Source organism: Hemibagrus wyckioides, linkage group LG15 (genome assembly GCF_019097595.1).
Source record: "Hemibagrus wyckioides isolate EC202008001 linkage group LG15, SWU_Hwy_1.0, whole genome shotgun sequence".
In the NCBI taxonomy this organism is placed as follows: domain Eukaryota; kingdom Metazoa; phylum Chordata; class Actinopteri; order Siluriformes; family Bagridae; genus Hemibagrus; species Hemibagrus wyckioides.
This window is the reverse complement of record NC_080724.1, coordinates 18,118,320-18,190,408: the sequence shown is the minus strand read 5'-3', so window position 1 is coordinate 18,190,408 and position 72,089 is coordinate 18,118,320. Positions and strand designations below refer to the sequence as shown.

The 72,089-nt window shown below is 38.1% G+C and overlaps 4 protein-coding genes across 6 annotated transcripts; 1 reads left to right on the top strand and 3 right to left on the bottom strand.

Moving 5' to 3' along the window:
• Positions 1 to 16,499: 16,499 nt before the first annotated feature.
• Positions 16,500 to 17,666, bottom strand: sst7 (somatostatin family member 7). The gene is made up of 2 exons (XM_058410355.1): positions 17,417 to 17,666; positions 16,500 to 16,952 (listed from the first exon to the last, which is right to left on the bottom strand). Exons 1-2 carry the CDS (start codon positions 17,516 to 17,518, stop codon positions 16,725 to 16,727), a joined length of 330 nt encoding a protein of 109 aa, XP_058266338.1. The 5' UTR covers positions 17,519 to 17,666; the 3' UTR covers positions 16,500 to 16,724.
• A 4,412-nt stretch (positions 17,667 to 22,078) lies between these two features.
• Positions 22,079 to 29,419, bottom strand: srm (spermidine synthase). Its single transcript, XM_058410906.1, has 8 exons — positions 29,201 to 29,419; positions 27,557 to 27,677; positions 25,989 to 26,081; positions 25,725 to 25,878; positions 25,522 to 25,605; positions 24,985 to 25,130; positions 24,254 to 24,376; positions 22,079 to 23,349 (listed from the first exon to the last, which is right to left on the bottom strand). Exons 1-8 carry the CDS (start codon positions 29,329 to 29,331, stop codon positions 23,332 to 23,334), a joined length of 870 nt encoding a protein of 289 aa, XP_058266889.1. The 5' UTR covers positions 29,332 to 29,419; the 3' UTR covers positions 22,079 to 23,331.
• Positions 29,420 to 31,423: 2,004 nt separating this feature from the next.
• On the bottom strand, positions 31,424 to 46,532 carry smc1a (structural maintenance of chromosomes 1A). 2 transcript variants are annotated; one of them, XR_009206718.1, is made up of 26 exons: positions 46,235 to 46,532; positions 45,423 to 45,611; positions 45,228 to 45,340; positions 44,610 to 44,813; positions 44,242 to 44,480; positions 43,793 to 44,051; positions 42,373 to 42,513; positions 41,660 to 41,742; positions 41,453 to 41,552; positions 41,233 to 41,340; positions 40,181 to 40,366; positions 39,912 to 40,091; positions 39,653 to 39,799; positions 39,394 to 39,531; positions 39,189 to 39,305; positions 38,775 to 38,881; positions 38,565 to 38,706; positions 38,099 to 38,244; positions 37,821 to 37,974; positions 37,456 to 37,566; positions 37,187 to 37,343; positions 35,550 to 35,704; positions 34,573 to 34,678; positions 32,600 to 32,669; positions 32,376 to 32,486; positions 31,424 to 32,038 (listed from the first exon to the last, which is right to left on the bottom strand). XR_009206718.1 is itself a non-coding variant. In XM_058409312.1 (26 exons), the coding sequence occupies exons 1-26, from the start codon at positions 46,341 to 46,343 to the stop codon at positions 31,958 to 31,960; spliced, it is 3,699 nt and encodes a 1,232-aa protein (XP_058265295.1). In that variant the 5' UTR covers positions 46,344 to 46,532; the 3' UTR covers positions 31,424 to 31,957. The 2 variants fall into 2 exon arrangements, 1 of the variants encoding a protein (XP_058265295.1); XM_058409312.1 differs by having other exon boundaries at positions 34,527 to 34,678.
• Positions 46,533 to 55,873: 9,341 nt separating this feature from the next.
• On the top strand, positions 55,874 to 58,869 carry LOC131366079 (uncharacterized). 2 transcript variants are annotated; one of them, XM_058410242.1, is made up of 7 exons: positions 55,874 to 56,004; positions 56,117 to 56,419; positions 56,580 to 56,921; positions 57,513 to 57,557; positions 57,810 to 57,914; positions 58,083 to 58,120; positions 58,346 to 58,869. In XM_058410242.1, exons 1-7 carry the CDS (start codon positions 55,965 to 55,967, stop codon positions 58,409 to 58,411), a joined length of 939 nt encoding a protein of 312 aa, XP_058266225.1. In that variant the 5' UTR covers positions 55,874 to 55,964; the 3' UTR covers positions 58,412 to 58,869. The 2 variants fall into 2 exon arrangements, with proteins under 2 accessions (XP_058266225.1, XP_058266226.1); XM_058410243.1 differs by lacking the exon at positions 57,513 to 57,557.
• The last annotated feature ends 13,220 nt before the right edge of the window (positions 58,870 to 72,089 follow it).

Here is a 72,089-nt window from a genome sequence, read left to right as displayed (position 1 = left end):
AGGACATATGGAAACTTTAATTTGTGAAACAATGAAAAAAGAACCAAATTGGAAGAGTAATGGCAATGTGGCACTGGTGCTGAAACAAGCAGCAGGAGGATTCAGCCTTAATTCATCAAGAATAATTCCTAGCATTATCTTGTAAAGGCTCACAGCAGCCGACTGCCATGTTGCCCAGCATTTCTCTTTCGCTCTCCTGCTATGCTTGTTGTTATGCTGCAACAACACAGAGACACACACACAATTAACACACAACAAGGTGCAAGGGGCAAAACTGACCTTTGGAAAATTTTGGCACAACAATGAAATGCACTGTGTCCAGAGCTCAAACACTCAATATGTTACAGGATTGCACAGTATATTAAGGTATTTGGTACCAAGTGCACACATGAAGCAAATATTTTTCACTCATGTTCCAGCTAGAAATGTTACAAAATACAAAACAACATAGTTCAGAAATCTTTTTAGGTGAACATTGAGAAGCTGTTGATTTTGTAGTGTTATATAGTTAATAAGATTCCATGGAAACCTGTTTTCAACATCTGAAACGTTTGTTAGTGTGAATTCTCTGTGTTTTTAGCTTTCAGAGTGACAGGGAGGACCTGCTGCATTTCTGCTCGTGGTAGATGTAGTGAAGTACATTAGGGAAGGCAATCAGGGTAAATGGAAATAAAACGCCTTAGACACCGCAGGCACAACAACTTTAATGCTTAAATGGGCATTTAAATAGAGTTTGTAAAATGCAATGAGAGGTAATGTTATTTATTAGAAGATTAAAAGAGTACCATTTTGTTAAACTATTTCAGCCATAGTTAGACAAAGAAAAGCAATTACTGGTCATAATATTGCAAATATCACTCCTGGGGACCTGCTATTATAGGAAAATAATCAATGATAGGATGGTGTGGCATGAAGCCATAGGGGATTTTTTTAATTCCTTTTATACCACCTCACATTGCCAAAGATTAATTTTTTTTATTAAATATTATTAATTACACTATACATTGCACTGAAACGTTCCTAATTTGCCCTGCATGTTGTCTGGTGATTCAATGTTCTAAACTGCTGTAACATAATGGACCAAGGCCTTGGAGAATGATATCTCATCCTATCGCAAACTTGCTATGGTTAAAAAGACAGTAAAGCTCTCTAATCTTTCCTCTACATACGCCTCTGTACATCTTCTGGTCCATTCCCAAAACAAGTTAATATTTAGAGGCATTAGCCATAACATTAAAATCATTACGAGGCGAAGTGTAACACTGATCATCTCAATACAATGGCACATGTCAATGGATTGAAGGCAGCAAGTAAACAGTCAATTCTCAATGTTTTGGAAGAAGGAAAATCAGGATTTTACTTTGGAAAACACCAAAGCATCAGGATCTGAGTGACTCTAAGGGTTAAATGGTGATGGCTAGACGACTGGGTCAGAGCATCTTCAAAACAATAGTTGAGGTATTAAGTTCCTAACAAGGAATACCGGTGTCCCATCGACAGGGTCAAGGACATTCAAGGCTCACAGAAGAATGTGGCGCACTAAGGCTGACCCCTGTCTATCACTAAAAGCGCTAACAATGAGCAATCCAATCAAGTGTCTGTGGCATGTGTTGGGCAAACAATTCCGATCCACGGAGCACCTTGCAACTTACAGGATCAGCTGCTAACATCTTGGTGTCAGATACCAACGTAGGGTCCTGTGGAGTCCATGCCTCGACAGGTCACAGCTGTTTTGGCAACACAAGGCGGACCTACACTGTGTTAGTCAGGTGTGTTTTAATGTCCTTTAACTGTTAAAGAAAGAATGCGTTCCCCTCAAGGTTTCTTCCTCATTTTCCTTGCCACCATTGCCTCAGGCTTACTCATTAGGGATAAATGTTGGAGATAAATAGTAATTTAAACATTATTTATGGCTGATTGATGTACACTATATTAGCTATAAACATAGTCTCTCACCAGCCTCTTTTTTATTATTTTATTCCATTGGAAAAAGACTAATTGACTGATACAAAGCACTGACACTGGAGTCTCCTTCATACAGAAAGATACAGCATATCACATATGACTTGTTTTTTTTAATCAGTTCATTATTAGGCTTTAGCTATGTTAAATGTGTAGCATACAACTTCCTGTGTAAGCTGTTACTATAGAAATAATAATGCATTTGAAAGGGTGCATTAGTATAATTAATGTAATATAGTGATTTGAACCTTCTGACCAATCAGATTTGAGAAATTCACAATGATCGTTCACAATAGTAATGCGTGCCTATAATAATTATCTGGTGGTCATTATTTACTATAGCTCCCAAACCAGTGCAGAAATAAATGCTCCACTCTATGTATAGCCAATGTGTGTGAACTGCTACTGGTGTAAAATAAAAAGCATCATGGAGAGGTCACTTCTGTTGTAATTGCCTGGCTGAACAAGATGACTCATGTTGTAAAAGCACACCAGGTTTATTTCTAGGTCAGTCTCCAACTTTCACTTTCACTTACCTGGTCATGAGCAGGAAAGATGAATCAGTACATCTTGTTTTCATGAGGAAATAAAACTTTAAAGAAATAATAAGGTGCATTATTTGCTTAGCCTAGCAATAATTATTTTAGATTAAATTCTAAACTTCTGTAAATCAATGATTTCATTTATTTCAGTCTAACCTCATTCACTTCACTAGATCAAACCCTGAAATTGGGGTACGTCAATATTTAATAAAAAGAGAGAACTGTGATTGAAGTAAGGTTAGGATTAACATGAGCCATGAGCCAGCCTGCATTCAGAACTTGTGTGACATGAAGGATTTAAGACATGATCATAAAAAATGATAAAGCAGCACACATTCACACGTTGGTTGTAGATCCCCCAATGCCGTGAGGCGTTTAACCTTTTCACTTGAGCTAATTTTGTTTGTGTCACCTCGTTAGTGATATTAATTAAAATAAAAAAGACAACAGCTCTCCGACCTTCAAACACGATATAAGGGCAAAAAATATACTGTTGTGAGAGCAGCATTTACTTCAGAGACATTATAGATATTAAACATCTTTTCAAAGATTATTAAGTATAAGACCAGTGAATAAAAGGCTTCTGTTTTGAGGCTTTGGATGAAAAATTGGATTATGTGTATGGAATAAAACAAACTGTTATATATCATAACATAATCACCAACAAAATGGATCATCATACTCTTTATTCATTCATAGTTACATGCAACGTTAGGAAATATCCATAAAACAAGTTCCTATTATCATGTACATCATAGCTGCTATAAACAGTTGTTCCCTGAGCAGTCTGAGTTTCTTTAAGGTCAACAGGACAAAAAGGTACAGCTTCATGTTACTGAGACTCCAGACAGCATGACGTCTTCTGTCCTTAAGACTTCACAGTGCTGAACATTACCAAATCCTGACACTGGAGACTTATTCCTCAAACATGTCCTTACAGAAAGGAAGGATTGAATGTTACACCAAAAGTGGATAAAGACCCTTCTCTACTGCCTTGAAAGACAATTTCTGCTCTTTATCTTAGAAGGACTGTCAGTGTTAGGAATCAAATACAGTGGAACCTCGGCATATGAATGCCCTCCCTTACGAATTTTTGCCTTAAACATTTACATTTTGCAAGAAATTTGCAGCGGCATACAAAGCATTTTCGACAACGAACTGAACCAAAACGAACACTGGCTAAGCGAGTCCGTCCAGGAGCTGTTCAAAACGTGTTTGCGTCAGTGGAAAGCCAAGCAAAACCAACCAAAGCGAGTTTACAAATTTTCTTTTCAGTCAGCGAAAGAGTCGACCCGCGATACCAACGTCACTTTCGGCAATGCATTCAAAGCCTATCTCATTGTTTGCATGTTTTTTTGTTGACAGATCGGTGGCATGGGTGGTCTGTTCTATTTTATCCCAAGTCTGGTGGCATGATTTCCTATGAAGACCCTTGACATGAAATTCTTGGCTTGGGTCAGGTCTTTGTAAGCAGCCATAGTTTACATACACTGGTATTGGTAATATTGGTAATAGTTTTGGGTGGCTGGAACGGATTATCTGCATTTACATTTATTTATGGGAAAATTCATTTCACAATACAAATTTTCACCTTAAGGCCTCACATAGTGTAGATTGTCTAAATATGTCTCATATGGAGTTTCTTGAAAAATATGTTTCAACTAAACTCCATCATGTCATATATCATATCATATCATATCATATCATATCATATCATATCATATATCATATCATATATCATATCATCCCTCTAAGACTCAAGAGTGATGACTTCATTTCACTAAATGGTTCGGAATTCTCATTCTCCTGCAATAACAACAAATCTGTTAAAGGTTCAAAGGCTCTGTAAACCTGGACTAATTTCATGTTTTGCTTCATAAGTGGCCTGTCTGCCATCGAGACGCTTAGAGTCCATGTCTGACAGGTGACCTCAGTGTTTACACAAGATACTCAATAGCTGGGTCCTTCATCCTGAGTCCATTTCCAGTAATTGCACCAGAGAGAGAGAGAGAGAGAGAGAGAGAGAGAGAAAGAAAGAGTCTATGAAAGAGTCACTGCACTGTTTAATGAGCTGCTTCTCTGGCATCTTCTCTGCTTGTTAGCTTGCCAGTCTCTGCCTCAGGGCTCTAAAGAAAAGTTAAATTTATTAAAAAGCAGAGAAATATGTGTATTTTTTATCTATATCTCTAGTGGAAAATCTGACAAGTGCACTATATGTGGCCCACGGAGTAGTCAAATCAGTATCTGTCGAGCATTTAATAGATGAATTTACTACACAAGAGCAAATGCTGAGGTCATTTAATGGGGGTTGCACCAAAGCATAACTGACACTTGTAGCTCAAATACTTATACCTTAGAAAAAGTTAAAAGTTTAGTTAGTACTGACCAAATGAAGAAGCTTCTTTTCAGAGATTAAATTAAAGGCTTTTTTTCTTTCAACCTTTGATGTTTTATTATTCTTAAAATTAAATCTGGTTGCAATAGTTTTTTGTCAGTTTGGGAACAAAATGCCAAAATACTATTAGTTCTAATAATAATAATAATAAAAATAATAATAATAATAATAATAATAATAATAAGAAGAAGAAGAAGAAGAAGAAGAAGAAGAAGAAGAAGAAGAAGAAGAAGAAGAAGATATTATATAATATATTTAGAAGAAAAAGCATTTATTCATTTATTAAGGGGATAGATAGATAGATAGATAGATAGATAGATAGATAGATAGATAGATAGATAGATAGATAGATAGATAGATAGATAGATAGATAGATAGATAGATAGATAGATAGATAGTTCAGTGTGTAAGGTAAGAATATGTGAGTGTAAGAGAACCAAAGTGTTATTCTAATTTCCTTTTTCTGCTACAAGGATTAGCATGCTAATCATTTGACCACAGATTTTCCGTCTTAAAACTGTGTAATGAGAAGCTGCTATCAGTTGTCCTTGGGATATCAAGATTGAATTCTGAAAGCTTGCAATCATCTTGAGTCATGTGTAGGAGTCATGGTATAATGGCACAGGAAGAGTCGGTCCCGTGTCCTCTTTATAGCCCCATGGTGAGGACACTTTCCCTCCTCCTGATGTGGCTCCCACCACACAGGGTCGAGTCACTATGGTTACACGCGTCCCGCACCCCTTCTTCATGTCCATGACATCTAATTTTCTCCAGGATTGGCTCACTGAAGAGAGCAGAGCAGGATAATGATATGCTTTTAGCCTGCACTGACTAGCAAAACAATCATGGCCCAACAGAGCAGGCATCATTAGCAGCCACATGAGTATCTATTACACCAGAACTGGTCACCTGTTCCGCTCAGCATAATCTTCTTAAGCACTGTTTTACTGTGGAGATGCAGACGGATTCTTCGGTTTGATGATGTATCTGTGGTAAATGGCAGAAAGCAACGTGGGGTGTTTCAGGTTTGCAAAGAGAAGCAAGGGCGTTTTCTCTGCTCTGGCTCTGGGTCACTCGAATGGACAGTCCTATGCAGGTTGATTTTTTTTTTTCTAAATTATATTAAGACATTATATTATATTAAACTCATAAAAAGTCAAGTTCAAAAGTTTACACCTCATGATTTTTGGGGTGGATAAGTAATAAAGCATGATGAGGTGTTGCAATTAAACAATGTCTAAAGACTTATTCTTCCCTGCTTCTGGAATTCCTTCAACTAAATTATTAAATAAATAAATAAAATGGTGGTTTTCTCAGGCTGTGACAACGTGAACCAGCATCAGTGTATTCATTAATAGAGACTTCAAAGCTCTTCTATAAATCACATTTCTCTAAAGCCGTCTTATAGGAAAGTAATCAACAATAGGGAGATGTGATGCATCTAATGTGAACTCCATTCTGTCAGAAATCCCATGTCAGAACATTTAAATATACAGCTTTACATCTGACTTACAAAGCACTGATGCTGGGAATTCCGTCCAAAAATGCTAAATAAATCTCCTTACAGAAAAGTTCATCCATACCAGCAATTACATATTTTTTTTAATCTGTTGGTCAAGTTCCTGGAAGGAACGAGTAGAAAAACGTAACTGGAAGCAATTCATGTAGAAACTATCTTCTGACCAATCAGAATCGAGAATTTAACAACATGTGGTTTAAAGAGAAATAACTATACGTGTGCAGATTGTCTGCAAAATACATCATTCCAAGAAGTTTAATGGAATGTGGTGCAGAAACAAGACAGCAATCCAACAATAATTTGAAAAGAACCAAAAGATAAAAAATCTCTTGATTTGAAGAAGTCAGTGTATGAGTTAGAAATACTGACCATCTGGCATAGTTACTACATCTGATCACAGATGATTTACAGTTTGTACAGAGGCTGGAGGTAGCTAGAAGTAAGTACCAGTCAAAAGTTTGGACACACCTTCTAATTCCATGGTCTTTCCTGATGTTTATTTCTTTCTACATTGTAAAACAATGCTGAAGGCGGCAGAAATACACAATAATGTCCTTTGAACAGTTGATATTGAGATATATCTGCTACTGATGCTCTGTAAAGCCTTCATAACGGCTCTAATCTGAGGTGCTGTTAATTGGTGATTTCTGAGGCTGGTAACTCTAAATGAACTTCTCCTCTGCAGCAGAGGTCAGTTTTGGTCTTGCTTTCCTGGGATGGTCTTCATGTGAGCCAGTTTCATCATGGTGCTTGATGGGTTTTGCAAATGCACTTGACAATACTGTTCTTGCAAGAACAGTTCCAGAACTCCTGACCTACGTGTCTTAAAATAACAAATGACTTGTTTTTTGTCATTACATATGGATTACTTAACTCCATGTGTGTTATTTCATAGTTTTGAAATCTCCAGTATTGTTCTAGAATGCTAATTAAAAACAGACTTGAAAAAGTCTGAAAAATGTTCTTTTTCCCCGTGACTGTACACTCTTATCATTTCGTACTTGTAATGAACGAAAAAGAATTTGTGAAAATTGTAAATCTTGGTATAAAGCTTCAGTTTGTCCTAAGGGTACACAAACTTTTTACACTTGATATTACACTTGAATTTGAATTTGTCCTTGTGACCATATCCATGAGAAAATAATAATGCACTGGTTAACTTTTTTATTGTTTGATGAATATTTTATGCAGTAGATTCGTTAATAAAACATAAAGTAACAGAAAAAGTATTGGAGATGGAAGTTGAAGCGACGTCTTTGTGACTTTTGTTCACAAAATCACAATCTTATAGGATTTCCTGATACTTTATGAAATATTTTCACATTCATTCGTCATAATAATTGTGCGCTATGTATGGCATGCTTGAGTTGCTGTGATTCCGAATATCACACTGACATGACATCGAACTTCCATTTCCGAGTGCCTCGCCTTATCGCCTTTTCAGAAGCACGCAAACTTGCATTAGCATTAACACGACTTATGCTCTTACATATGGGCCAAAGCTTCCCGAACGACCGTTAGCACATGCTGTTTTGTGATGGGCAATAGACGCTTTTGCGCAATGACTCAGATTTATCAACTATATGGATTGTTGGATTTGTTGTTAATTCATCTCCCTTCTCACTCATCTAATCATCCTTCTTATGGTTTACCAATACATCCAACTATCTTCAAATGTCACCACTGAACCAAATCGGCTGATGAATAAAGTGACTGTTGGTAAATTATTGCACTCATAGATAATGGTGTAAGAACATCTTTCAATGCTCAGATGGGCTTTTTTCATGTATCTGTGAATCTATATGCAATATCTCATAGTGAAATAATACTCTGGTCTTGTCTGCACCCAAAAGAAAATAACCTCTAAAAACTGTAATATTTTGGCAGCTGGGGCTTTTTTTAGCCTTCTTTTTTAAGGCTATTTTCTGGTGTGAAAACAATGGTGTTTTTAAATATAGTAGAACACTGCTATAATACAAATAATCAGCCTTAAAAGTACAAAAAACTATTTAGTATTATTAAATAATTTTGCCAATAAATCTTTATATTTATTTATTTATTTTTCATTTTTAATGAATGATTTTTCATTCGAGAGAGATTTTTAATGAATCTTTATTTTTTTATTAAATGCCAAAAACCAATTTGAAACCTGGTTCAAATTGATGTACCTTTTAAAAAACTTCCAAATACTTTCATATAACAAATAATTAGCAATAAAAAATTCTGTAAAAGTACTTATTTATTTATTTATTTATTTATTTATTTATTTATTCATTTATTCATTTATTCATTTATTCATTTATTCATTTAATTATTTATTTATTTATTTATTTAAGTCAGACATGAGAATGGGAAAATACTAGTCACCTCATAGTCCCTGGCATAGTCCGTACATACAGACAAGTGAAAATAAAATTAAACAAATTGAAGAGACAGAAAGTATCTTGTAATATCAATATGCTCTGCTTCTAATAATGAGAAAGCAAGATACATATCTTGTAATAACAAGATGCTGGATGGGGAATTAATTTTTTTTTATTATTTGTTTACTTCCTTATTATCAATTTATCAGTTATTAAATGTGGCAGTAGTGCACGTTGTAGAAAGCAGTACTGAATAGATAGGTGTGTGTGTGTGTGTGTGTGTGTGCGTGTGTGTCCAGACCGGAGCAATATGTACAGCAGGCCTGACTGTGAAGGTTATAACATATGATTTATTTTATTTTTATCTTCATCAAATCATTTAATGAGCTCTCATGGCCCTGAGAATGGGGCGGAGTCATCCTGTATGAGGATAAAAACGTTCCATCACAGCCTAAAACATGTTCCAGAACATCCTTCAGTATTCTACAAGGATCTGTGGATCTATTTGCAATTTATTCTGTAATAAAAAATTTAGTCAGCTCTTGGCTGAGGATAATTTAAAAGATAAAAATTTGCATCTATCTATTTGCATTTTAGACCCGTTGTCTCATAGTACGTTATATTTGACAGTCGGTGAGAACAGAACAAATTCCCAGTCTTTAAAACAAAAAAAAAAACATTAACCATGTGTCATTTTTTATCACCTTCTATTTGCCAGCAATGAGGTAATTTCCTCTCACTTACTCAGTACGTACTGCAGTAGCACAGAACACAAGCATCATAATAAATGAGTCGCCCCTGGTGGTGCCCTGCCTTTTCACACTTTTTCTTCATGGAAACGGTCTCAAAAATGAGGTGTGAAATTTGCTGCCTCAAATTACCCCAGGCCAAAATATGAGAGCGTTTGGCATTTGCTCATCTAGAAGTACCGTAGTAGTGATCTAAAAAGGAGAAGACACGGGCTGACAGGTGAGCAGCTGCTCAAACACAGTTCTCATTATTTCTGACAGTCTTTTAAGGAGGATTAAAACCTCAATTACTCTCGCTTCAGCCAAGATTACAGTGAACAAGCTGCTGAGTAACAGCTTTATATAACAGGTCTGTAGTGTAGCCTTTTAATATTCAGCTATGTGGTTTATATAGAGAGAGTATAGAGTGAGTATACTGTAAGTTATAACTGTGGAAATACCTGCTTAATGAAAGGTTTTCTATATTTTTTTTTACTTCCCATATTGTCAACTCAGTGTTATTAATCTATTTTACAGTTTAAATAAAAAGCTATACACTCTCTAAGCACCTTCTGTACTATGAGGGAGCTTAGCCCATGGATGGATGGATGGATGGATGGATGGATGGATGGTTGAGTAAAAGAATTGATCTATATTCTGGATGGATGGATGGATGGATGGTTAAAAGGATTGATCACTATTCTGGATGAATGGATGGATGGATGGGTAAAAGGATTGATCGATATTCAGGATGAATGGATGAAGGGATGGATGGATGGGCAGATGGACGGACAGATGGATGGATGGACAGATGGATGGGCAAAAGATTGATGAATGGATGGATGGATGGATGGGTAAAAGGATTGATTGATATTCTGGATGAATGGATGGATGGATGGTGGGAAGTTGGAAGGATGGTGAGGGAAGGTGCTCATCATTGTTCCTCCTAAGCTCTAAATGAAAACTGCTTGTCTGGGAAAACAATTTAATTTGAACTATATTCTACTTGTTAGCATTTTTATTTTTATGGGCATTCATTTCTCTGTGTATGTCTTAATCCTTATCCAGGCTGAATTAGTTTTACATGAGGAAGGAGTAATGGAATTATTATTGGCATTTAGGTCTCGTCCAAATCAGTCTTGTTACTATCATGATAGTCATCACCATGGAAACTATACATATAGATATACACTGCAGTTTCCATGGTGATGACTATCATGTAATGATGCAATAATGTGATGGCTACATCAAGTCAGCTTGATAAATGTTGGGTCAAAGTAACAACTAAAAATCTTATTTATTGTAAAAGGCAACTTTTAACTGGACTTCTGATTTTCAGGTTCTTATGCAGTTAGTAGGTCACCAGCATTTATCACACCTTCTCTATGTGAACAAAACTAAACATGCCAGCAGCTACATGGGAATTTTAAATTTATGTTAGATATCAGCAAGCATTCACATCAAAGCTTGATGCTACGCTTTCACGCAGAACGTTTGATGTACTCCAGCATTCACTCAAAGCAGCTCAGGGCCCTTGTAGATTGGACAGCATTTTCTCCACTTAGCATAGTACTTTGAAATAAAAATGGCCTAGAGATGTTCATCTTAATCAATTCATCTGTCAAATTGCTAAAAGAGTTGAGACATTATCTTCGAAAACAAAAACAGAATGTGACAGTGATCTTTCCTCAATTTTTATTTCAACCCTTTTTCACTGTTAAGCTGTGACAAATCCAGAGGAGGAAACCCGGGAGTGTTATAACAATGTAACTACAGAACCTCCAATTACCATCTATAGCAATAGATTATCAGCTTCCACACATTGTTGTATTTAAAGATTCTTGTCTTATTTATGGATTAGACGAGATTGCATAGAATTTTCAGGGATACTAGAGTTAGCAAAATATCTGCATTCTAGTCCTATCAATTCTCTTAGTCTTATTAATAGCATAATCCTAGTCAAAATGCATTTTAATGAATTTGTAAAATAGGATTTTTCCTAATATTCACATATTCTTGTTTCTGGGTAGGCATATTAATCTTAGCTTTACATTAATTAATGGGGGGGGGGGTTGTTAATGTGTGGCTTAGAAAACAGAGTGCTTCCCTTTAAACAACAGATCCTCAGTGTCCTGTTCAGGAAAAGTCACACAAACTTCAGACATGATATATAACTGACATGATATATATGTGAGGTGTCTATATATATATATATATATATATATATATATACACCTCACTTGTTATGATTCCATTTGTGATTTATTTAAATGATTAAATTATTATCAAAATATATGTGTTGAAATGCACCATCATGTGTTTCTCACATATTACTTACATAGTTACATATAATCATATGATCATGTGTGAAATTTGTGTTGTTCTTACACATTGCAATACAGAAATAATATATCTGAGGCAACAGCAATAGGTTATGACTAAACAGTAGTAACGTCAAGAGACAGAATGAACAAACTGTGTCTAGACAGATTTTAATAAAACAAAAGAAGAAAGCTGTGAGTGTCAGAAAATTAACCTGCAGATTGAGGGGTGGTTGCAGACAGACTGGTTTATGATGCTCATGTGAGCAAATGTTTCAGGGTCATTCATTCACTGTTTCAACTGCTTATTCTACACTGAAGTCTTACTCTAGAGATCGACACGATTTAGAATGTGAGTGAGCATCAGCGGTACGGAGGTGATGTCATCAGAGATGTTTCGTGCTCACTGAGAAACCCAAGAATGTTATATTTCTCTCTTGTGGGAATCAGTGCACTTACTCATGACACTGATATTAAATAAAATGGGTTCTGCTATTTTAATGCATGTTAAATACAAGCTTTAATTTTTAATAGATGTATTACTGCACACTAGGAATGCTGTCATGAGCAGTTTAGATCCACAATGATGCAGATGTCTGTTACTATACAAGAGTCATAGTCAAATATACATCAGTATATAGTAGTATTGCACAGATGTACTGTATATGAGAATTTAGCAGTAATACACAGGTTTATATTAGTATAGAGTTTAATAATAGCATAATGAGTTTAATAGAAGCTATATATTAATGCATAGTCTAATTTGCATTATTATATGTATAGAGTACTTATATTAGTCCACAGGGAGGACTATATATAGGGAGACTGAGACTCCTGATTTCTGTAGTTTCTAAATGAAATAAGTAGAGGTATTGTGCCATACAGAAATAATAGACATTTAGTATGTATATATAGTACATTATATATTTTTAATATAGATGTACATTAGTATACATATAGTAGAAATACACACATGTAAAACAGCATGGACTAGTAATACACAAGTTTAGTTTATAGGGTTAACAGATATATGTTTAATAGTAGATAATAGAAATAAGCAGGTATATCATTAATAATCATACAGAAACAATATAGAGATATATGTATATGAACATACTGTACAAATACACAGATGTATAATAGTATACACAGCGACCTCAATTATTAGGCTTCTAATAAATTCTTTTTTTTTTTTTTTTTGACAAAAATCTATCATTCACGTACAATTACTCAGTGGAAAAAAATATCCCACATTAAGAATTTTTTTTTTTTTTTTACATGAAATCATGTGTGCCACAATTATTGGCAGCCCTGATGTTAATACTGCTGAACTATTTTTCTGTAGATTTCGCCACATGTTTTGGTTCATTATCCTGCTGAAAGACCCAATAATGACCCATCTTCAGCTTTCTGACAGAGGCCATCAGGTTTTGATTTAAAATGTCCTGGTATTTCAAAGAGTTCATGATGCCATACACTCTAACAAGGTTCCCAGGGCCTTTGGAAGAGAAACAGGCCCACAGCATCACAGATCCTCCACCATACTTCACAATGGGCATGAGGTGCTTTTCTGCATACTCATCTTTTGTTTTACATCAGACCCACTTAGAGTGTTTGTAGCCAAAAACCTCTATCTTAGTCTCATCTGACTAAAGCACAGTTGAAGTCCCAGTACCACTTTGCAAACTCCAGACGTTTACGTTTGTGATTGTTGGTGAGAAAAGGCTTTTTCCTTGCATGCCTCCCAAACAGCTTGTTGGCATGTAGATAGCATCTGATGGTTGTTATGGAGACTTTTTGACCCCAAGATGCCACTCTTTCATGCAGTTCTCTAACAGTGAGCTCTGGAAATTTTTTTTTCTTCTCTTACCATCCTCCTCACTGTGCGTGGTGGCAAGATAAACCTGGGTCCTCGTCCAGCCTTGTTTGTCACTGTTCCAGTTGTTTTAAACTTCTTAATGATTCCTCTGACTGTAAATATGGGCAAGTTCAGAGAAGTGGCTATTTTCTTGTAGCCATTGCCTGACTTATGAAGGTCGACACACATCTGCCTTACTTGAATGGGGTGTTCTCTTGTCTTTCCCATGTTGAAGAGTGGATAAGAGAAATAGGCTTCTGTGTCTCGTCATATTTATACCACAGGAAGTCATGAATTATTCATTAAAAGTTTCTGGATACTCTGATTAACTTAAAAAAAAACTACAGTAAAAATTACAAAAATGCTTCAATTTATATATTTATTTTATAGGAATTGTTAGGGGTGCCAATAATTGTGGAACAGGTGATTTTATAAAAATAAAAATAAAAAAAACAGTTATTTTTTAAGTCATGAATTTTTTAGTATTTTTTTTTAATTCACTTGAGTTAAAGGTTATATTTTTCTACAATTTTATTTTTGGATTATGCTTCTGCAATAAAAAAATGAATTTATAAGAAGCCTAAGAACACTTAGGGCTGCCAATATTTGTTGAAGGCTTATGTATATATATATGTAATAGTACTAAACAGATACATATTAAAATATACACTATATGGTTAAAAGTCACCTGACACCTGATTATGACCCCCACCCTACCACTACCCCCAGCCCCAGTGCTTGTTAGAAATCCTATTCCTAAAGCATGGTATTGAAATGTCAGGTGACAAGCCTGGTGTGTAGCCTGGTGTGCATTTGGTGCTCCAGCTCATCCCAAAGGTGTTCAATCAGAGGCCACACAAGTGCTTAGAAAACCAACCTTGGCAAATCCTGTCTTTATGGACGTCAGGGGCATTGTCATGCTGGAACAGGTTTGGGCCCATTCGTTCCAGTGAAAGGATATCATAATGTAGCATAGCAGTAATAGACATATGTATAATAAAACATCGCAGTGTTAGATGGCTGTGGCTGTGGCTGTTAATAAATATTAGTGATGGACAAACACACATTAGAATATATTAGTAATAGACAGATGTGTATTAGTGTGTAGTAGTAATACACCAATATTAGTATAGTAGTAATATAGTAGTAATATTTGTATATGTCATAGTATATTTAATATAGCAGACAAATATATAATAGTATATATATAGAAAAAAGAATAGCATAATTACATTAATAAACCAATGTATATATGACTAATAGACAGGTGCATATTAGTGTATAGTTGTTATAGACCAATATAATTGTATGTTAGTAATACTTTAATTATATATGTACATTAATATATAATAGCAAATGTTGTTTAAATGTAATTTAAGAAGGGGTATTTATTTCTTTGGTTTCTCACCTACCATACAGAAGGCCCGGGTTCAATTCCCAGCCACTGGATGCAGTGCTGGTCCCAAGCCTGGATAAAATGGGAGGGTTATGTCAGGAAGGGCATCCAGCGTAAAATCTGTGCCAAGTTGTTGCGGTGACCCCTCCTACACAGGGAGCAGCCGAAAGATCAACAGCATATGTAGTTTAAGAGATAGATAAAAAGTAAGGACAGATTTATAGTAGTAATATTAGTCTAATAGAGGAAGGAGTAACAGACAACAGGAATATTCCTTCCTCTATTAGACTAATATTACAAGTAATATTAGTATATTATTATATATTATATTAGTATATATGTATGTATAGTTATATTCTAGGACATTGTCTAGGACATTGTCTCAAAGCAGCTTTACAGTAATAGACAGGTGTATATTTGTATATAGTAGTAAAAGATGTACTTTAATTGTTAACAATGAAAAAACTAATTTACCTCCCTGTGCTGCACCCTGTGTTATACACAACATGAATAAAATATTGAAAATTTTCATCTGAATAAATGTTTTCACAAAGTTTACCATCCAGAATAAAACTTCTCTAACATGCTGAGAATTCATGCTGATGAGTCATTTGCTTGCAGTGATTCAGGCAGTAATGTTATCGCCTCAGCTCAGCCTCTGGGTAAACACTTTGCATTTCACGCCATTGCATAAGGAGAGATGTAATGGCATGAGACAGATTTGGGGGTGCCGACTTAATAAAGCCTGACTTACTTCTCCACTTTTACTTATATAATCACCTGCATTTAATTAGAGGTTATTTCATTATTTCAAATCTACTAAAATATCCCGTATGCCGGTTCTTTTATAATGTACAAAATCGTATATTATGATTTATGATATTACAAATTATAGTGAATGCTTTAACTGTTTATTCTAAAAGAAATGATGTACTCAAGGCTCGTGGTGTTTTAAAAGCTATAGACTGAAAGTACAGACATGAAAATTGGAGAAGATGTTTAATTTATTAATATCGCCATCATGAGTAAGAGATGCCGCACTCATGAGAATATCTGTGAGAGGAAACATAGAAGAGAGAAGCCACAGAAACTCCGCTGTTTCCCTATACACTGATTAGACACTTGCGATTTGTAATGGTCTGCAGCACTGATGCATTTTTGGGAGTAATAAAAATGTAATGAAGTAAGGAAAAGGAAATAAAAAAAAAAACTGAGAAAACATACAAAAACCCTTTGGTAATTAATATAGCCAGTGATAGAGAAATTAGCGTGTGTGACAATATTTATTACACCTTCACAAGCAATCCACAAAAACACAGCAAAGATGTTTATTTATCCATTGGGATAAAATGCTGTTTTTTTTTCCTTAAGAGCTGGACATTTTGACATTGAGACATCCCTTATACAAAAGCCAATGTCATAGCCATGCTTTATTAGTTTGAGATGTTCAAAAACATACATAAATAGCAAATCAATAAATAGATAAATATAATCATTGATATCTTTAACAATCTGGCTGCATCTGTAAAGTCCATTAAGACCCCTCAGTGGACAGCGCCAATGATATGTACAGTGATGGTGTGCACAGTTCATGTGAGGATTTCGAGGAGGAGCAGAGAGCACTGGGAGGGAGCACAGGGTTAGCACGATGTGAACGTCTTCCAGAAGAAATTCTTACATGGGGCTTTGCGGTCTCTCTGAGGCAGCTGTGCTAGTCGGTTGTACACGGCTCTCTCTTCCAGACGAGACTCTATGGGTTCTTCCCCCTCCTGGAGGGTGGAATATCTGTCCACCATGCTGTTGTCCACACCATCCAGCACAAGGCTGATCATCTTGAGAATCATCTCCTTTTGTGCCTTATTTAGTTCCTGAGGAGAGCACAGCAATTCAGTGATCAAGAAGTGACTTAATGACCAAAAAGTATAAAGAAACAGTTCAGTTAATAAATTAGGAAGCACATAAATTGTTTAGTTTCCAAAATATGAACTTGGCTTGTCATGTTGTAATCATGTTTATATATTATGTTTTTGTCACTAGAAAGGCAAACATTTTTAAATGACACTCAATTTTAGTGCTTGTTTCTTAATCTATGTTCTTTTTAGACTTTGATATTCTTGGTTAATTCCTTAAAAATCCTGTAGCATCTTGGGTATAGAAGACAATTATTTTTATTAGAATTAATTATTAATTATTACATTACAATGCATAAAATATTATTATTATTATTATTATTATTATTATTATTATTATTATTATTAAAAAAGGATCACATCCACAATCTGCATCATGCAGCCATCAAGTTTTGAAAAGCCAGCAGGTGTTTCGGACTCACCCTGATATCTGTTGGACTCCTTTCCTCTGTTGGAAGAACAGCCGCTGCTCTCACACTGTACAGCAACAGCAGCAGAGACACTAAGCTGGCTAAAAGCTGCATGCTGACACGAAGTCTCAGGGAGCGGAGAGAATCAAAAAAATGAGAGAGAGAGAAGCTGAAAGAGAGTTCACAAACACTAAACTAGTGTTCAGACTGCTTTAAAGTCAAAAGATGCCTCTGTCCTCTGCAGGAGTGTCTTGAGCTTGGGATTCAGGTGCTGTGTCTTATATACCCCAGGCTCCTGTTGACGCAGGGCTTGGTGGATGATGGGAGGGGGGCTGGGGGAGTAGGAGGGTTAGTGTCTAACAAAAGCACAGAGTAGTTAACCTCTTAACAAACCCGTCATCTCAGTGGCGTGAAACACCCATGCCACCATGCTCACGTCAGAGCCATAAATGGGCCTGACGGGGGGGAAAAAAAGCCAATGACGACAAATCCAACCTCGCCTAATTCATTATGCAATGCTATCAGACCTCTTGTTTAGTGCATCATTTAACTCTAAGTGTAACAAATTCATCACTGGGATGACAGACATCATAGATTGGAAAGAGGATTTATACAGTACATTGAACATATCAATACTACATTACAGCATCTTATCTGTTTGCAGCCAATATTATATTGTAAATGCATAATAAAAACAGTGTTGCAGTTGATTGATGAATGGTTTGTTTTCCAACAATTTTATTCCCTGCGTTTAGGATTTGTATTTCTCCTGTGTGGTTGTGGACTGTTATTGAACTGTCTGACACCTAAGATAGCTCAGTTATTGGTATGATTGTGGGGAAAAATGATGGGGGGGGTAATAACAGGGTCCTCAGCCTGAAAATAACTCAAATGAAGTAGAACAATCTACGTGCAAGCAGATGATCATTTACAATGAACAAATAATATAATTGTATATTGAATTCAGAAGTGGTTCATCAGCGGACCACAGGGATGCGCCACAATTAATTCCGTTCAATTTATTTGTATAGTGCTTTGAACAATACATATTGTTACAAAGCTGTTTTACAGAGATCTGGATGTAGATGTAGATCACTAATGAGTAAGCCAGAGGCTACAGTGGGGAGGAAAATTCCCAGAGATGACGCAAGAAACAGATATAAAATTGACCCCAGTGTCTTCTGGGTGTTACTGGATAGTCACTGGATAGTGAGAGTCCTGGGATGAGACCATGACAGTCTTTACGATTACAGTGGCAGTTCTTAGCTACAGTTATCTGTTCTGTATCTGCATTTACATTTGAAGCCTTTTTAAAAGGATTTATTTATACGCTAATGTCTGAGCTGTTGGAGCACGTAATTAAAATATCCCAGCGTTAAATGTCACATAAAGATCGGTAGAAATTGATCAATGGAATAATACGATGTTCAGTGTAATGATGATGAGCCCTTTCTAAAAATCATTACCATTTCTAAAAAATAATAATAATAATAATAATAAATAAAATAAAAAACAAAAGAGACAAAAAGTCCAAAACACAAAAAGTCAAACATCCTCAATATCTCATTTTATATTTCGGTAGGTATCAGGTGGTCAATCTAGCAAACTGACACAGAACTGCAAAATTAATGGCATCCCTCAGGGGAATAGGGTTTCTCAGTTATTTCAAATAATAGTATGGTATAAGAATCTAAATAATATTTTAAAAGTAATACAAATCAATGCAAGAGTAACAACTGCTCTGAATGTCCAGTTGCTCTTGACCAAAAAGGTTGCACACATGTAAAATTCCTTTATTATTCAACATAATGGGAAAAAACACCCCAAAGAAAACAGCTTTCAGTAGATTGACCTGAACTTTTGTCATGTAGTTGATTAAAACAATGCAAAAGAGGTTAAAACAGAGAGGGTTAAAGAGCCTTAAAATTACAGCTGCATACTTTTAGCTCGTTCTTGTGTTTCTTCAGTTAAAAAATGCCAGATTCATGCCACAGCTTTGGAAGTATTGGATGAAATAGTCAGGAAAAAGAGCAAATAGGATGTTCTAGACTAAAACATGCTTAAAATATGGTAGTAGATGGATCTCTTTTTATGTAAAACATAATCAACACTGGTGATGGGCTTTACAGAGAAAGATGCCGTGCTGTTATTCTCCCCAGGAGAAGACTCAGTGAACGTTAATTATGGGGGTTGCGGTAAATGAAATACAATTATACAGCTTCTCTGCATGTTTAATCTTTAAATATCACAGAATATGTGTTTAATGTGCAGGACTGTGCGTTTGCTCATTTTCTTAATGGGTGCCAATAATTTTGGAATTGGCTGCAGCTTACTTGTTTTCCGTTCACTGATCACCAGCCTGACGGACTCGATGAAATGCACAAAGCTGATTCGGTGTTAGTGAAAGTGTCGTTCGAATGCGCAAAAGCCGAGCCCAAGCTGAGCTCGTGGAGCTGAGAGCTAATATTCGAGGCTTTTCCATTTTTCACAGCAGCTTGACTTCAGGCCCTAGAGCTCTGCTGAGATTAATATAGTGCCGACATGCTCTTGCTTCTGATGGAGTGTGTTTGAAGAATTCATGCCAATTGACCACTGCTGAACAAATAAAATGTGCAGCACCATCACAAAAAAAAAAAAAACAACCCACCACATACTACTTCTTCTGTTGAGAAAAGTCGAGTTAGTTTACAGTTGACTTTAGTTCTCAGTTATAACAGGAACGTTTCTTAGCAAAAGTATGAGTTTGTGAGAAGTTGTACTGATTGGAATCTTGTAATGATTTCAGAAATAAATTCCAGTCACCAGATAGTGGTAGCTCAGATTATCGGAGATTTCGTTTAAAGGAAATGGTTTCACAGGAAGAAGTGATATACTGCAGATAAAACTATTAGTTTAAATAAACAAATGGTTTAGAGTTCCTCAGTCTAGGAAAGTGATAAAGTTATAATCTGGTGATTTTAATATATAACTGTCATGTATATCATTTCATTGAAATATGCTGGGTTTTTGTGCTTAAAAACAAAACAACAACAACAAAAAACCCTGTTGCTATAGTGTGATTTTACTAGCGTACTTCATCAATTTCACACCAGGAGACATTTAGATTTCTTTTATATCTGCCTGTGTGCTTGTATGTATATTTGTACGTTTATACTTTCCACTTCTAGTACGTCCTTCATGGGCGAGATGGAGATCCCAGAAAGCTTGGAAAAGATCTCAGGAAGGTTACTGATGCCATCTGGTGGTTAGATGAGAAATTGACAGAATCTCTGTAAGTTCAACTGCAACGTTCATATTACCATTGAGTAAGTGCATTCATTGAATCCCAGCACAATCCTGTTACAATACACATTTATAATGAATGTAAGCCTCAGGCTTTGAGTACAATTTTGATTTATATGGCAGCAATTTGATATACACCGATCAGCCATAACATTATGAGCATTGAGAGGTGAAGTGAATAACACTGATTATCTCCTCATCATGGCACCTGTTAGTGGGTGGGATATATTAGGTAGCAAGTGAACATTTTGTCCTCAAAGTTGATTTGAGCGAGTTTGACAAGGGCCAAACTGTGATGGCTAGACCACTGGATCAGAGCATCTCCAAAACTGCAGCTCTTGTGGGGTGTTCCCGGTCTGCAGTGGTCAGTATCTATCAAAAGTGGTCCAAGGAAGGAACAGTGGTGAACCAGCAACAGGGTCATGGGCGGCCAAGGCTCACTGATGCACGTGGGGAGTGAAGGCTGGCCCGTGTGATCCGATCCAACAGAAGAGCTACTGTTGCTTAAATTGCTGAAGAAGTTAATGCCGGTTCTGATAGAAAGGCGTCAGAATACACAGTGCAGGACGGGTCAGGGCTGTTTTAGCAGAAAAAGGGGGAACAACACAATATTAGGCAGGTATTAATAACTGGTCAGTATATCATGAATATTGATTCTGCTGTTAAATTATTCAATGATACAGTTTGATTTTGTTGTGTGTCCAGGTTTTTACAGACTTGGTGGTAGGACTACCGTGAATTATCGAATGATGACGATTTTAAGTATCAGAATTAATTGCTAGTCTGTTTATATGTATCTGGCAAGGATATGTGCTACAGCAAAGATGGATGATGGATTAACTGCAATCAACGCTATTGAATTCTCAAATCTGATTGGTCTGTCCAGAAGTTTTGATTAATTTCCGTTCTCAAAATCCCGGCTGCAAATCACATCACAGTTTAACATTCGGGTATGTTTTGGCTTTTATAGTACCAACTTACTTATGGACTTGTACAGTGGATGCTTCACTTAGTTATATCTTTTTTTTATCTCTATCTCTTGTTTATTTTTTAGGAATGAGTCTCCAGCGTCAGTGATTTGTAACACTCCGAAGGGAAAGGTGGGAAGTTTTCCAAGATAAAGTCTTCATTTTGCTTTAATACGTTATTAAGTGTTATTAACTTATAAAGCATAGAGAGCGGTGAGGGAGCTGCTTTAACATAATGATGACCTGAATTTGTTTCCTGAAGTTAAATGTTATGAATCTCTCAACAAACAGAAAATACAATACGACATCCTTTAAAGCAAATGACAAATTGCTGTGGGATAAGAAGGATAAAATATTATTTGTTGTTTTGTATTTTATACACTTGTTTAAAAACCAGTATCTACCAGAAAGACAAAACCAAGCATTTATTTGTTGTGTATTTTTATTATATCAAATCATGTTACAGATTTTGGAAAATTAACATGAATTCGTAGATACAAGCTTATGGAAAAAACAGGTATAGTAACATACATGAGGATGGCCTAAACCCATAGGGCCTAAAAGACACACTGTTAATCGATGAACATTTAAAAACTGACCATAATGATTTAACTTGATGGGGTGATTCTAGCTGAACCCCTCGTTGGACAGTGTTACGAACCTAAAAGCATGTATCACATCGGCACAAAAGATCACGATTTGTGAGTTTTAGTCTAGAGTTCACATTCTTTTTGCAATCCAAAGCAAACAAAGATACACACGAAATACAATTTGAGCACAACACTGATAATGATACAGCACATAATTCAGTTGAATACAAAATATTTTCTCTCTATCCAAGTTGCTTGCAACATTCCAGTTTGTGCAGTGAGAGAAATAAAACATGGTACCTTCCTTAGACCAAACCGTTTAAGGATTAAGGATGAGGTTTAACTGACCGCTCAGTTCATAATTAATCATAATGATGCATATTTTCTTGGAAACGTTTGTCCATGATGTTAATTTGTATTAGCCTTAGTATTTTTAAGTTTGTTAACGTTTGTTACTATGGATTGAGTAGCCATCAATCTGCCATCTGTCAGTTTTCTAAAAATCTTTAACAAAGGATGTTCATGGTTCGACAGCCACCGAACTCGAACGCTGCATCTTCCGGTTGATCGCCATTAAAAAATAAACAGAGATGAAAAGCTCAGGACAGAGCCGTAGTGGAATGTAAGACAAAATAAGACGATGTTTGCAGTGACCTCGTTATGACCGTCGTATCCTATGTCATGTATAACACGCAACCATGTATGATGAGAAAGTTCTGGCACTTGGTTGTACAGTTGTGTAAGAAACTGAACATTGTGGATGAGAAAGCAACTAAAAAAGCAAATAAATAAAAACCAGGAAGTCTTTTAGGAGGTTGAAGTGAAAACTGTGCAAAATGCACATAAATTCCCTTTTTGTGACCAGGAAAGAGAGGCGGTAGACACAACCAACCAACCGACCACACACACACACACGCACACGCGCACACGCACACACGCACACACACACACACACGCACACACGCACACGCGCACACACGCACACACGCACACACGCACACACGCACACACACACACCTGTTGCACTGACGGCTTCGCCCTGATTTCACAAAGCAGCGTTAAGACAAGATGGCAGCCGAGAATCCAGTTACACTGTGCTGAGGACCTGGGAGTGAGAGAGAGAGAGAGAGAGAGAGAGAGAGATAAATACAGGTTATTACAGCTTTAGGGATTTCCAAACAGCATTGTATGCAGAAAAACAATGCTCACATCCACATAGCCCTACAACCATTTTAAGAAATTCGCTGTTCGGTATTTTCAGCAGCAAAGTTTTGCATTATTCTTCACACAGTGAATCATTCTAGTTTCCCTAATCAGCATGATCATTTCATCATCCTGATGCTCTACTTCTGGTTGGAGTCTCTTCACTTAGAATCCTCTCGCTGCTGCTGAGGATGGATAGACCCACATGGGCAGCCTAAGGATACCTGAGGTTATTGTGGATGGTGCCAATTAGAAACCATGAAGATGGCTTCAAGCAGCATTTGAGACAAATAGTTTTGCTATGAAGGCTATGACAGCTTCAACAGAAAACTGCAACTGCAACAGTTTTGCACTTCAGACTCCATCACATCAGTGAACGGTCGATAACTTCAACAAAATAGGCGTCATGTCAAAACTAGAACGAATTTCCTGGTTAGAAAATTGCATCTTTTGACCGTATAGTATCTCCCAGACAAGTAGTTCAATCTTAAGTCTGGTTTCTCTGAAAGTTTCTTCTTTATATCATCCAAGAGAGTTTTTCCCTCATCACCACTGCCTTGCTTACTGCTCAATGTAGAAATTTATTTCCTGAATTTAGATATTTCTTTATATAAAGCTGTAAGGGTTTTTATCAAATCTCAAGTCTGGATATCTGATTTTTTTTCTCATGTTTTGGATTGTTGGTTTGTTTGAAATGTGCAAAACTACTTGTAAACTAGATGTACATTCTTTCCCTCCTCCACCCAAATGCTGACACTCCCATGTGCCAGTACAGTTCAGTAAATAAGCTAATTGGCCAGGTTTACCTTTCTGGCAAATTCAGGTAGAATAAAAGCAGCTCGGTGAATTTCAGGGTTGTAATATCTAAGCTCCATGCTCTCAATCTCGTCCCTCGTCATCTCCCGTATCGGCTCACGAAAATTTGTTTCCTGCAGAAAGTAAAGCACAAGAGTGTAAGAAAGCTATTGAGACCACATACTCATACTCAGTCTCACACACACACTCTCACACACACACTCACACACACACTCACTCACACACTCACTCACACACTCACTCACACACTCACTCACACACTCACTCACACACTCACTCACACACTCACTCACACACTCACTCACACACTCACTCACACACTCACTCACACACTCACTCACACACTCACTCACACACTCACTCACACACTCACTCACACACTCACTCACACACTCACTCACACACTCACTCACACACTCACTCACACACTCACACACACACTCACACACACACTCACACACACACTCACACACACACTCACACACACACTCACACACACACTCACACACACACTCACACACACACTCACACACACACTCACACACACACTCACACACACACTCACACACACACTCACACACACACTCACACACACACTCACACACACACTCACTCACTCACTCACTCACTCACTCACTCACTCACTCACTCACTCACTCACTCACTCACTCACTCACTCACTCACTCACTCTCACACACAAATCTGTGCAGAAGGGTTCACCGAGTTTTTACTGCAGAGCATGAAGCCGATCTGGCCGCTGGGATATGTGGGGATGGTGCAGTAAGCGTAGTCTACAACGGGGAAGAGCGACTTGCAGAAGATGCGCATTTCTTTGATCAGCTCCAAGTGAAGCCACTGACACTCTCCTGTAAAAGCAAAAACGTGCGTAACTTCTGATCAGACATTCTAAGATATCTAATAAATGCAAATTTTTATAACAGGGGTACTAAACTAAAAATTTCTAATGGTAGATATGTAAAGATATTCCTTGCTTCCTTGCAATCATGCCTTTACAAATACCTTTTAATGCTATGATTAATAAATTAGTTTATGTCTCTAAATAAGACTATCCAAAGTGGACTGTCAGATGAGACACATCTATTTTGAATTTGAAGTCAGGGTCAGACAGACTGACGTTTTCCCCCCTCCATCTGTTACAGTATTTTTTTGCCATGTACTCGATTCAGTCCACTGACACACTGCTTGCCCTCTGCCAATTCACAACCCCTGTTCAAGTGTGTGAAAAAGTGTATTAACCTTGACAGCAAAGAATTCCCCCCTCACGCAGCGCCGTCTTCATGAGTTGGTAGTATGATTCTTTGAACAGGCTTTCTGCTGGACCTGGAAACAAAATACAATGTAGTCAATATTAAACAGAGCTGTTACACTTTACCACGGGGCAAGGGCTAATTCTAAAGGCAGGGCAAGAAAATGTGTTACATATTACAATGCATGCTTACCGACAGGGTCTGAGGAATCCGTAATGATAACATCGAAAGCATCCTGATTCTTCTTCATGAACTCAAAACCATCTCCAACATTGAGAGTCAACTTGGGGCTAAAAAATCCTTTCGCCATTCCAGGGAGGTGCTTTTTCGAAACGTTAATGACATCCTGTTTGAAACATACCCGCAAAGATTAATAAGAGAACTGAAAGTGCAAAAGATCAGCCTACACATCTGTTCTTCTAAACAGCTCAAGCGGCAAGGAAACCTGATACGTACCTCATCGATCTCACACTGAACTACAGACTCGACCATCGGATGCTTCACAACTTCCCGCAGCACCCCGCCGTCTCCTCCACCGATGATCAGAACCTGCTCAGAGAGACAAACCATTACAATCGGCACCATCGGGTGTGTCTGTTACGAAAAGCTCACACCCTCTAAGGCATTTCAGTGAGCGAGACGCTCTGTAGAGGCACAGCTTCACTGCTTGCTTTTACACCTTGACCGTTCTCCATGGCATGCAAGGGTTCCAAATCCAAAACTATCCATAACCTGGTGTCTTTCAATTTGCTTTTACTTTACATGAGACTTGAAAGAAAGAAGTTCTCTTGATATTGGGGGGGGGATTTGATTAGTTGTAGACCAAGCAGTAGAATGCTTGTGACTTTTCATCTTCTCATTTTCAGTAAGCACTTTATCCTAGTCAGGATTGTGCTGGATCTAGAGGCTATACCGGGAATACTGTATGTAAAGCAAGATGCAGATTTGAGACACCAGTCTATCTCAGGACACCATTCGCGCACACACACAAATTCACTCACACGTAATAGGTCCAGTTACCATAACACCTATTACCATGCTTTTAAAAACCTTGTATTGTCCTCTGCTTGATATATCCCTTTGCCTGATTTTTGCGTCACTTTTTTATTTATAAAATAATAAAACCGTCTGCTAAAGAATAAATGGGACGAAACTAGATAACCCAAAGGAAACCCACATAGACATTAAACAGAGCTCAGGACTGAAACCTGAAACTGTGAGGTGCCTCTCGCATTGAATGGAAACAACACAAAACATATATTTGTTTGACTTCAAAAATTGGTGTGGAGCATATCACCCTCAAAGGGTTTGTTCTAATGGTGGTGAGAAACCCAAATGAAGCCAGGGTGCCAATACTTTAATCACTATGACTAATAATGGAGATGATAAGAGCAAACAAGTCTAGAAGAAGGCAAGAGTGTGTTACTCTCTGTATATAGTAAACGTATACAGTCAAAAGAAAGTCATTTGTAATTCAGACTAACTTGAAGATGATGAATTTGCCATGGATTGGGAGAAGGAATAGTTGAATGCATCAGCGACAAGGAAATGTTACTGATGATAAATTAATAAATACAAAAAAAAACAGTATAAAATATTCAACTATGTGATAAAACGAACATGCACCTTAATCTGGACAACCTTTACACCACTGTTGAAAATGGCTGTGTAATATGTTTGCTTTAATAAATAAATAATAATTAAAAAAAAACATTCAAGCTGATTCATTTGCACCATTTCTAATGTTCATCATATGTGGGGTCATGGACCATTTAAGAACACAAAAGTGATGCACTCTTCATAGGCCTTTAGTATCCACTGTATCCCATGTCAGCGTCCAGGTGGATCAGAAACTAATCCCAGAATAATACTGGGAGGTGGAAGGAAACCCACAGGGATACGATGAGAAAATGCCAAACTCGGCGCAGGCAGTAACTCAATCTCAGGATCGCGCCGGGGATCCTGGACCATAATAATTGTGTTATATAAACCGAGGAGCCAGGATGAAGTTACACAATCATTACCTTCTTAGGGCAAGGGTGGCAGCACAACGGGAGGTTGGCTATCATTTCTTGGTAAGAAAATTCGTCTCTTTCTGTGCACTGGATCACTCCATCCAACACCAGGACGTTACCGTAGGTCTTACTGCAGACAACAGAAGAAACAAGTTAGCATGGTCAATAGGGCCTGTAATACACAAACATCTGTACTTACTTAAAACACTACTCTTTAATTTTGAAGATATGCAGAAATGCATTGAACTTTCACGGTACGTGGTTCATAAATTTTATATATTCAGAGTAAAAAATGGTTAAAACGGGTTAAAGGTGTTTTGCTGCAGAAAGAGATGAGTACTGTAAGGCTCCGTTTATACGGCAGACTAGAATAAAGAATAAATGTGGCTTGAAAATACAACTCTCTCTGTTTGAGGCAGGCATTTTTTAAGAGAAATAACTGAAAAATGTTAGAAGGAAGAAGCATTATCCTGCTATTTTCACATAGAAAGCACACTTTTCAGATGCGTCTAAAACAGATGGAAAAAACTACACAAACAAATTCATTCAAAGAGTGCTAATACTGCAGGCGGAAACGATTTGTTCATGATCAAGGTGCAGCGAAAAGGCAAGAATGCTCTAGTAACTTACAGAACCACTCTTTACAACCGTGGTGAACGGAAAAGTATCTCAAAATGCTTCGAAACTTGGGTCTAATGGGTTAGAACAGCATAAGAGCAACATCAGCTTCCACTTCTCCCAACCAAGAACAAGAATATGAGGCTAAAGGATCTGCAAACATGGACTGGAAAATGTCGCCTGGTCCACTTTCCCCTCCAATCTTCTACCTTTTCCACGAATGAGCAGGCACATCGGTGGTCCTAATAAAGTAGTTATTGACTGTATAGTGTACATAGATACTACATACATACTACATATAGTGTATATAGATACATATACATACTACATATAATGTATATAGAATATATAGTGTATATAGACTTCTATAGTGTGTATATCTTCTTCTGCTTTAATTATTCCACCTTAAAGGTTCGACATGTGCATACTGAGATGCTTTTCTGTTCACCACGGTTGTAAAGAGTGGTTACTTGAGTTCATTTGAGATCTTTGGGTCTCCCCAAGTTTAGAAAGCTGAAACCTCTCTTGCATAAATACATAGCAAAATAGTAAAGTACTGTACATTTTTTGTTTTTGCTGGAAACGTTTTAATGATCCTTGATACACAGACCATGCAGTGAACTCACATGATGTTATTGAAACTGATGAGATTTGAGAGAACATGTTTCTCCAGTTCTACCACTTTGCTGACAACCTCTTACAATTTCCTACTGATTGTATGGACAATTTGTGATCAAGTCGGGGCTGTTTAATGGCTCATAGTAAACTCTTTGACAATGAAAAAGGTTTATTAGATTCGGAACAGTGCATGCCACGTTACACAAAGCAGGTCATCAGCTAGCCGGCAGTATGCTAAATGCAGACACACACGCACGCGCACGAACGCACGCACGCGAATGAAGCCGCAGCTATTTCAGGAAACCTCAGAGAATAGATAAAGTTAGGAATCCATGAGAACACATTAACATTCACAACAGGAAGCGACCACACTGATCATGTCCACCAGCTTGGTCTTGATCTTGATATGAGCCTCACCTTTTAAACACCATCACATCCTGAAATTTGGACTTTTTCTGATACAGAATCTCTTCTACCTGAAGACTCATCGCTTGGCCAGGCCATAACGTGCACGTCTCAGTGAACCAGCCGTCTTTAATATTATCCATATTCCAAAATAAACCTTCAAAACAATTCAGCACTCTGTGTTCTAGCGTGCTTCTTTGAAACTACTAGCTAACTGTGTGAGTAGTCTTGGGAACATCTGACACGTTGGGCGTCTCTGACCACGGGCAGGGATTGACCAATAGGAGCGCGCTTTGGGCAGAGCCTTGTAAGAGAACAGCCAATCAGATGCTGGAACGTCAACACCCTGTACAAGCTAGTTCGGCTTTACAGCGATATAGCTGCTGAATAGCGAATGGATTTTCTAGTGATTTATGAAGTGTACTAGGTAGGACGTAGGAGTCGTTATTTCATACCATATGTAGTGCACCTACGTAGGGCGTAATGATGCATTCGGGATCGAGCAATTCACCCACGTGAAGGTTGAATCCTACGTCAACGTGCAACAGTACGCCTTATGAGAAGACTTACTGTAATAAATTGTTGTATAGATAAGCTGCGTCAATAAGGATTCATCTTAAACCTTACGATTTAAACTAATAACAAATTTTGTATAACAATTTTTTGTGAATGTGTGTTTTATTCACAATTTATTGGAAACATATTTTAATAAAATTGGGTTTTTCCCAAATTTTTCTATCTATCTATCTATCTATCTATCTATCTATCTATCTATCTATCTGTCTGTCTGTCTGTCTGTGTTTTAAAACAAAGTTTTTAGCACTACTGTAACGCTAGAATTTCCCTCTGGATCAATAAAATATCTATCTATCTATCTATCTATCTATCTATCTATCTATCTATCTATCTATCTATCTATCTATCTATCTATCTATCTATCTAATCAGGGATTAACCTCTGATTAAAACCCTTATTTAGTTAGGACCAATTATTGGCATGTTCAAAACTATACCCATGTGTAGTTACAGGGACAGGGTACAGGGTACACTGTGCTATTTTAGCATCAGTCATTCATCTTCACTTTATTTTGGTTCTGCATCTGAAGCCTGTCCCAGGAACACTGGGTGTAAGGTAACATATACTGAATCAGACCATATAGACACATTCATACCTAAGGGCAATATATCATAGCCAGTTCACCTCAGTTTGAGAGGCAACCAAAGCACGAGAGGGAACTCACACAGACAGGTGGTGAACATGTGACATTCCACACGAACAGCAGCTTGAGCTCAGGATCGAACCTGAGACCCAGGAGGTGTGAGAGAGCAATGCTACCCCTGTACCTCGGTGTCACCATGTATTTTATCAGTTTTGCCATTTTGAAGAATTTAAAAAAAAAAAAAAAAAAAAAAAAAAAAACAGTGCTGAATATTAAGCACATTTATAAAATCCCTCACTGATTCCACTATTCTGGATTAGTGTCTATATGAAATACATTATATAGATTGGGCTTGAGGTCGGTAATTTTTTGCATTTTTTAAAATCTTGTACCAGTCATGAAAATCACAACTCCGCTATTATCAAAGCAATATTTGCTAATAATGTCAGAAAGTGTCAACAGGTTCAATGCAAACCTCAATGACAATTTGGCCTTCAAATGATGTGAACATGGACCTTATGTGTTCTGCTAGCGGAAAGTTCTGGATATAAAAGCTTCAACAAACAGCCACATTATTGTTGTATACATTTATATAGAGACATTTGTATATATGGATTATGTTCATAAACCCGTACTGTGTGGAATCTATTTTACATCTAAAAAGTTTGTGATGCCCTGCTATACAGTACAGAATACCCATAATCCCATTTGAGGTTTGTAGGAAACTGTGGTTAGAGTAGTATTTTAGAAACAGGATCTGATTGCTCCCCATGATGGATACAGCAACAAGGTTACTTACGAGAAGATTCTTTTGTGTAAAAACTAGAACAAAAACTCTTCCAAGAGTTTCATTCATAGTTTTAAAAATGACTTTAAAATGAATGTTTATGCTCTAAATCTAAAACTAGTTTAATGGCTTAATCAAACTGATTATTTTTCAGCAGTTTATAATTTGGTGCAAAAAACCCCACAAACATTTAAAACCTTTGTTTTAATCCAGGTCCTTAATCTTTGTTAGTGCAAACCAGTCCATATTAATGAGAAAAGTGAAATTAAATGCAGGCTGAATCAATGTATGTATTTTAGATATTGACTATGTCAAAAATTTATTCAGTTTGCATTTAACAAGTGCTACATTAACACTGGATTTGATATGAGATGTAATTAGTTACACGGTAGCTCTACCATTGGCAACGTTTTTTTGTTTTTTTTCTCTTTCACCTCAGACATTATCATAAAACGACACAAGTAATGACAGGATTAACAAGTCAGCAGTGTGTGAATAAATATTACAGAGCTCAAGCATGTAGAGAAACACCCATGATCACAAAAGCAGCAGAAGCTCATTCTTTCGTTAACAATCACCAGACATTGTGTTAACACAGAATAAACATTATGTATCTATGACATTAGTGTTGCAAGTTTATGTCAGCATTCACATCTTTTAACAACATGTAATCAAGGTCGGAAATGCAGTGATTCCTGGTGTGAGATCACAACACTGTGTTTACATCTCTGCACTAAACTCACATTATTGGTGTATTCATGATTCATGGTCATCACCAGTAATTACGTTTGTGGTTGATTTCTGCCGACAAATCTTAGGGAACTCAATCGTTGGGATTTGGATTGGCATCAGGATACTGGGAGAGGTCAAAGGTCAACACCTTGCTGATGACACAGTCTCCTTGCTGCAGAGAAATAAATTAGTTGTAAGTGTTACTGCACACAGTGTTAACACAACTTATACCACAGTGCAGCTGAACTGTGGAATGGTGTTTACTAAGACATTTAGATTTTGGCACATTACGGAATATAATTGGAATAAATGTTTGTTTGATTCAGAACGTGACTCCGCTTCATGCTGGACCACACTTTATCACTCCATCATTGGTTATTCTCTTCTAACATGCACACCCTTAAGGCAGTGTACGTGTAAAGGGGTGTACTAATTATAAAAAGCTAATTATTTTTTTAATTATTTTTAGGTATTTAGGTATTCGGGTTCAAAGACACATACACACACACCTCAGGGTAAACTCCTATAAGAGAATCAGCCTTGGTATAAAACTCTTCTTTCAGTGAAATGACGACTGCCTGGAAGTTTTGGAGCGACTGGTCTTTTATGTAATTGGCCACCTGCAGGGAATAAACAGCAAAAATTCTTCTATAGAAACATCGTAAAAAGAAAGAAATGTCATTTCAGTGAATTCAGAAATATTGTGATCTAATCATAGAAAACATGCACACACCTTGCCAATGTTGGTGTTATCAAGCGCAGCATCGATCTCATCGAGGACGAAAAAAGGAGCAGGCTTGTAGCTAAAATGCAAATTCTCATTGGAATAAAAAATGTCATGTGAAATATACTGTATATGCTGCCGTGCAGAAATCTTAACCCCCTTCATGAAAATGAATGTACTGGATAAACAGGTTAACCAAATGAAATATTAAATGCTTAAATGTTTGTAGAGAATTATTGGCACCCTCATGGTAAATACCGTATACTGTACATACTATACAGTATGCATATAGTCTGAATCTATCGCACAGTAATGTCTCAGACTATTCAGAAAATTTCACCATCCTTTATCCATTTTGAATTAATTATTACCTAAAACCCATTAGCATTACCTGAAAACAGAACTGGGTTTCTGGTTGTGTGATGTTTTTTTTTTTTTTGTCATATCTGCTAACATCCATCTTTCTTTGTGTCACCTGGATAAAAAATGAGTCTGAGTCTGCTAGGTTTGTCCACCCTGCTCTACAACTAGATCCTGGATCCTTTTTACCCGGGAGACTTTCATCAGTCTGTCAGGATCAGCAACACCACCACCAGACTGAACACCAGTGCTTCCCCAGGGTTGTGTACTCAGTCCACATGCTGACTCATGACTGTGCGGCAAAGTACAGCTCAAATCACATCAGCAAGTTTGCTGATGACACTACACTCATCAGCAACAATGAGTCAGCAAACAGGAAGGAGATGGAGTAGCACACAGAATGACGTAGAATCAACAATTTATCTCACTCACCACTACACATCAATGGAACTATGAAGAGAGTCAAAAGCCTCACATTTCTTGATGTCTGCACATGATGGAGGACTTCCCTGGACTCTCAACACCACCCGCATAGCCAAAACTGCCATACTTCCTATAGAGGCTGAAGAAAACCAACCTCCCCTTCAAATCCTCACCACCTTCTACAACAGAGAGATTAGCTGTCTCATCATGTGGTACAAGAAAAGCACAGCCTCTGATTATCAGACCATAGAGTAGATTCTGAGAACAATTTGAAAGATCGGATTCTCGGATCGGATTTGAGAGATTGGCGTCTCTCTACAAGCCATCACCACCTCATACAATCGCTTAATCCTCGAAGCTGCCAGCATTGCAGACAACTCCTCTGACCCCTCCCACCTCTCTCATGGACTCCTCCTGCCATCTGGTAAAAGATACAAAAGCATCCAAGCCACCATCATCATCACCATCAGCTTCTACCTTAAGGCAGTCCTGAGCAAGTGAGAGTACCATACCTGCTGCTTCCCAACACTCACCTTGGCTAGGGAAACACCTCACCCAGTATCACTCGATACCACTGCACACTGCAATTTACAAAGCTGCACCAGACATTATTTATTCATGAGCTGCCAATATTGCTGATATACTTATTGCTGCTACACTACGCAAAAGTCTACAGACCATATTCTGTGTATTTATTGTCCTGTGTATTAAGTGTTCTGCATATACTGTTCTGTGTATGTATTGTCCTGCACTCGTCTCACACTTTTTTATGCATTTGCACTTTATGTAGTCTGTTATGTATTTCACCATGCTCCTGAAACAACATTTTGACATTCTGTTCCAGTGTGTACAAGTTTTTTGTTTTGCCACAGGCTTTTTTCACGTAAGAGAACTACCCACGTTTACTGGGGACTGACAAAAAGGGTATCATTGATTTTGGAACAGGTCGTTTTTTTGTAATTTTGTTGGGAAAATTAAGTGGATTGTTTGAATGAAATTTGAATCGAATGACCGAATTATTCCATGCAATATTTATTTCTTACAACTATTTGGGCTCATTCGTTATGAAGGGTGCCAATAATTCTGGAAGCTATTGTAACTTTCTTATGGTACTGTTAGTTACAGGGAATATTCTGTATTTTATATATGTTACCTGTGAATGGCGAAAAGCAGAGCGAGGGCTGCCACTGTCTTCTCACCTCCAGACAGGTTGTCCATCGGCCGGAATCTCTTTCCAGGAGCTACGCAGTTGTAATTGATGCCATCCAAGTATGGTTCCTCAGGGTTCTCTGGGCCTAGGAATGCCTGCAGTGGAATTTTTTAATACAACAAATTAACTGTTTACACTTATCAAGCCTGGATAATAAATAAGAGCTTGGGCACAGGTCTAAACATGCAAGCAAGTGCAAAACTAAGGCATAGAAATAAATGTTAATAGCATTTGTTAAATTGTAGCATTAAAATATTAATAATGAACAAGAAATATTAAAAATCAAGAGACAAAAGAAAAGAAGAGTAGGAACAAAAGTTAAGGGGCTGAACCGAGAACAGGTACACACATTAAAGAACTGACCAATAATAGGACTGGGGTGGAGTCAGGACCAAAACCATACCAAATGATGTGTACTGAGACATACATAGTGAATGTGTGATTACCACAGACAATAACTTTAACATGTCTTCTTGTAGTGTAAAAAGACCCAAGTACTGTTTGCTCAACCCTCACTCCAACTCAAGTCCAACACTCACTCTAACTGAAAAGCTTGTTCACGCTTTTATTTAATTCATATTAAATGTATTTGTATAACCCAGGTCTGTCCGGGGTAAGAATTAATGGCTTGATCATATGTGGATGGCACAAAGTCCCAAGAGTTCATTAACTGGATATAAAAATTATATTTGGAAGGACATAAAGTAATCTTTCTCTCTCTACACACATAAATACAGCATCTATCTATCTGCTTAACATAAGACCTGAAAGAAATCAACGATTATCATTAGTCTTCCATTATAAGTCAGATTTGAGTTAACACATCTTTTGTTCAGAATCTTTGTTTGTGGTAAATCTAATACGCTGCAAATGCAGTCAGTAAAGATCAGGCTGAAAAGTACTGGGTGACTGCTTAAAGACAGCTGTATTGATCTTAAAAAGTACTGTTTTCGGAGGTTTTCAGACCTGTGCACTGCTGTTACGAGAGAGGGCTTTGTAGATTTCATCAATATTGGTGGCAACAGACTCGAAGCAGGTATTAAATCGGTCAAATCTCTCCTTCTTAATCTGCTCAAATGCCTGCTTGGCCTTCTTAGCTCTCTTTCGTGCTGCTTCAAACTCTGGGGGGACAAAAGTACAGACAAATTTGAGTGAGAAACTAGGCTCACATGCAAAAGTTATTCAGATGGAAGATGCATTCTGTGCTGAATTAGTTAAGACTGAGAAGGAGCTTTGAGAGATGGAGAGATTTTAAGAAAGCTTATGAGAAAATTTCGAACAGAAAGGATAAGATGACAAAGTGCCAGAGGTCACTAGTGTTTCTGTCACATACTAAACATCAAGAGACTCAGATTGATAATGGGATGGACAAAAGGTCTGAAGACATTGAAAAACATTTATCTGCAATGGATGAAGCTGTTAAATTTGAAAAGAATCTTAAAGAAATTGAGAAAGGTCTACAGGAAAATGTGGAAGAAGCTCTCCACTGCAAAACAAAGCTTAGAGAAAAACTAGAGCAGATTCCCATTCAGAACTAAGATTGATTTGGACAGAAAGTTAAAGGGAGTAAATGCTTAATAGCTGTTAAAACCTATTCTAAAATTTAGACAAGCCCAATAAGAAAAAAATCCAAATCTGGACATTGCTGCCTCAGAGGCTGCAGCGACAAGCTGCAATAAATAACTCTGGTGAAGAGAGAAAAACTGAAACTGCCCCCTGCTGTCTAAAATGGAAAATTACAGCAGCATCAAGCAGGCAGGTCAGAAGTGAATTAGGACAAAAAGATTGACGAGTGTTTTGGGGGAGTGATAGAAATGTGGGTAGTTGACACTTATTCATTCCTACAGAAAGTGTTCAATAACACTCAATTAAATTTGAGAAATGTGAGATAGTGTAGCAAAAAGTGATGTTTCTGATGTTAGAGATGTTGCTAGGAAATTGAGGAAACAGCTAATATTTGAGCACACGATTCTGTACATTGACATTTTTCCACGGATAAAACACTAACTGTGCTTAACTAACATTAACTAGTCATCTGGCTAACAAGATTTTAGCCAATTTCATTTAAATATATGCTGTAATTACCGCTAGCAAATAGACTGCATCTTCATTAGAAGTATTTGGACCAACTGTTTTCTTTAAAACTATTTGCCGAAATTTTACCCATCAAACTGCATTCTGTTGCTAGGCAGATTATGCATCAGCTCAAACAATTCTCAAAGCTTGTATAAAATTTGTATTTCTACGACATACAATATTCACAAAATATGTAAAACTTTTAATTGTTTGCATTACCTTCTCAGCTAGTTGGCTAATCAATGACAGATAGCAGCATTTGGGATATCCAGATTGCTAATAGCCATAATAAATATTTTGCCGGGAAAATATGACAGTACGAGTGTGTCAGCTGTTTAATACCAAAATGGTTTGCTGCCTCTGAGGTAGGTTTTTGAAAAGGTCTGACCACAGGTTTTTAAGCAATCAACTTTGTTCTGCCTAAAGATGCTTTCAGAAATATACTGGTGACTTTCCAAAAATTTACAATTTCTCAGTGATCTTTAGTCAGAAAAAATATAAAGCCAGCATAAAGTGCTTTGGCTTACCATCGCTGGTCTCCTGAAACTTGTCCCTGACGCTCTCCAGTTTCTCCATGGCCTTCATGTTGGGAGCGCTGATGCGCTGGAGGATGCTCTGCTGCTCGTTCAGCCTCTGCTGCAATGTGTTCATCTCAATCTTGATCTCTTCCTCACACAAAGCATCCTGTTCAGAAAGAGGATGACTTCTGTGTGCTTTACATGTATAACAATACAGTATGAGTTATAGAAATTGCATTAAGATTGATTTGGAATTTTTGTTGTAAGCTAATAAATACTTTGAGGTCTTCATGTAGGTTGCTGTAGTCGATTTCAATAAGTGCCTCCTTGGCATGCACAGAGCTAGAGGTTTTGTGGCTGCTGATGGACTCATCAACTTGTGAACCTCCCTGCACAATCCACAAGGCAATAATAAGCCAAAGCCTTAAAAAGAAAACAACTCTTAGAGCGATAAAATGTTCTTGGTTGTCAGCTTGCAGATATCTTAAGGGTCCTCTTGGAGAACCTCAAAGAAACCTACAAAAAAGGGCTTCCTTGTTATATGGGTTTCTAAGCGGAACCATTTCCAGAAGCTACCTTAACAATCCAAAGAACTAAAATTGGTTTATAGTTTGAGGAGTTTAGTTTTTAATGAGCACTCTACCTCTTCCCGGCTGATGTCATCCATGGTTCCTGATTTGAGGGGCAGTTTGATGTCCTGCATCTTGCAGGCCTGTAGAAGATTGTGCCTGTCACTGCGTTTCTGCTCAAGCTTCGTCTCAATAGCTGTCACCTCTTTTTGGAGCTGAGTCAGCTCTCTAGAAGTATCATGTAGTCAGAAAAATGACAGATGATAAATCCCAACACAACATAACAGCTCTATGCTTAGATCATCAAACCTGTCAAATTTAGATAGTACTGATGGTAATTATATTTTCTCACTTGTTGGCAGACCCTAGTTTCTTGCGGATGTCCTCCATCTCTCGGTTTTTGTCATTGACTTCTCCTTTTTTAGTTAGGTGCTGGTTTTTGAGGTCCTGCAACTGAGCCATGGTCTCGTCAATGATCTTCATTTGTCTGTGCTCTTCCTAAGTGGCAAATCAAATAATCAAGGAAGATCATCATCATCATCATCATCATCTTCTTCTTCATCATCATCAGGAAACACTAGATGAGAGGCAGGAATACACCCTAGATGGTACAACAGCCCATTGCAGGGCACCCAGCACACAAAAATTCATACCTACATGTAATTTAGCATAGCCAATTGATCTACCAGTATGTTTTCAGAGGTAGGAGGAAACCAGAGAATACATGGGGAGAATATGCAGAACTTTATCTGGACAGTAACCCGAGTTCAGGATCGATCCAAGGACCCTGGAGCTGAACTGACTTCCTTTGCCATTACCTTCTTAAGTCTTTCAATCTCACTCTCATCCTTCTTCACAGTCTGCTCCCACATCATCACTTTCTCCTGGTCCTCCTTCAGTTGGTTCTTCTCATAATCCAACTGAATGGCTAAGCGGGTCTTCTGGGTCTCAAATTCAAGTCTGTAATATTATGAAGGTGAAATGAGTAGGCAATAGATGTGTAAAGTCCAAATGTCACAAACACTCACCGTTTTTTGGCAATCTCATTCTGTCTTTTAACTTTCTCCTCTTCAAACTCTCGAATGTTTCTCACTCCAATCTCCTTGCAGAATTCCACAAAAACCTCATCCTCCACCTAGAAAGCAGTAGTTCATAATTTTAGCCATTAATTACTTGGTCCAAAACTAAACCAAACACTCAGATGAAGATGTCACTAATAATGAGTAACTAATAATAATAATAATCAATTAGTACCATTTCATATTGTCCTCATAAGGTATTCCTAGGTATGTCTGATTCCATTTTCCAGCCCACATTTTTGCAACTCTCACACAGCTTCAATCAAGCCTCTAGTTACCTATGTCTGCAATTTTTATATTACACAACTCATGAAAGCCTCCCATGAGTGGTGTAGTTGCATAACATCCAATCCATGTCCATACCAGATTCATGCGGTCTCTCAGCTGTGTGATGTCTCTCTCACGTGACTGGATGATTCTCCTGATATCATTGATTCTGGGTCCAAAATTTGCCAGTTCGCTCTCCAGCTTTGACTTCTCCTACAAACAAAGTCAGTTAACCATAGCTCAGTGGAATAAGGACTTTTAGACTATTTTACCAAACAACAACACATTTTCTTCAGGGTACCTGCATGTTGAGGGACAGGTGACGTGTTTTGGTCTGTTCCAGGTCACTCTGAGAGTACTTCAGTCTCATTTGTAAGCCATGGGCCTGAGACTGCACCTGCCTCAGCTCTGCTTCCTTCCTCTTTGCCTTCATTTGCTCCTGAAAAGAGAAAATTTCCAAAGACGAGTAACAAAAACTTATAGCACAAACTGCCTTTTAATGTCTGCATTCATTCTATTTTTAGAATAATTCTGATTTCTATATCGAAACCTGTGTTTACCTTAAGCTCCTCTGTTAGCTTTTCTTTTTTGTCTTTGAGTTTGTCCACAGCTTTTTCATCCCAGCGTCGAGCCTTGGCTTTGAGGTCACTTGCTCCTCCAGAGATCACCCCAGACTTTTGGAAAAGAGTGCCATCCAAGGCTACAGTCTTGAGAAACCCAGCCAAAGTGTTAATACTGACTACTGAATACTGTATATACACATACACAAAACCTGTTCTTTTGTATGTGTGCCATACAGATTTTCCTGATTTCCTTCACCTTATGCCTATAAGGCCCTCCAAATGCGATCCTACGTGCATCTTCAACATTCTCACACACAAGAGCATTTCCACAGGCGTACTGCAAAGCTTTCTTAATGTGAGGTGGCTCATAACGAATTACATCAATCACCAGTTTGGCTCCTCGCAGCTCCCTCAGTTTTTCATCAGTGGGTTTCACCTTCAAGGAGGAACAGAAGAGAAACAAATTATGACTAAAAAATGACTGAAACCTCTCAACTAATGTTCAGTTTCCACTCCAGGCTGTACCTCTAGGTAGTCCAGGGGCAGGAAAGTCTCTGGTTCTCCTCTTTGCTCTTTGATGTACTGGATGCAGTCTCTACCTGTCTTCTCTGAGTCCACAATGATGGCATCCATGTTTTTTCCCAGAACTTTAGTCACAGCAATCTGATATTTCTTTTGTGTGGGCTGGCACAGGTCAATAAGTCTGCCATACTGATTAGTTAAAGACATTAGGCGAGGAATAAAATACTTGCTGTTGCAGGAAAATCATCAATGACAACAGGACATTACTTCTCCTCTTATACCACAGCAATTTGCCAACAATTGCATTAAAGAACAACACATCCTACTTTTTATTAGTTACATTTAATGTGGAGAGTTAATTCCAGTTCCAATCAGGTTATAGCAGCAATAAACAGTCGTTCCTTCACTGGTCTCACTGTTTCATTAGGTTTTAATGCCCTATGAACTACCTGTGTTTTACTATAGATGTATACATGATAGCTGATATTTAACAGCACTAAGACCTTTCACAGTTTGCATCACTCTGCCTTTCTCTGTTTTCTACATGAAATTCCAATTCTAGCAATAATTCATTACTCTGAAACTGTTACTGCACATACTATGGGCTATCAGTCTGTCGTCAGCTTCTTTGGGAGATATTTATATTGTCAGAGCAAAATTATAAAAAAAATATTTATCCAAATTGTGTCTGAAATGTCAATTTCCAGATATTAATTTTTATTTAATTACTTTATGGAATTGTTGTATACAAGCAATATGTCACTTGCACACTTGTGCTGGACTGAATATCACCACAGCTGTGATTACCTGCAGCCTCATGCCTATGGCTGAATCACAGCCATGCTGATATTCACCATATAGCAGTCTTGCTTGTGCAATATTGATTACTTAAAACATTATTGAGCACATTGATATAAAATGATGACTACCAGAGCTGCTGTTAGAAAACCTTTTGACCAGTCAGAATCAAGACATAATCAATGCTGTAGTAGTAGTGTAAATAGATTTAAACAGGTAGACTGAAAAGATTAATAGTATTTAATGAATTCACTCACTACAGAGCCTGGGTACAACCTCTTGATGCTCTCCATGATCTCTGCTTTGCGTTGTTGACGGCTATTTTCCTGCCTGTCAATTCTTGCATCCCCAAGTTGCTCCATCACCTGGTTGAAGAGATTATTATCATCATCATCATCATCATCATCATCATCATCATTATTATTATTATTATTATTATTATTATTATTATTATTGTTGTTGTTTGTGACTTTTTGCCTGATTTAATTCCATGTTTATTTCATCAATCCTCCTTTTGGCAAGCTCCACTTCCTCAGTCAGCTCCTCTTCCATCCTCCTTTGTTCATCTAACGACTGCCTGGTGAGAAATAACTGAATAATTCATTTTGAAATACTGGAATAAGTATTCAATAATTATAAGTTATAAGTGAAATGAATCAAGGTTAAACAAATGGGTAAGGGTACCTGCTGGTCGTAATGTAATCTTCCAGTTTCTCAATACGCTTCTGGTTTTCCTCAATCTCTCTGATTTTCTGCTTGATTTTGGCCTGCAGTGTACAACAGTAATGCAACGTAACAATATCAGTGTGTGTATAATGTCCCCCACAATGGCCCCTTTCCCATTTGCACTTAATTACTCAGTGAATTGAAAAACGCTTTAGTGTGAGCACATTTCAGAGTTACAATTTGAGAAGGGGTGATGTAGAATTTCCTAGAAATTGTCAGATGAACTCATGTGTGAACAAAGGAAGATAGAGAAGAGAATGATGTTCTGACTATTTATCTGACTTGTTATGAAAAATTAAAAACAAGGAGCCTAATGTCAAATAAAAGAACATAATTTGCAGGAATTGGAACAATTCAGAAGTGAAGAAGTTATTAAACAAATTCTGTCATATGAACGGTACAGTACAGGATTGAATGAATGACCAGTAGATAGAAGACAAATCATGATATAAAAATAAAAATGTCTATTGTATCTGGTCTATTGTAAATGTCTATTATATCTGGTGTAATAAGACTTTAATGGCAAATGTAAATAGCCCAAAGAAGAGAAGTAACGGTATGACAGGAAGACACCAGGTTTGACATATTGCTAATTTAAGTTGCAGATTTAATATGACATAATTATAACTAAAATGTGCATTTATTAATTAATATCATTAGTGTGCATCTACCTCAGTCTCCACTTTCTTTCTCTCCTCTAGATCCAGTCTGTCCTGGTCAGCTTTTTGATCCCGGTTGAACTTCTCCAGCTCTTGGGCCAGAGTGGCTGCTCGCTTACTTGCCTCCTCCTTCAGCCTGTGGTACTGCTTCACCTGCAAGCCATTTTGTAGTAAGATACAGGACAAAATAAAATGGACTAAAAAAGTGAAAACGATTAGAAAAACACAGTTAATAAATGTGATGGACAAACTGTGTATCTGAGTGATGCTTCTTAAAACAAACACATATTTCAGCCTCTTCCCTCTGACAGGATGTGCCTTTCCCTCAACTAGAATAGCTGGCTAGAATAAATGATGTGTACTGTTGATATGTTCAGATTTCAAGAAAATCTGTATTTTAAATATTTACATTTTACGCTCTTTCTGCACTCTTGCGATCATGACTACAATGTCATAGCTCTCTTTTAAAATTTACTTACATACATTTAGCCATTAAGAATCTTAAATCTTTATAAATGGTGTCTCTTTTTGTTCAGCAAACCATATTCTTTATAAAAGCTGGTTGTTTCTTTGCAGGTTGTTTCTTTGTATAATTATAAAACAAAGTGTTTTTCTATCTGAAACTTTGTACTGGTTTCTTTATACAGGGAACTCCTTTGCACTGCTAAAAAGTATAAACCAAATTCTTGGTTTACAGGCATGTGTTGTTTTTAGTATATTTTAGCATTTTCGCATTTTAGCAAGTATTTTTAGTATACTTTTTAAAGCAAGGATCTCTTGCTTTAAAAAGTATTGTTATACTTGTTATACAATATAAATTGTTATATTGTTGTTCATTGGACAATTGTTAATTGTCCAATGAACCCTTGAAGCGAGTGATTGTATTAAATAGATACGTTTTTGGTACAAACTCTACATTATTGGTAATTATTCCTCTTAATGAAACATGACAACAATTTAATATACTGCTGAATGTTGATAAACTAGTTATTGGTACTTGTTTCTGTAGGGAACAATCTGATGAACAGTTCTAAATTGTGGTATGACCAAAGAACTATTAAGTGTCCAAAATTTTCTAACAAGCATTATGTATTTGGGGTAAAGGGATTTTGGGGAGCTAGGAGCCATTAAATAACTTATAAACCCTTAAGCATTACCTTTATTTATATATATATTTACCTTAGGATAGTGTGTGGTAATTATTGGTAATTGGGCATTTAAATTTGAGCTAAACTGTCTTGTTTCTTGATGCTCTTAAATAAGGGCTGATGTAGGACTCTTAATCAACTTGCAACCATTTATAAAAGAGATAGTAATATTTTGGCCTTCTCTAAACCACAGCAGTGTTTACAACAATGTTTAAAATTTCTAAGAGTGTACATCACATACAGAGAGGGCAGTGGAAAGAAAATGGACCTGAAACTGAACTGACCTGGTTCTCCTCCAGAGTGAGGTCCTGGCCTTGACTCTGAGCCTCCTCCTCCATACGCTCCTCAAACTCCTGCCTGGCCATCTCCACAGCTCCCTGTTCTCGGTCCAACTCTTCCATGTCTGCTTTACGCTTCTTGTACATCTTCTGAGCATTCTGCAAAGACTTGCGTGCCGCCTCCAGCTTCTTTATCTTGTGCGAGGTGTTCTCCTTGGCCTTGATGTACTGAGGCCGTTTCTGGTTCAACTCAGCATCCTTCTCTCTGTAGGAAGCAGACAGTGGCTTTAGACTGACAGAAAATTCAGGAGCATAACCTTTGTTTAAGAGTAGAGAAGTTATTACGATGTATTTTATTCTAATGTAGTTTATCTGAATCTACTTTATCTCAGATCTCTAAACACAGCTGTAGGATTTTGAAGAATTAAGTCAATGGAAAGTTCCTTGTCACACACTTTATCTCCTTTTCCACATTCTGCTGCTCTCTCATCATCCTCCCCAGTTCTCTCTTCTTGTCCTTCAGCTCCTCTTCAATATGATCCATCTTCTTTCTATCTTTTTCAATTTCCCGGTTACGCTGGGACAGCTCTCGGTTGAGTTTCTCAATTTCAGACTCATTGTGGTAGAGCTTAAAAAGCTGTAACTGAACATTAGCTCTAACAACCTCGTCCTTCAGCCTCTGGTAACGCTCAGCCTGGAAATGAGAGATGGATTGATTTTGTTTTAGGCGATAAGCATAAGCACGTAACATGCAGAATTAAACAGCACAGGATGCGCAGATAAACTTCAGATAATCTGATGTGCTATTCAGATGTCAGCAGACCTCCTCTTTCTCCTGCTTGGCCTCTTTGCGCTCAGCTGCGATGTTCTTCTTACGGTGGTAATTGAACTGGGTGTCCTCTTCTGCCTTCACCATCTCTTTCTTCCTGCGGTCATACTCCTGAGCTAGTTCCCCAGAGCGGGAGATCTCTTCAAACAGAGCCGTCCTCTCCTTGGGGTTTTTCATGGCTATGGATTCAACGGCACCCTGTGAGAAGAAACAGTGTACAGAAACAGAAACAGTAAACTGTGAGCAGCAGGTTGTAAAGATGATGTTGTCTGGGTTAACGTGTCTTGACAGGAGCTAGTAAGTGGGTGGGAATAGGCAAATGAGCAAAATGGAAGAAAATGGGGCAAAATAAGTGAGGCTTTTGATAGTTTCACATTTGTTATGCAGGAAAATCAGGACCAGAGAAATGCATCCATCCATCCATCCATCCATCCATCCTTTTCCTCTACTGCTTATATTACACTGGGTTGAGGATAATCTGGAGCCTATCCAAAGGCAGACTCACACACTATGGACAATTTAAACATGCCGATCAGCCTAAAACAAATGTCTTTGAGGAAATCCTCCAAAACACAGGGAAAACAACATAAAATATTTACTGTATTATAGTACCTGAAATACTAGGAAGTTCCTGGCCTTGATGAGGATTCCCAGTTTCTCCAGTTCCTCACTATACTCTGACAGTCCAACCACCTTGTTGTCAATCCGGTATTCAGAAGAAGCACCTAAAAACATATCAAAACAGTTTATCTTAACAGTGATCAAATTATTTAATGAGATTAAAACAACAACAGACGTTTACTGTACCGATTATAACTCGTGTGAATGTGCGCTCATCACCGTCATCCTCACAGTACACCATACTGACACATGCACGGTTAGCTGCAGGCTTTCCTACCGGCGCACCGTGGATCAGGTCTTTCAGTGTTTTAACACGGAGGTTACTGGTCTTTTCTGCCAGGACAAAACTGATGGCATCCATCAGGTTGGATTTTCCTAAATAACAAAGTTCAAATGAGAGTTACAATGAAAAGATCTGAAAAGGTCCAGGGTTTTTTTTTTTGCTGATTTTTGTTGTATAAAGAGGAAAAATGTGCTACCAATACAACAGGGTACAGGACTCCATGCATATTACCCACCCCTAACATATCATAAGTGCAGTATTAAATTAGACATGTTTATAGCGTATAGTTAAATAACTAAATGGGAAGGTTGCATCAGGCTTAAAACCTGTGCCAGATCAAATTTGCAGACCAGATGATCCACTCTGGCGTCCACGAACAGGGAGCAGCCAAAAGAACAACAGTAGTTAAAAATTGAATTATTGCAAATTTATATTGCATCATTTACTTATGTATATCAAATAAAATGATGTTTTGTGTCTGAGCTCTGTAGAGAGAGGGGCGTGTCTCATGGCAGACAGAACGTAACATGAAGCATGATGTCTATTAGCGCTTATAATCATAGCATAAGACTCACTGGTTTAATCCGACATTCTGGAAAACTGTCCCACTCCGCTGGACAGGAAAAACAACCGCTAAATGTATGGAGCAAGGAGCCCGCGTTAATCAGCCTTATATCCACCTGTGTGTCAACAATAACAAAGACCCGTCACTTACCCGAGCCGTTTGGTCCGATTATAGCCGTGAATTTGCGGAAAGGTCCGATTATCTGTCGGCCTTTATAAGATTTGAAATTTTCAATCTCAATTAGTTTCAGATAGCCCATTTTGCCAGGTGCTGCAACACGTTAAGCCCTGGTGTGATGATAAACAGAGAAGTGCTTGACTGCAGGTTTGGGGCGCTGTGTTTGGATGCAAGGATGATCTGTTTGCTGCTGATGTCAGAGCGCTTTAAAACGGCAGTGTTGTGAAAATGCGACTGTTTGTGTTTCAGAGCTGTGTAATCTGCCGCCTGGGTCTCGCGCGCCCCTTTTTCGTTGACGCACATTGCAGTGACAGGGCAAAATAATAGTCCTCTATAGGCATTCCTATCACAACCTTTTTATCTACACACCCCACCCCACCTCCAAGCTTAGTCTTGCTATTGCTTTTAGCCTTTAAATGCTCGTAAAGCATGTTTTCATTTCTGTGAAATGAATCCAAAAGTAGCTATAAATGAAGGCACTGTCTGTGGTGCTGAAATATTAAAGACAGAGAAGAGAAGAGAAGAGAAGAGAAGAGAAGAGAAGAGAAGAGAAGAGAAGAGAAGAGAAGAGAAGAACATGTGTGTGCCAACATGTTCAAGATAATACAAATGACATTAAATCTATTATATAATTCCAATAAATCCATAATATGTAATTCAGAAAAAAATATATGTATTAAATATCTACATGTGAATAATTATGGCAAGCTGGACACAACTTAACACTTTGTTTTCTCTAGTTTGTGTTAAAGAACTTAACAGGAGCAGTGATAGGGGAGAAGAGCAGGATGGAAAAAATAGAGAGAAGTGGAAAAGCACAAAGAAACTAGATCTGAAATGAAAGTCTGCTTTCTTTCGTTAAGGCAAATCTGCTTTCAAATCTGAATGAGCTTTTCCACCTTACAAACAGATGAGCAATTTCCCATATTTGTGCTCTTTCCTCGTAATGATCAGAAAAATTACATATAGTATTTCTAGTATGATTATACATTTCAATCTAACTAGAAAGAAGTCCAGTTGACATGACTTCTAGATAATTGCACCTGGATGACTGAGAAACTTTCCAGACTGAATAGGATAAGCGGTGTAGAGAAATTGTATTAACCATTTATAACCATTTATCTATTTTATAGTATGTGCTTTATTGTGCTTTGTTTTTAAAAGTTATTTTATTACAGTTATAAATATGAACCTGTGATACAAGTCTAGCTGATAACAGGAAAGACATTTAGTCATGTCATCTCATTCACATTGTACAGTTTATTTTGGTTATGCTGTCAACACTTAAGAAGAAGAGCTACAGTCTATATAACTGTTTATACGTTTATACGTTAACTGTTTATGTTTATCTATGTCAATGAAATTCTCCTTTGCTGAATTTACAAATCTCTATCAATAAAATTACACTTACACAAAACTGTGCTTTAAACACTGCATTTATTTTTCTTCATATTTAATAATGTGGAGATTGTTCCTTCTTATTTCATACATTGGTTATAATTAACAGAGAACATTTAATTGAAAACTATTTTTTTAAAAACTGGAGATGATAATGCATTGAGGTAAACAACAAACAAAAAAATTCTTTCATTCTCTTTGAACTGAAATTGAAATATTTTCAGAATTTAGGGTTTGAAACCAAAAAACTCATAAACTTTACAAAAAAATGGTTTGGCATCATTCTTTTCTTTGGTGGAAATGTGTGAAAATTCAAATATTTATGCAAGGCACTGTATGAACAGAACATTATTAAAAGGTTGATGAGACCATTATTTATATGGATATATTAATTAAATTAATTAAATTAAAAGTTATACATTTGTGCTTGTGGCATAATTTTAAAATAAATGTCACTTAGTTTGACATGTTGTTTACTAATTCAGTGAAATCCTAACGTTAGTAAGTACTGCTTAAGTGTTAAATACCTTTTGGGGTCACTGTATTTTGGTGTTTAACTACATATAGTAGGAAATGTTTAAAAGCTGGGGTTTTATTGCAAGCCACTCAAATTTAGAATGTATGCAATTTTGTAATGAAAGCAAAACAACAAGAATAAAAGAAACTGTTTAATTTTCCTGTTCTGGATGACTGTCGTCTCCGCCTTTTTAATGTAAGAAAGTATGCTGGTGTTTGCTGTTTTATTCATAGTCATGAGAGTTCTGGTTTCTTTCAGTAAGTCAAATCTGTTGGGTTTACTCTTTAACCCACCAAATAGTTCAGTACCATGTAGGCAGTTAAGGCTCAGAAATGATGTAAGCTTTTTAGGATAAAATAGGAATAATTATACAAAGCAGGGGAACCCAGCTAATAATCATTAATGCTTTTTTTCATAGCATTTAGAACATGTATTACATAACAATTTTGGAGGTGTTTAGAAAAAATTGTTACTACCAGTTTATTATTTTTGTGGATGAGTTAAAACGACTGTTACAAAATGTCTTTCCCGTGATAAAACTCATGAAGTTAGGACATGAAAATTACAAATGCTTGAAAGCACTGAAATTATTGTCTAAGGTGTTTATTTATACATTGATCGATTGGTGAAGTGAGTATCACGAGCTCCAGGGTCACTGGTTCGATCCTGAGCATGGGTTTCTGTCTGTGTGAGTTTATGTGCATGTTGTCCCTGTATCTGTGTGGGTTTCCTCCAGGTTGCTTATAGGCGTGAATGTTCATGCATGGTGCCCTGAGATGGACTGCTGTTCCTTTTAACTTGTATCCATGCCTCACTTCCAGGGTTTCCATGATATCCACTCCGACCAGGATAAAGTGATCATAATATAAATATAAAGTGACTTTTAGATTAACTGTACATGTGCTTATGTTATAATAATTGAAATTAGCATGGCTAATGCTTTTCTATTAAGGGCAATTTCTATTTTGGTGGCACCCTGTGGGAATTATTATTATTGTTAGTACTATATTATTATTATACTTTATGATGATAATAATAATAATAATAATAATAATAATAATAATAATAATAATAATAATATAATTTATATATGCTGTGTATATTATAATTTAAGCAAATTTTATATATATGTTATTGAGCCAAATAAATGTTGATTTGGCAGTTCAAGTTTACTGCACCCTGAAGTGATGGAGTCCATGATTATGAAGAAATTTATTTTCTTTAGGACACGTTCACTCCATCCTTGGCTACATTTTCGTTATATTTTTCGTCATCACTATATAGCTGTGCAAAACTCAGACATGCTGTTTAGACTTAAACCACTCACATTTCTCTTTCAGGAAACCCTAAAAACGTTTTTCAATGACAGCACCAAAAATAAGAAGAAGAGGAAAAGAACAGAACAAATAACAAATAAAGATTGTATAGATTATTGTAGATATTATAAAGTGGTCTGGCTTGTTGTGATTTTAATTAAAGACCTGAAAGAGAAAGAGTTTATTTAAAGACCTTAAAGAGAAAGCTGTAAACTGTAAGTTTATTAACTAGGACTATTTTAAATGCTATCCTAACTGATTGTGTTTATTTCTTTATAGAGGAGGGGAAGTTAAATGTCTGTGAGGAATATTTTGCTCAAGACCAACAACAAATTAATGTTTACAAGAATTTTTATTTCAATAGTACATTATTAGTTCCCTAGTGAAGTTTTTTTTATCTTAGCCGGGAGTGTCTGAAGTCTAAATGAATATTTGTTAACTCTGGTTTCTCTTTGAAAAACAGGTTGCAATATCTTCTTTCACCTGATGGTGGCAGCAGATTGTGATAACTAATATTCAAGAGCCTTTACTCTGACTACATACTGTATAGTCATGGCTAGAGATGAAAAGCAGGAGGGGAGAAGAAGACAGGAGGTTTTAAAGTGTTGTGGAGGAACGACTGAGAGAGAGAGACCAAGCTGTCCCTGATATTTTAAGCAATTTAACAGATAAGTGAAGATGACAGCTTTAATTTCTCGTACTACCTTAGTTCCATGTGTTTAGGGCTGTGCTGACTCTGGAGCTTTACATGATTAACACCCCAAAATTGTCCAGTCCTACTGATTTTCTAAAAAAAAAAAAAAGTCTGTTCTTGCGAGTCTAAAACCTTCTGGTGGGGCTGGAGAGAGTTGTCCAGAGAGCAATCAATGTATCAGGGTTGGGTTAAGATCTTTTGAATGATTTTGTCAATCTAAAACCCTTCCCTTTTTCCCATATGTTGTGTTGTGTAGTCTTGGTCATTGTCTTGCTTCATAATGAAGTTTCTCCCAATTGGATTAGATGCATTTCTCTGTATATTGTAACTCTGTATATTGTAAGTGTTGAGTTGATTCTGATACTATGAACAAGAGTTATTTCATTAATAAAGATTACTGAACCTTTTAGAAACTGTTTGTCTGTCCGTGTGAATTCTCTGTCTATTTTGGCATCTGTCTTGTCTATTTTGTTATAGCAAGAGGCTCTGTCCAATTTTAGATCTGCATACCTTGACTCAAACTCTGAGGAGGTACAGGTTCAAGATGCTGACACTCAAACTTAACCTGTCACAAATCAGCTCAGTGGTTTGGTTGCCACTCAGAGGAGTGGTTTGTCACAACAGATATAAAGGATGAATACTTTAACTTTGAAATACAGCCAGAACACAGAAAGTTCTCAGGTTCGCTTTTGGGGCAAAGCCTACCAATATTCAGTTCTTTCTTTTGGTCTAACTCAGTCTCCAGGCACCTCCACAAAGTGCACAGATAAAGCCCTGGTTCCTGAGCCACTCCAGGGCATCCATGTACTGAATTATATCAACAAGTTGCTCATCTTAGCTCAGTTGAAAGTACTAGTAGCAGGGCATCAAGTCATGCTTGCACACATCAGGTGCTTAGGGCTCAGGCTGAACCCTGGAAGAGTATGCTTTCTTTCACTCAGGAAACCACTTTTCAAGAGGTAATTTGGGACTCGACCATGATGCAGGCATAACTGTCTCCTTCATGTGTGAGTTTGATCCTCACTGCTATGAACAGCATTAAACTAGGCCTACACTTATCTGTCCTCTGGCTCAGAGGTCATTAGTTCTCATGGCAGCAGCAGCCAACGTTATCCCCTTGGGTCTTCTGCACATGAGACCATTTCAGTTCTGGCTCAGGATCTAGGGCTTTCAACCTATCATGTATCCCATATATGTAACCTGGTTCCCTCTTTAACAGTTTCTGGTATTTGTGATTGTTGTCATCTCTTTATTCATGATCATTTGAATTACACATAGCTTTTCTAGTCTGGTTTATGCAAGGGACATATGCAGACATATACAGACAATAAAAAGTCTCTACAAAAAAGCTGAAAAACATTGGACATTTGCAAAACCTTTAAAAAGATTAAAATAGCTTTCGTGCAATACCAACATTATCTATATCTTATATTACATTAACTATATATATTATTAGCCATTGCTGCTTCTCAGGATTCTTCAGTTTGAGGTTCTGTGTGTGTTTATTTTTTGTATGTTTTCAAACTGTTGATGCAGTCACATTGACACATTTCACATGTTCTGAAATAGCATTTCCTGTTGATGCCTCCCTAACCACTGTTAGTCTTTATCTGATCATATGAAATGCATTTCTGCATGTAGGTCAATGCTGTCTGAATCATTAAAAATTTTTAGAAAATACACTGAATTATTCAAATTCACTTAACTGGATGAAATTTACCTCCAAGTTGATGTCAGCTGACTTAATACAGCAATCATCACAGGAAATGCAAATTTCGAACCTCTCAAAATTTTATTTTGTATATAAAATAATATGTATTTGAATTATCCGGAGCCTGAAAAAAAAAATCTTTATAAGAAGAGCATAGAGAAAAAGCAGAATTTGCTTTTAAACCTTAAAAACAGTTCAGAATGAGGTATTTCAACTATTTGTGCTCTTTGCCATCTTCTAATGATCAGGAAATTACGTGATATAATGACATAATGTGTTTTTCTAGTATGATTATACAAGGAACATATTTATAGAATTTATATTGGCTCAGATTTATACAGATAATAAAAAGGCTCGCCAAAAAAGTCTTCTGGACATTTGCAAAAGTTTAATATAGCTTTTGTGCAATACCAGCGTTATCTAAAAAACAATATATTCATTAAACACTTTGCTAAATTACTTTAATATTGATAGTTTATGTATAGTACGCGTGTATATATATTTTTAAAAATCCACTTTTCTGCAGCACAATACTAAGTGTTACATTCTTTCTGCTGAATACAGCATTGTGAGAAAAGAGGAAATGACAGAAATGACTAAAAAAGACAGAATGACATCAGATCACAAAGTAGAAGTGAGCATCAGTAGAATGTTCCTCAGTTAGATAGACAGAGAAAATTTCAAAAGAAATAAAGAAGTAGAAGTGAAGCTGAATTTCTTTCCAGGATGAAGATCCTCCACTTCATCATCCTCAGTGTGCATGAGGTGAAGTCTCGATGATGGGTAAGATTCTCTGAGGGCTGAAGGAAGACACAGTAGGGCTTCACCAGCACTGGGCACCTGCCCGACATGGGAGGTGTAATCTGTGTAAAGGAAGTGATGTGATGCTTCAGGGCCAAAAACATAAATGGGGGGACTGTAAGAAATTACAGACTGCCCCAACCCAGATTCCACTCTACAGTACACATCTGAAGGAGCTCATTCCCAAATAGGCTTACATATCATATAGAAATACACTACCAGTCAAAAGTTTGGACACACCTTCTAATTCAGTGTTTTTTGTTTAGGGATTTATTTTCTACATTCTAGAACAATACTGGAGATTTCAAAACTATGAAATAACACACATGGAGTTAAGTAATCCATATGTAACAACAAAAAACAACAGTCAGTTGTTATTTTAAGACACGGAGGTCAGGAGTTCTGGAACTGTTCTTGCAAGAACAGTATTGTCGAGTGCATTTGCAAAAACGCACCACGATGAAACTGGCTCACATGAAGACCATCCCAGGAAAGCAAGACCAAAACTGACCTCTGCTGCAGAGGAGAAGTTCATTTAGAGTTGCCAGCCTCAGAAATCACCAATTAACAGCACCTCAGATTAGAGCCGTTATGAAGGCTTTACAGAGCATCAGTAGCAGATATATCTCAATATCAACTGTTCAAAGGACATTATTGTGTATTTCGGCCGCCTTCAGGATTGTTTTACAATGTAGAAAGAAATAAACATCAGGAAAGACCATGGAATTAGAAGGTGTGTCCAAACTTTTGACTGGTAGTGTATGTTTAACTCAATTTAGTTTATATTCAAATTGGCATAAAACAGCCTTACCACACATTTAGAATACTTAATCTAATAAATTATTAGTATGGAAGTGGCAGCAAGACATCAAGGACCATAAGGGTATCAAGGAACATAGGGTATATGTGACAGTGATTACCATTTAGTACCACCCAACCATTTGTGTGATAACGGCAATAGCAATACCTAGCCAGGGTGTATGTGACCGTGATTTCCGTTTAAGGACATCTGGCTAGATGACCGTTTCACCCAGCCATTTGGGTGATACTCAGTTCTTACACTGATTTACATTTAAAGTAAAACTCATTCAAATTACACATGGGAAACACTGTATAATATGTTTGAGCTTTATTTGTCCTACGTTCTTCTTGACTCCGATGAACCCAAAGTACTTCATTTATTTTGTCACTGCGATGCTGCAATAATCTTCTACATTAAGATCTTCAACTCCCTCATCTTACACCAAATAGAACATGCACTCTCTTATTATTATAATATAATATTTTTAGCTTCATCGAGTCACAGTTTACACATAAGATTATTGTGAACATCAGCTTTATAAAAAATGACTCAGTGCTAGTTAACATGGAAATGTTGTGTTACTTATGTTCTGAAACTGCAGTATTATCTTTTGCTATTATGGAATATTCTTGATGTTATAAGAAAATTGAATAGCCATGTTATAAGAATATTTGAAGGTGTACAACTGATATTTAAAGTGATTTGGCCTGTTGATGACCTGTGCTTAACTGAGCAGCTCAAATTTTGGACTAGTGGGATTTAGAAACAATCCTTGCACAGAAGTCTCATCAATTATTGCCTCATCTTTGTGCAGAAGTCTTATGGATTATTCTTGAACTTTTATTTTTATCTACTGTATTTTTAAATTTCTTCTCTTTAGCTCAATTATTTCATATTTATGCATGGTGCTGTGGTCTTCTGCAGCTGTGGTTAGCATTCTTTATAGTTACATATCTATTTATCTCGTCCACATCCTCCATCAGACTGGTTTCTGCAGCCTAGCTTCTTGCAAAAATAGATGTGGTATTACATGTAGTAGCCCTGGGTGTTCTCTCTGTGCAAAGTACTGAGTCCTTATTATTTGATAATAACTGAAAAAAATCTGTTTTACTCTTCATAATAAACTACCTATTTTCCTGCTCTTTAATCATGGTTATTTATTTTCATACATTTTAATGCTTCTTGTGATTAATATGATTAATATTGCCTTAATGCTCTAACTTGTAATTTTATATATATACACTACCAGTCAAAAGTTTGGACACATCTTCTAATTCCATGGTCTTTCCTGATGTTTATTTCTTTCTACATTGTAAAACAATCCTGAAGGCGGCCGAAATACACAATAATCTCGTTTGAACAGTTGATATTGAGATATGTCTGCTACTGATGCTCTGTAAAGCCTTCATAACGGCTCTAATCTGAGGTGCTGTTAATTGGTGATTTCTGAGGCTGGTAACTCTAAATGAACTTCTCCTCTGCAGCAGAGGTCAGTTTTGGTCTTGCTTTCCTGGGATGGTCTTCATGTGAGCCAGTTTCATCATGGTGCTTGATGGGTTTTGCAAATGCACTTGACAATACTGTTCTTGCAAGAACAGTTCCAGAACTCCTGACCTACGTGTCTTAAAATAACAACTGACTGTTTTTTGTTGTCATTACAAATGGATTACTTAAGTCCATGTGTGTTATTTCATAGTTTTGAAATCTCCAGTACTGTTCTAGAATGTAGAAAATAAATCCCTAAACAAAAAACATTGAATTAAAAGGTGTGTCCAAACTTTTGACTGGTAGTATATATGCTTAAGTAAAACTTAGAAAAACTTCAGAAAAAGCAATAAAAACCTACAAATACATATCATTCTTAGTGTGACATCCCTTTACCTGTCAGTTATGATAGTTGCCTAAACCTGACTACATTTTTATTTCCTGAATAAGACACCAAAATACACCTTGTCTTGTTCCCTGTCTTACTATCAAGATATACTATCAGTGCATTGTCAATACAATATTCAGCCATTGTGCTTATAAAGATCTGGATATTAAGTTACTTAAAAATAAATAAATAAATAAATAAATAAACTTTTTTATTTATTAAGGATTTTATGTTTTTACTTATTTATCTTTTCAGGTGCACCTATATACAGTATGTAAGCAGCTGATAAAACACAACCCCAAAAAAGAAGAAATAAAATATTGTGACCAAAAAGATTTAACAAAGCAAACATTATGTACTAAAAACATTACATGGGTTTCATGCATCTCTCTGCAGCACAATTCTAAGTGTTACATTCTTTCTGCTGAAAACAGCATTGTGAGAAAAGAGGAAATGACAAATCTAAAAAAGACAGAATGACATCAGATCACAAAGTAGAAGTGAGGATCAGTAAAACTTTTCTCAGTGAGATAGACAGAGCAAATGTCTGTTAAGGAGTGGAAGTGAAGTGAAGCAGAATGTCATTCCAGGATGAAGATCCTCCTCCTCATCATCCTCTACCTGATCTCAGGTCAGATATTCTTCTTTAATAATTGCATGTGAAGTTATTTATCCTGGACTGTGAAAATATTGAAAGCTCAGTGAGGTTACTTTCATGAGTGAGATTTTCTTTTGATTGACAGGTCCAGTAGACTGCACTGATGTGAATGGTTACTCAGGAGGAAGCGTGATTATCACCTCTGATATACAATGGAATCCAAGCCATACTAAATATATTTGTAAGATGGAACAAAGTGTTTGCAATGATATAATACGTTTCCACAGCCCAAGCATCCAAGTTCAATACAAAAGATTCATGCTGTACATAAACACACAGGGAAATTTCTTAGTATTGATCAGAAAGCTGAAGCCACAGGATGCTGGAACATACATATTTGGAGCAGAGGATCAGAAGAACTACATCATGAACCTAAAAGTTCGCAATGGTTCGGAAATATTTAAGATCATTCACGTTACATTTTTTAATTAATTAAATGTATGCCACATTTTTGTACATCAAAGGCATTGTTAATACAGTAATAAGGTATTAGACAGCTGTTGAGCCTATTAATTGTTATTTATTTGTCTTGTTTGTATAATTGACAGATTCATCTTGTGGTGTGTCAAAAATAATGACCGCTCATCTTGGGCAGAATATAACTATCACTTGTAAATATCCAGGGGAGTATGAAAAAAACTACAAGTATGTCTATACAGTGGATGATGAGACTTCTGTCAAGGAAATTATTAATACTTCCGAAGTACTTCCAAAAACAACTGAGAACAGCAGATTCTCCATTTCTGATGACAGAAGTGCTAAAGTTTTCAGTTTGAACATCAGCAACGTGAAAGAAGCTGATGAAGTATTTTATTTACTTGGAGTGTGGAACAAAGTGGAGGCAGTTGGTTATTACTCCTTCTTTACAGAGATTCAGCTTCATGTAAAAGGTGAAACTTTTTTGTCATATTAAAACATTTTACTTGAAGACTTCTCACAGGCAGTAACTGCCTTTGGCCCAAGTCATGGCCTTTTAAAGTTATATAACATTATACTAACATTGGCAATGTCATGGATTATTGTTGTTTGTATTTTAAACAATAGAAGCCTACATGACAGCATCAGCAGCCCCGACGGAAATCCCAGAGAATTCCAGTTCATTATAAATAATAATACATAATAATAATACATTATAACGTATTTCTTGCTGTATGCATGTGAAATGTATAATGGCAGAGGATCAGTGTGTTACAGTCAGGAGATAAGTGTGTTACAGTTTCATGATCAGTGATGTATTTTATTTATTTGGTGTGAGTAATGGAGAGGGGTCAGTGAGATATTACTCCTACTTTAGAAAGACTACATGTTTCAGGTAAACATTTGATTTTTGCCATTTTGAAAATGAATGATTAGCCAAAAAAATTGTTTTTACCAGAACTAAAACTGAGAGCTCAGACAGCATTAGAGTCTTGTCTCAGTCATGACTTTTTAAAAGCTATAAAGATAACATGTCCATTGTTTCATTCACAAAACAACAACAGGCACCTACCTGATGACCTTAGAAACTCCATCTGTAGTGTGTTTCAGTAAGAACTCTTCACACTTTAATCTCACTCTTTATACATAACTTACTCTTTCATTTTTCATTTCATCGTTTTTTTTTCTTTCTTTTGGCTGCTTGCAATAGAGCAAGACAGAGATGTGCAAATGGAGCTAACATGTTTTCACACAAACACACACACACACACACACATTAAATTGTAATATATGTGTTTATGGCCAGATATGAAGTTATTTGGCTTCTTCCTGTTCTGTATTGTCTGTGTTTCTGTCTCCAGGTTCCTCTGTTATCATCATCAGAGTGTGTGTCTGTGTGACTCTGCTGCTGATCGGAGGATGTACACTGCTGATCATCTACACACTGAGACACAAGAAAACACAAGGTAAATTTTCACACACACACACACACGACTAATGAATATTAAGTTGAGCTTGGGCTGTTTAAGGTACAAGTTTGTTATGACATTTTGTCTTTACCACACAAAGATATATACAGTAAACACACACGCACAGAGCTGCTGAAAATGTCATGTCTTTGTTTATAATTACAGCTAATATGCCTTCATTCAGGAATAAAGAGAATAAAAAAGTGAGTAAATGTGAGTGTAAAAGTGCATGAGTGTGTGAGAGTGTAAATGTACTCAAGTAACTGTCTAGCATTATTTTCTTAAAGCTTGTTGTGAGAACATGCTATAATTCTATAATGTGACATATTGACACTTTCATATAAAAACACATGATCATGTTAAACTGAACACTGAGTTCATTACTGTGAGAGGATGCAAGTGACAATTATCTCTTTTTCTGCTTTCAGCTTAATCCTGATAATAACACTGATTCAGCTTCTGTGAATGAAAACATTGGAACGAGTTCAATATGAATATCAATGTTCTTGTTTTTGCCCTTGTTTTGTTAAATATAATGTTGATTTGCAAGTCAGGTGTATAATTAACCAATTATGCTAAGCAGGTGCTAATGATCCTCAGTTTCATATGTAGGTTGAAACTCAGTCATTAACTGAAACAAACAGCTGTGTAGGGGCTTAAAAACATCTTATAACGTGATTTTACTGTGCTTTATTATGATGTCTTATTAAAGTTTAAATATGAACCTGTGTCATGAGTCTAGCTGATCACAGGATAGACATTTAGTGATGTCATTTAATTCAACACATTGTACATTTTGTTTTGGTTTTGCTGTTGATGCATAAGAAGGAGATCTACAATCAATATAACTGTGTATATCTGCTATATGTTAATGTTATGTTAATGTGTATATCTGCTATATGTCTTCTTTGCTTCTTCTATAAATCTTCTTATTCTATATTTATGAATAAAAACACACTTCCAATCTGTACTTTAAACATTGCATTCATTATAGAGAGAGAGAGAGAGAGAGAGAGAGAGAGAGAAATAATATAGATAGATAGATAGATAGATAGATAGATAGATAGATAGATAGATAGATAGATAGATAGATAGATAGATAGATAGATATTATAAGGTTGGTGTACAGTGTGTTAGGATCTGAGGCTGGACTGAAAGGGAAGATGGAGGATGCAGTTGCAGAGAAATTAAATGTCATATAAATAGAAAAAAAAAATGAATACAGAAAAAAAACCAAGATAAAGTAAAGCCAAAACTGTGACTCCGAGAAAATGCCCTAGTGGCAGCACAAAAATAGATTTTGAGGCCATACAAAAAGGCATCTAAAAGCTTAAGAGAAAAATTATAGCTTAAGTAGACAGTCACACAACAAACAGTTAACAAAAAGTTTTCACAAAAAATTTAAAGCAGTGTTCACAAAAATCTGCATGAAAAATGAAAGAAAACAGACTCTCAAAAGTAGGTAGGTTTTACAAAAACAGCACATAAATAGAAAGAAAACAGCAAACTAGGCAATTAATTAATTACTTTTTAAAGGGGGGGAATACCAGGCAACAGGAAAAGCTGTAGACAAAACATCAAAAACTGAAAAGCATGAATAAAGAGAAAATTAAATAACAAGCAAAAAATAGCAGAAAGAACAAGCACGAGAGTAAAGTCAGCATGGAAAAAAAATAGTTTTTAACTCCCAGTAATTTGTCTTCTTTTCTTTTTTTTTTAATTTTGTATTCAATTCTGTGATCCGTGAATATTATATTTTTTTACGATCACCATACTTATGGCGTGAAACTGATGGCACACATTTGTTGGATGATACAACTAGGAGTTTAGTTTTCAGAGAGTTTTCTTCCCGAGCAAATTTTCTTCAGGTAGACATTCTTCCAGCTGGCATCCTTTCTTCAGCTCTTCATCATCATTATCATCATCTCATCGTCTTTCAACACTTCAGTTCTCCATTTTTTATCATCCGTATGAAAGAATGCCATTTCTAAGGGAACAGTAGAATTGAGACATGGAATGTGTGTATTTTTTTCAAAATCGAGACTCTCCAGAAATTAGGGTTGCAGTTGAACTGAACTGTTATCTATTGCCAAGCTCCCATTACCCATTACAGAAAGTACTGAAAAGATGGTGATTCTTTTAGGTTTGACCTTACAGAGACATGTATATAAGGAATCCAGAGGCGTAGGTTACCTTCAGTCAGATTTGATGACAATGTTGAAAAAGGCAACTGACAAATCAGAACCACAAGAGGGAGGCAAATATACCAAACCTTGCTACCCCCCCCCATGTGTACATAATGTACATAATGGCTTACCGTGAGTTCTTGCCTGTTTCTGCATTTTTTATTCAATGTTTATATAGTCTAATTTTTTCTCTTTTGCCTGAATATTTTGTAGCTTGTACAGTGTGTGAGCTGCAGGAGGTTTAGTAATTCTTCCTCCTTCGATAGTGTTAATTTTACCTGTGATAAGTGTACACTAGTTAGCTCTCTAACGGAGAAGATATTAGCTTTAGAGGTGCGTATCCAGACACTAGAGAGGGTTAGTGACAGTGAGAGTAGCGTAGTGTCTGTAGGGGAAAGTCTGGATGCCTTAGGTGGAGTTAGTAATCCCCCAACTTCGGCATTAGAGCCCTCACAGCGGGGCGAATGGGTGACGACTTGGCGGCATAGTCGAATAGCCAAGGCTAATGCCAAGGCTTGCCCATGGGAGCACCACTCCTCTCTGCTTCACATGTCCAACAGGTTTGCTTTCCTCAGTGAAGCACCCGCTAAGAAACCTGAAAGAGCTCTGGTTATAGGAGACTCCATTTTAAGGCCTTTAGGGGCTCCAGCAGCACAGGTTAGGTGTATTCCGGGAGCCAAGGTGACAGACATTGCAGGTAATCTTAGGGTCCTAGGCAAGCACAGGTTCTCAAAGATAGTTTTCCATGTAGTAGCTAATGATATACGTCTTTGTCAGTCTAAGGTTACTAAGAGTAATGTTGTAGAGGTGTGTAAATTAGCGAAGGCGATGTCCGATGCTGTAGTATGCTCTGGCCCCATCCCAATGCAGCGTGGCGATGTAGCTTACAGCAGGTTATGGTTGCTGAACTGCTGGATGTCCAGGTGGTGCTCCGAAAACAATGTGGGCTTCATAGATAATTGGAGCTCTTTTGAGGGCAAGGCTGGCCTGTTAGGATGGGACGGTGTCCATCCCACTTGGGAGGGTGCTGCTCTCATTTCTTGCAGCATAGCACATAGTCTTAGAGCAGATCTAGTTAATCGGTGACAATCCAGGGCCAGGGCCAGGGAGCAGACAAGCGGGCTAATCCGACCGTCTGCTAGCTGCAGTGAGTCGTCACTCAGGGTTCATAACATTGAGACTGTGTCTGTTCCCCGAGCCAAACAAAAATGTTTTAACAGAAATCAGAAAATTTGTTTTATGTTATGATGTGGAGGAGCAGCGGCTCTACTCCGAACTCCTCCCGGATGACAGAGCTCCTTACCCTGTGTTTAAGGGAACACCCCGCCACCTTACAAAGAAACTCATTTCAGCCACCTGTAACCGGGATCTTGTCCTTTTGGTCATGACCGAAAGCTCATGACCATAAGTAAGAGTAGGAATGTAGATTGACTGGTAAATCAAGAGCTTCGCCTTTCAGCTCAGCTCCTTCTTCACCACAACAGACCAGTACATAGACTGCATTGCTGCTGCCGCTGCACCAATCTGTCTGTCAATCTCACCTCCATCTTTCCCTCACTTGTAAACAAAACCCAGAGATACTGAAACTCCTCCACTTGAGGAAGGAACACCCCTTCAACCTGGAGGGGACAAACCACCTTTTTTCCGGTCGAGAACCATGGCCACTCATTTGGAGGTGCTGATCCTCATCCCAGCCGCTTCACACTCGGCTGCAAACTGCCCCTGTGCATGATGTAAGTCCTGGCTCAAAGGAGCCAAAAGGACAACATCATCTGCAAAAAGCAGAGATGAAATCCTATGGTCCCCAAACCAGACTCCCTTCGCCACCTGGCTGCGCCTAGAAATTCTGTCCATAAAAATAATGAACAGAACTGGTGCCAAAGGACAGCCCTGCTGGAGTCCAAGGGGCACTGGTAACAGGTCTGACTTACAACTGGCAATGCGAACCAAGCTCCTGCTCCGGTCATACAGAGACCGAACAGCCCTCCCAGAGCACCTCCCACAGTATGCCACGATGGACACGGTCGAATGCCTTCTCCAAGTCCACAAAACACATGTGGACTGATTGGGCAAACTCCCATGAACCCTCAAGCACCCTGTGAAGGGTATAGAGCTGGTCCAGTGTTCTATGACTAGGACGAAAACAGCATTGCTCCTCCTGAATCCGAGGTTCGACTAAAGGTTGGACTCTCCTCTCCAGTACCCTGTAGACTTTCTCTGGGAGGCTGAGGAGTGTGATCCCCCTGTAGTTGGAACACACCCTCCGATCCCCCTTCTTAAAAAGAGGGACCACCACCCCAGTTGCCCAGTCCAGAGGCACTGTCCCTGACTGCCACGCTATGTTGCAGAGACGTGTCAGCCAAGACAGCCCCACAACATCCAGAGACTTAAGGTACTCAGGGCGAATCTCATCCACTCCCGGCACCTTGCCACCAAGGAGCTGCTGGAGTTCAGCTTGGGTAATGGATGCTCTGCTTCCTCTACAGAAGGCATGTCAGTGGGATTAAGGAGATCCTCAAAGTATTCCTTCCACCATCCACCAATATCCCCAGTCAAGGTCAGTAACTCTCCACCCGCACTGTAAACAGTGTTGGCAGAGAACTGCTTACTCCTTCTGAGGCACCGGACAGTCTGCCAGAATTTCCCCGAGGCCGACCGATAGTCCTTCTCCATGGCCTCACCAAGCTCCTCCCAGACCTGAGTTTTTGCTTCCACAACCACCCGGGCTGCAGCTCGCTTGGCCTGCCAGTACTCATCAGCTGCCTCCAGGGTCCCATGAGCCAACCAGGCTCGATAGGACACCTTCTTCAGCTCGACTGCATCCCTTACTTCCAGTGTCCACCACTGGGTTTGGGGATTGCCACCACGACAGGCACCAGAGACCTTATGACCACAGCTCCTGATAGCTGCATCAACAATGGAGGAGGAGAACATAGTCCACTCAGACTCAGTTGACTGCTCAGCCCCTCTCTTCACCCAAGTTTCCAAGACATATGGCCAAAGGTCAGATGACACGACCACAAAGCCATCTACTGCTGGGCACCCTTATGCTTGAACATGGTTTTTGTTAAGAACAAACTGTGGCTAGCACAGAAGTCCATTAACAGAACACCACTCAAGTTCAGATTGGGGGGGCTGTTCCTCCCAATCATGCTCCTCCAGGTAACACTGTCATTGCCCACATAGGTGTTGAAGTCCCTCAGTATAACTATGGAGTCCCCAGTCAGGGCACCTTCCAGCACCCCTCGTATGGTCTCCAAGAAGGTCAGGTACCCCACACTACTGCTGTTCAGCAGCAGAAGGTTGGGTACTCCACACTGCTGCTGTTCGGCCCATAAGCTGAAACAACAGTGAGCCCCCAATCCCCCACCCGAAGGCGAAGGGAAACCACCCTCTCATTTACCGGGGAAAACTCCAACACATGGCAGCTGAGCTGGGGGGCTATAAGCAAGCCCACCCCAGCCCACCACCTCTCACCATGAGGCACTCCAGAGTAGTAGAGGGTCCAACCTATCTCAAGGAGTTGGGTTCCAGAGCCCAGGCTGTCCGTGGAGGCGGTACTGCTCAGCCTCCCCCACCAGTTCAGGCTCCTTCCCCCCGAGTGAGGTGACATTCCATGTCCTAAGAGCCAGATTCTTTAACCAGGGTTTGGGTCATCTAGGCCCCTGCCCATGACTGCTACCCAAATCACATAGCACCAGCCCCTTATGCTCCTTCCTGTGGGTGGTGGGCCTACGGGAAGACGGGCCTACGTTGCTCTTTCAGGCTGTGCTCGGCTGAGTCCCATAGGCAAAGACTCGCCTGCATGCCCCAGCCCCAGGCCTGGCTCCAGGTTGGGGCCCAGGTAACGCCAATCTGGGAGACATAACGGTCCTTGTTTTCTTCTTTCTCACGAGGGGTTTGAATATGCATATAAAAGAATATAAATACATTGTTCCGAACAAACAGACAATGTGTTTTAAAGAGTTACAAATAGATACACAAATTATTGTGGTTCACAATTATTTTTTTTATTTGTTTGTATGTTTGTTTGTTTGTTTGTTTGTGTTTAACTGTAATCAAAATGTTCATGATTTTCACAATATTTTGTCCCCTAAACAGTAGCCATACTGGAGCTGTCTGTTCTTGTGATTTAAGTAATGTATTTATTAGCTGATGTGGGTTGGTTTCTGTGCTATGGCTGCAGGCAGAAGTCTCTCCACTGTAAGAAATGCCTCAACCCAGATTCCACTCCACAGTACACATCATTTCCAAAAAGGAAAACGTATCATATAGAAATATGTTTAACTCTATTTAGTTTATTTTTACATTGGCTTAAAGCAGCCTTACCAAACATTTAGAATACTTAACCTAATCAATTATTAGTATGGGAGCGGCAGCAAGACACCAAGGACCATCACCGAAAAAGGGTATATGTGACTGTGATTACCATTTTGTACCACCCGACCATTTGGGTGATAACACCTATAACAATACAGAGTCAAGGTGTATGTGACATCCGCTTCATGAGAGTATCACCCAGCCATTTGAGTGATACTGATTTCTTACACTGATTTACATTTAAATAAAACTCATTTAAATTACACATGGGAAACACACAAATGTTTGAGCAGGATTTATCCTATGTTCTTCTTGACTCCAATGAACCTAAAGTAGTTCATTTATTTTGTCACTGTGATGCTGCAATAGTCTTCTACATTAAGATCTTCAATGCATATTATTATAATATATAATATTTTTAGATTAATCAAATCACAGTTTACACATATGATTATTGTGAACATCAGCTTTATAAAAAATGTCTCAGTGCTCACAAACTAAATAAGGAAGTTAACATGGTAATGTTGCATTATTTATGTTCTGAAACTGCAGTATTATCTTTTGTTATTATGGAATATTCTTGATGTTATAAGAAAATTTAATAGCCATGTTATAAGAATATTTGAAGGTGTACAACTGATATTTAAAGTGATTTGGTCTGTTGACCTGTGCTTAACTGGGCAGCTCAAATTTTGGACTAGTGGGATTTAGAAACAATCCTTGCAAATAAATCTTATGGATTATTGCCTCATCTTTGCACAGACATCTCATGTTCTTGAAGTTTTATTCTTATCTCCTCTATTTTTACATTTCAACTCTTTAGCTCATGCTCTACTTTGCAAGTATTTATGCATGGTGCTGTGGTCCTCTGCTGCTGTGGTTAGCACTCTTTATAGTTACATATCTGTTTGCCTAGTCCACATCCTCAGTTAGACTGGTTTCTGCAGCCTAGATTTTTTGCAAAAATAGATGTGGTATTACATGTGGTAGCCCTGGGTATTCTCTCTGTGCAAAGTACCTCTGTGCAGAGTCCTTATTATTTGATAATAACTCATATCTGTTTTACTTTTCATAATAAACTACTTATTTTCCTACTCTTTAATCATGGTTATTTATTTTCCTACATTTTAATGTTTCTTGTGGTTAATATGCTAATTAATGCTTCTTGTGGGCTCCTTAATGCTCTAATTTTATATATATATATATATATATATATATATATATATATATATATATATATATATATATATATATATATATATATAGTTTAGTGTGACATTCCTTTTCCAGTTAGTTATGATAGTTGCCTAAACCTGACTACATTTCTATTTCCTGTCTTTCTGGAGACGAAATGAAAATTAAATGTAAACAATACACCACAATTCTATAAAATCAGACACCTCTGTCTTGTTCCCTGTCTTACTATCAAGAAATGGTATCACTGCATTGTCAATACAATGTTCAGCCATTGTGCTTATAAAGCTCTGGATATTAACTTACTTAAATATAAATAAATAAATAAATAAATAAATAAATAAAACTTTTTTATTTATTAAGGATTTTAAGTGTTTACTTATTTATCTTTTCAGGTGCACCTATATATGTAAGCTGATAAAACACAACCCCAAAAAAGCAAAGCAAACTGTATGTATTAAAAACATTACATGGGTTTCATGCGCCTCTCTGCAGCACAATTCTAAGGGATTCAGAAAATCTTTCTGCTGAAACCACCATTGTGAGAAAAGAGGAAATGACAGAACTAGAAAAGCAGAATGATCTGCTTTCAATGTAGAAGTGAGGATCAGTAGAACTTTCCTCAGTTAGATAGACAGAGCAAAGTTCAACAGAAATAAAGAAGTAGAAGTGAAGTGAAGCTGAATTTCATTCCAGGATGAAGATCATCGACTTCATCATCCTCTACCTGATCTCAGGTCAGATATTCTTCTTCAATTACTGCATGTGAAGTTATTTATCCTGGATTTTGAGAATAGTGAAAGATCAGTGAGGTTCCTGACATGAGTGAGAATTTTTTTGATTGACAGGTCCAGTATACTGCACTGATGTGATTGGCTTCTCAGGAGCAAGCGTGATTTTGATCTCTGATGTGCAGTGGAAATCAAGCCATGATAAATATATTTGTAAGATGGAACAAAGTGTTTGCAATGATATAATACATTTCCACAGCCCAAGAATCGAAGTTCAATACAAAAGATTCATGCTTTACAGAAACACATGGGAAAATTTATTAGTATTTATCAGAAAACTGAAGTTACAGGATGCTGGAACATACAGATTTGGAATAGAGGATCAGAAGAACTACATTGTGAACCTAAAAGTGTGGAAATATTTATTAACATCATTCACGTTATATTTTTTTAATGAATTAAATGTATGCCGTTTTTTGTTCATCAAAGGCATTGTTTATACAGTAATACGGTATTAGACAGCTGTTGACCTTATAAATTGTTATTTATTTGTCTTGTTTATACCAAAACACATCGCACCAGCTCCAGGTTGGGGCCCCAGTAATGCCAATCCAGGTGACGTAAAAGGCCTTGCTTTTTTTTTCTTCATGAGGGGATTTTAACTGCTCTTAGTCTGACCCGTCACCTAGGACCCGTTTGACTTGGGAGACCTTACCAGGAGCACTTGGCCCCCGACAAGATGGCTCCTAGGCTCAGTCGGGTACTCAAACCCCTCCACCACAATAAGGTGGCAGTTCAGAGAGGGGTCTTTTTGTTTTGGGTAGCAGTCATGGGCAGGGGCCTAGACGACCCAAACCCTGGTTAAAGAATCTGGCTTTTGGGACATGGAATGTCACCTCACTGGGGGGAAGGAGCCTAAGCTGGTGGGGGAGGCTGAGCAGTACTGGCTAGAGATAGTCGGGCTCGCCTCCATGCACAGCCTGGGCTCTGGAACCCAACTCTTTGAGAGAGGTTGGACCCTCTACTACTCTGGAGTACCTCATGGTGAGATGTGGCGGGCTGGGGTGGGCTTGCTTATAGCCCCCCAGCTCAGCCGCCATGTGTTGGAGTTTTCCACAGTAAATGAGAGGGTGGTTTACCTGTGCCTTCGGGTGGGGGATAGGGATCTCATTGTTGTTTTGGCTTACGGGCCGAACAGCAGTGTGGAGTACCCAACCTTCTTGGAGACCCTACAAGGGGTGCTGGAAGGTGCCCCGACTGGGGACTCCATAGTTATACTGGGGGACTTCATGTGGGTAACGACAGTGTTACCTGGAGGGGCATGATGCGGAGGGGCGAGATTGGGAGGAATGCCCCCCCGATCTGAACTGGAGTGGTGTTCTGTTATTGGACTTCTGTGCTAGTCAAAGTTTGTCCATAACGAACACCATGTTCAAGCATAAGGGTGCCCATCAGTACACATGGTACCAGGACACCTTAGGCCGGAGGTCGATGATCGACTTTGTGGTCGTGTCATCTGACCTTCGGCCATATGTCTTGGACACTAGGGTGAAGAGAGGGGCTGAGCTGTCAACTGATTACCACCTGCTGGTGAGTTGGATCCACTTGCGGAGGAGGATGCTGGACAGACTTGGCAGACCCAAATGTATTGTGGGGGTCTGTTGGGAACATCTGGCTGAAGCCTCTGTTAGGGAGGTCTTCAATTCCCACCTCCGGAAGAGTTTCAACAAGATTCTGAGGGAGGTTGGGGACATTGAGTCTGAGTGGACCATGTTCTCCTCCTCCATTGTTGACGCAGCTGTAAGGAGCTGTGGCCGTAAAGTCTCTGGTGCCTGTCATGGCTGCAATCCCTGAACCCAGTGGTGGACACTGGAAGTAAGGGATGCAGTCAAGCTGAAGAAGGAGTCCTATCGAGCCTGGCTGGCTTGTGGGACCCCGGAGGCAGCTGATGAGTTCTGGCAGGCCAAGCAAGCTGCTGGTTGTGGAAGCAAAAACTCTGGGAGGAGTTTGGTGAGGCCATGGAGAAGGACTATTGGTTGGCCTCTGGGAAATTTGGGCAGACCGTCCGGCACCTCAGAAGGGGTAAGCAGCTCTCTGCCAACACTGTTTACAGTGCGGGTGGAGAGTTGCCAACCTTGACTGGTGATATTGTCAGAAGGTGGAAGGAATACTTTGAGGATCGCCTCAATCCTACTGACACATCTTTCATAGAGGAAGCAGAGGCTGAGGACTCAGAGGTAGATTCATCCATTAGCCAAGCTGAAGTCACTGAGGTAGTCCAGCAGCTCCTTGGTGGCAAGGCACCGGGAGAGGATGAGATTTGCCCTGAGTCTCTGGATGTCTTGGCTGACACATCTCTGCAACATAGCGTGGCAGTCAGGGACAGTGCCTCTGGACTTGGCGACCGGGGTGGTGGTCCCTCTTTTTAAGAAAGGGGATCGGAGAATCGGATCTACAGGGGGATCACACTCCTCAGCCTCCCAGGGAAAGTCTATTCCAGGGTACTGGAGAGGAGAGTCTGACCTTTTGTCGAACCTCAGATTCAGGAGGAGCAATGCGGTTTTTGTCCTAGTCGTGGGACACTGGACCAGCTCTATACCCTTCACAGGGTGCTTGAGGGTTCATGGGAGTTTGCCCAATCAGTCCACATGTGTTTTGTGGACTTGGAGAAGGCATTCGACCGTGTCCCTCGTGGCATTCTGTGGGAGGTGCTCTGGGAGTATGGGAGCACGTTGGACTCCAGCAGGGCTGTCCTTTGTCACCGGTTGTGTTTATTATTTTTATGGACAGAATTTCTAGGCATAGCCATGTGGTGGAGGGAGTCCGGTTTGGGGACCATAGTATTTCATCGCTTTTTGCAGATAATGTTGTCCTGTTGGCTCCTTCGAGCCAGGATTTACAGTGTGTGCTGGGGCAGTTCCCAGCCGAGTGCGAAGCGGCTGGGATGAGGATCAGCACCTCCACATCCGTGGCCATGGTTCTTGACCGGGAAAAGGTGGTTTGTCCCCTCCAGGTTGGAGGGGTGTTCCTTCATCAAGTGGAGGAGTTTCAGTAACTTGGGGTTTTGTTTACAAGTGAGGGAAGGATGGAGCGTGAGATTGACAGACAGATTGGTGCAGCAGAAGCAGCAATGTACTGGTCTGTTGTGGTGAAGAAGGAGGTGAGCCAAAAGGCAAAGCTCTCAATTTACCAGTCAATCTACATTCCTACTCTTACTTATGGTCATGAACTTTCGGTTATGACCGAAAGGAGAAGATCCTGGAGACAAGCAGCCAAAATGAGTTTCCTTCGTAAGGTGGTGGGGCGTTCCTTTAGAGATAGGGTAAGGAGCTCTGTCACCCGGGAGGAGCTCGGAGTAGAGCCACTGCTCCTCCACATTGAAATGGGCTAGTTGAGGTGGCTTGGGCATCTGTTTCGGATGCCTCCTGGACATCTCCCAGGGGAGGTGTTCTGGGCATGCCCAACCGGGAAGAGACCCCGGGGAAGACCCAGGACATGCTGGAGGGACAATGTCTCTCAGCTGACCTAGGAATGCCTTGGAATTCCCCCGGAAGAGTTGGAGGAAGTGGCTAGGGAGAGGGAAGTCTGGGCATCCCTGCTTAGACTGCTGCCCCCATGACCCGGCTATGGATAAGCAGGAGACAATGATGATAATGATGATGATGAAAATTAATATTCCAACACAATTCTACAAAATCAGATTCAAGACACCAAAATGCACCTCTGTCTGGCAAAATAAATACAAATATAGATACATATAAATAAAAATGAGTCAGTTGTGACAGCTTATTCCCTAACTAGAATATGTATTTCTAATAATTGTGACACACTGATCCCCTGACAGTCCAAAAACTTTTTGACATTAGGTTGACTGGTAATTCTAAATTGCCCATAGGAGTGTGTATGGTTGTCTGTCTATATGTGCGGCCCTGTGATGGACTGGCGACCTGTCCAGGGTGTACCACTGCCTTTCGCCCAATGTGTGCTGGGATACGCTCCAGCAGATCCCCATGACCCTAATTAGGAATAAAGCAGGTATAGAAAATGAATTGATGGATGGATGGATGATCCCCTGACTGCAACCTACCAGTCAGTGGTGTAAAAACCTTTAAAGCAAATAACTACATCAAGTTACTACTATCAAGTTATAGCATCACTGCAACGTTAATGCAATGTTCAGCTGCTGTGCTTATAAAGCTTATAAAATAAATAAATAAATAAAAATAAATAAATAAATAAATAAAAATGTTTAAAAAAACATGTTTTAGCTATTGCTCTTTTATTGTAAATGTGACTTACAAGAGTGGAGGTAGGAGCATACTGGTAGACTACACCCTATGTAGAAGAGGCAATCTGAAAGAGATAGTAGATAAGAATAGAAAGGATGAAGTCAGGAAGGCTTTGAAGAGGGTGAATAGTGGAAAGAAATAGTAAGAACTCTTCACTCTTTATACTCATAAAGAGTATACTATAATCTCACTTTTTATACATAACTCACTCTGCTGCTGCTAGTAGAGGTTGTTCATGTTTAATGTTACAGTCAGAAGAGTTTGGTACTTAGACGTTGCAGGTTTTGTGTCTGTTCTTTTTTATTATTATTATTATTATTATTATTATTATTAATTTTTTCTTAAATGTTTCTTAACCATTTATCCTTTTGATGGTATGATGTTACGGTGCTTTATTCTGCTCTGTTATTAGACTTTACTTCATTTCAGTTTAAATATGAACCTAATGACAGCATTAGACCATTATACCACATATTTATCTATGTATATGTATTGTAATATATGTGTTTATGGCCAGATATGAAGTTGTTGTTTTTGGCTTGTTCCTGTTCTGTATTGTCTGTGTTTCTATCTCCAGGATCCTCTGTTATCATCATCAGTGTGCGTGTCTGTGTGACTGCTGATCGCTGGATTTACACTGATGATGATGTACAAACTGAGACAGAAGAGAACACAAGGTAAATTTACACACACACACACACACACACACACACACACACACACACACAGAGCTACTGAAAATGCCATGTCTTTATGATTACAGATACTACACCTTCATTCGACAGAAAAGTGACTAAACAAGTGAGTAATTCTGAGTGTGTCAATGTGTGAGTGCTCAAGTAAGTGTGTAGCATTATTTTTTTAAGCTTGTTGTGGGAATGTGATGTACAGTAATTCTATAATGTGATATATTAAGACAGTTTACTGTTAATAGAACTGGATTTCCTCTTTCATATAAAAATACATTATTAATGTTAATCTGAACTCTGAATTCCTGTGAAAGGATGCAAGCAACTTTTTTAATCTTTTTTTTTTCTTTCTTTTTTTCTGCTTTCACTGATTCAGCTTCTGTGTATGAAAACAAACTGCAGCAGTAAAAGAATCAGTCAGATCTTCCTGCTTGAGCTGTTGAACTCTGTTGTTCTTAATGTTCTGAGCTGCATTGTAGTGGCTCAACTCTCAACTCTGTAGTGAGTCTCTCTTCACTTTTATACTATTTCAGTCACAAGGTTCTGGAGGACTGCTAGCCATCCTGTGTGTGTGTGTGTGTGTGTGTGTGTGTGTGTGTTTGGTAATGTATAGTTCTGTGCAAAAAGTTTAAGGCAGGTCTGAAAAAATTCTGTAAAGAAAGAATGCTTTAACAAATATATGGGGATGTGGCAGCTTATGGGCTTAAGGTGTTGGACTACTGATTGGAAGGTTGTGAGCTTAAATCCCAGGTCCACCAACTTG

Excerpts from the sequence above, each read along its gene's own strand:
- sst7 (XM_058410355.1), bottom strand. The coding sequence starts at position 17,518 with ATGCAGCTTTTAGCCAGCTTAGTGTCTCTGCTGCTGTTGCTGTACAGT. Across the intron at positions 16,953-17,416 it reads GGAGTCCAACAGATATCAGG|GAACTAAATAAGGCACAAAA; the intron begins GTGAGTCCGAAA and ends TGCTCTCCTCAG.
- LOC131366079 (XM_058410242.1), top strand. The coding sequence starts at position 55,965 with ATGAAGATCCTCCTCCTCATCATCCTCTACCTGATCTCAG. Across the intron at positions 57,558-57,809 it reads TCCATCTGTAGTGTGTTTCA|GTTCCTCTGTTATCATCATC; the intron begins GTAAGAACTCTT and ends TTCTGTCTCCAG. Across the intron at positions 57,915-58,082 it reads GAGACACAAGAAAACACAAG|CTAATATGCCTTCATTCAGG; the intron begins GTAAATTTTCAC and ends TTATAATTACAG.
- smc1a (XM_058409312.1), bottom strand. The coding sequence starts at position 46,343 with ATGGGCTATCTGAAACTAATTGAGATTGAAAATTTCAAATCTTATAAA. Across the intron at positions 45,341-45,422 it reads ATTCACACGAGTTATAATCG|GTGCTTCTTCTGAATACCGG; the intron begins GTACAGTAAACG and ends ATATGTTTTTAG. Across the intron at positions 34,679-35,549 it reads CTCGTAACAGCAGTGCACAG|GCATTCCTAGGCCCAGAGAA; the intron begins GTCTGAAAACCT and ends ATTCCACTGCAG.
- srm (XM_058410906.1), bottom strand. The coding sequence starts at position 29,331 with ATGGATAATATTAAAGACGGCTGGTTCACTGAGACGTGCACGTTATGG. Across the intron at positions 27,678-29,200 it reads GATGTGATGGTGTTTAAAAG|TAAGACCTACGGTAACGTCC; the intron begins GTGAGGCTCATA and ends TGTTGTCTGCAG. Across the intron at positions 25,879-25,988 it reads TTCAGTGTGAGATCGATGAG|GATGTCATTAACGTTTCGAA; the intron begins GTACGTATCAGG and ends TGTTTCAAACAG.